The sequence below is a fragment of the Hevea brasiliensis genome, unplaced genomic scaffold (genome assembly GCF_030052815.1).
Source record: "Hevea brasiliensis isolate MT/VB/25A 57/8 unplaced genomic scaffold, ASM3005281v1 Scaf143, whole genome shotgun sequence".
NCBI lineage: Eukaryota > Viridiplantae > Streptophyta > Magnoliopsida > Malpighiales > Euphorbiaceae > Hevea > Hevea brasiliensis.
In genome coordinates this window covers 91,202-153,141 of record NW_026614634.1, presented here as the reverse complement: position 1 = coordinate 153,141, position 61,940 = coordinate 91,202, and the positions used below count along the sequence as shown (strand labels likewise).

The window sequence follows — 61,940 nt, the reverse complement described above, 5'->3', positions numbered from 1 at the left end:
AACTTCCCTCAATTGTAGCATAAAACAAATGAAAATTTCCCAAATCTTTTTACGCGGTTAAGATCTTGTTCACTGAATTCTTCTAAAAATAACAACACTCTATATGTCCCTAAATCGATAAATTTCCAGATAAACTTATCTCATTAAAATTTCTAGTAAAAATGCAACCCACTAACCTACTTCTCCATGTCATTTCCAAGAGAGTAGAATGAAATAAAACAAACAAACGTAACTCGAAACTAGTGAAAAAGGTAAAAGCACTCCTATTGTATCTATCATTGTATTCTCTACTTTAAGTGGCACTTTTAGAATTTATCATTGACCAGAGCCTCCTTAATGAAGTACTAAAAGCTTTAATCAGACTGCACTATATTCAATTAATGCCAAAAAAAAATACAAGATTAAGAAAAAATAAACAAAGCTAATCAAAATCCCTCATTTTCTGATTAAGTAAATTAGAACAAAATCAAACTACATTTCGTTCACAAACAATTCACCTCAGGGCGATCAGAGGTAGAAAGCAAGAGACCAAGCGATCTAGCGGAACGAACAGAGCTCAAAATTTTCTCTCCAACCTTGGACAAATCCATTCCACCTCTTTGAAACAACAAAAAGGGGACCAAAAAGAAGATCCTAGAGCTCTCAAATCCACCACCAACACCAGCTTCGCTCAAATCACCATTGAAGAGAAAGGGATTCCCAAAGACGGTACCAAAAGAGATTGGACTGCATTTCAACTCAGGAATGCGAGATGAAGCACCAGGATTACCCCCATTGAATCGTCGATTGAGATCTGATGTAGATATTTGGAAGTGCTGTTTATTTTTATTCAGTGTGCTTTGGAGAGCTTTCGGATCAGAGAAGTGAAAATAAAATGTCTTCGATTTTGATAGGCCGCGTTTGGATGGTTAATTGCTTCGGTATACTTTGAAGCTGTCCTGTCATTCAATGACGAGACTTTTTTAGAGCTAATAATAAACTGAGTAATAAATTTTTTTGGACCTTAAGCTAAAGTGCTGCTAGGTTTTATTTTTCTTTGACTTCAATCCTATACTCGATTCATTTAATGCTTTGTTTGACCATTCACGTTGATGCGTAGCGTGGGTATTTAATTTTATTGGTATTGATAAATTAATTTAGATTTATGAATATTTAAAATTTTAGGCTGTAAAAATATTTATAAGTAATTAATAAATAAATAAATAAATAATTTATAAATATATTTATTATTAAAATAATTAAAAAAATATTAAATAGTATTTATGGTGTAATTTTTAAAATTAAATAAAAATAATATATTAAAGTATTTTATTAAATAAGTTTATATATATATAACTTATAAGTATCAAAATAAAATTTTAGTCCAGCTTATTTTTTTAATTTATAAGTTTAATATATAAATTTAAAAATTATTATAAATAAATAAATCAATTTATAGGGTGTTTGTCAAAATTTATAAGCTGGTTAAATCAATTTATAAACTAGATAAAAAAAATTAAGTTATGGGAATCTATTTTTTCATTTTGATACTTATAAATTAATTTAACTAAATATTTTATCGTATTATCCTCATTTAATTCTTTTAAAATTTCATCATAAATCTTATTTAATATCATTTTAATCATTTTAATAATAAATGCGCTTATAAGCTATTTTTACTAAATTTTAAATGTTTATATGCCTAAATTAGTTTATAAACTAAAACTTACTAGTTTATAAGTTAATACATCAATTTTTTTTTTAATTATAAAGGTAAGGAAGTTGAACTTTGGTGTATTAAATCCAATACATATGTAGAATTTTGATTGATGAACTATTGGTTGAATAAGTGGATTCGTGATTTAATTAATACATTATTTTAAAAAATAGTTAATTACACGTAAATTAATTCAAATTTTAGTTAAATGTAAAAAATAAAGTAAATTATTAATTTTTAATTATTTAAAATCCAACTTTAACATTCATTAAATTATATTTATATGTATTTTTTAAAGTTTATTTTATTTTTTATATAAAAATATTATTCTTAAATATTAAATTAAATGTTTTTAATATTTATGAGTAATATATAAAAAAATTGTATTAATGTGTAATAAAATATATAAATATATTATTTTATAAAATTTATTATATAAACAAAAAAAGATATATCAATTTACTTAAAGGGCACAAAAAATATGTAGTTTTGTTTTATTGATCATAAGTGATTATCTATTAGCTTTTGTCATGGATTAAAGGTTAATAAAGCAAAAAATTAATGAGAAGATGATACTAGTAATGACCTATGCTATAGATAAGAGAACTTCCTATTTTTTCTAATTAAATTTTCAATATTCATTAAATTATTTTGGAAATAAATTATTAAATGATACTATAAATATTAAATAAAATATATTTAATTTTATAATTTTTTAAAAACTTTTATAAAGATTTAAAATTTAAGAATACTAGTGTTGTATAATATAAGAAACAGTCTTATTTTTTTCTAAAATTAAAAATATATTTTGTAAGTAAAAATAAAAAATTAAAATAATTAAGTTATGATTAAAAAAAAAAAGATTGCTACTATTAACTTATCAATCTGATTGGATCATTCTGAATCACTTATTTATTCATCTAATCAATTTATAAATTTAGATTTATATGAAATTAAGACTTTGTTTCATAGAAAATATATTTCTAAAATATATTTTTCACATTTTTAAGTATTTGGGACACTCAAAAATATTAGTTAACGAAAAATATTTTCTTGATAAGAGAAAAACTAAGTCATTTTTAAAGAAAATAACATCACTGTTATTCAAAAAATGAAGTTATTTTTATTTTTTAAAATTTTAATAATTTTATTAAAATGTGAAAATATTTATATATATATATATGAAATAAATACACATCATTAATTTTACATTGTGATCAAATAATAAAAAATATTTATATGGATCATATATAAATTATTTTCTATAAAATAAATGGAGTATAAATATATCAATCTAATTGAAAAATCTTTCATGAATTTTATAATAATGGGTTCAACATAACAATGGAAGAAAGAAAAAGAAAAATGTATGTGGCAACAACATTTCATCCATCTGTTGTATTTGTAAGAGTGTGCGATTTTGATTTTTATTTAGGGTTTATATAATAATCAAATTAATTGATATTTTTGTATGATTTTAGTTTAATTTTTTGATATTTTAATTAAGGCTTAATTTAGTTATTGATTGTTCGATTTCAGTTTGAGTTTTTATTCGTAATAATTATTTCCACAAAAAAGCCATATCTAATTTATCGTTTGCAAATTTTAAAATTGATTGTTAATATATAATATATCGTATAATATACCTGTAGCTATTTATTAATTATATAATATTTAATTATAAAAAATATATATATATATAATTTATGATTGAACATATTATGTAATATAATATAATAATACAAATCCTTCATATAATTTACATTTTAATTATTTTTTAATTATATATCATACAATATGATAGTACGTTGATAATTAAAAGTTATATAATCATTTCATGTATTTATAAGTAAAAATATTTAAAAAATGTAGAAAAATGAATGATAATATTAGAGGATATATAGTTCATAATTATAATATATAGAATATAATAATTATAATATATATTATAATTTTATTTGCAAATATAAATATATAATTATATTTAAAATAGATAACATATTTAAAAAATTATAGAAAAAAAAATATAAAAGTAATTCTCAAATTGGTATAAATTTAATACGATTTTAGTTTAATTCTCGCTAAATATATTATATTTGATTGGCTAATTAAAATAAAAATAACTATTACACATGATTATTTAATTTTATAAATATTTTTATCCAAATTATTAAATTTTAATTGATTTCCTAAAATTTGTTAAATTTTAATTTAATTTTATAAAAATTACTATAATTAAAAATAAAATATTTTAAATTAATTTTAATTATTTTATAAATAATTAAAAAATTAATATGAAATTTTTAATTTTTAATTATAATAATTTTTATTAAAATACGATAAAAATTAATTTAAGTGACATTTATCCTGAACACAGAGGAGGACAGAATAAAGTAGACATAGTAGACCATTGTCATCACTCCTTTGTTGCCTTGTTAATTAATAATTAAACAACTGTTTTAAACCAAAACCACCCTTCTCCTCTCTCCTCGCCCACACTATCACCCAAGCAAAGCAGATCTTTCTCAATCATTTCCTCTTTCCTTTCATTTCTCTCCACGACGAATAGCACAATCCTCCAAATGGCTCTCATTCCGTCGGAAAACGGCGTCGACGGAGACGACGAGCGGGAAGAGGATGAAGAAGATGAGGAGGAGGAAGAAGAAGATGAGGATGAGGAGGAAGAAGAACCCAGGCTCAAGTATCAGAGAATGGGAGGTAGTGTTCCCACGCTACTATCTAATGATGCGGCGTCGTGTATTGCGGTGGCGGAGCGCATGATCGCGCTTGGTACACTCGACGGTACCGTTTATATCCTCGATTTCCTTGGCAACGAGGTGATTAGTGATTAATGACTGACTGAGCTGTGAAATCGTTGAATTGAAGTTTGTTAGATATCAATCTGGATTGTAATTTATGGATTTTTGAGTTTGCTTGGTACTTTTAATTATTTTGTTGTATGTATTTATTGCATTATAATCTCAAAAGTATATTAACTTGGTTATAGTTTGCTCGCTTGCCAGCTTATCACAATGTCAAACCAGGTGTTTTTCACCTTTTTTTCTTGTCTTAACTGTGTTGAACCAGGTGTTTTTCACCTTTTTTTCTTGTCTTAATGTAACGAATTGTGGTTGTAGTCGTAGAATATTAGCTTCTGAATCTAAATTCTTGGAAAGGGAAATTCTATGTCTTTGCATAAGAATGATAAAAACATGATTGAGTATCGGATTGAGTGCTTTGCCTTTTGTTTCATAAATGAGTAAATTACACGAAATATATGCAAGTTTACACCTAGCTCCTTGTCTCTCTATTCCGAACACAATTCTTCCTGTCTTGTGACCCTCAAAGTCCATTTCCCATATGGGATACCCAAAGTACCATAACTTGATTTGTATACAGCTGCTTACAAGATAGTAGTAAATTGTGAAAAATTATAAGCTTGTTTTCGGATCTTCACGCATACCTTAAGTATGGTTTATATTTGACGATGGATACCACAACTGTTATGGGCCCAAACTTATTGTATTTTGAACTGTGTTCTTGATTTATTACTTTTCAGGTTAAGGAATTTCCTGCTCATACTGCTGCAGTTAATGACCTTAGCTTTGATATAGAAGGTGAATATATAGGAAGCTGTTCAGATGATGGGTCTGTTGTAATACATAGCCTTTTCACCGATGAGAAAATGAAGTTTGATTATCATCGTCCAATGAAGGCTATTGCTTTGGACCCTGAATATTCTAGAAAAACATCTAGAAGATTTGTAGCTGGTGGTTTAGCTGGTCATTTGTATTTTAATTGGAAAAAATGGCTGGGCTATCGAGACCAGGTCGGTACAAGTTCACTGTTTGATAACCTATGTATGAATTGCTTGGTTAAGTTTTAAGTTCTTAATGCTGCAAATTAATCCATTTTTCAGGTTTTGCACTCTGGTGAAGGTCCAATACATGCTGTAAAGTGGAGAACAAGTCTCATTGCATGGGCTAATGATGCAGGTGTGAAAGTTTATGATGCTGCCAATGATCAGCGAATAACATTCATTGAAAGACCACGAGGAAGTCCACGTCCTGAGCTTTTGCTCCCTCACTTAGTTTGGCAGGTTAGTCAAATCACAGGTATCTGTGATAGTCCAAACTGTTTCACCATCTTTTTCATTAATTTATTTATCTGTTTTCTTTTATACTTTTGTAGTTTTGAAACTTTTGTAATTAACATGAGCATTTTGTCTTCTCAAAATCTATGCTTTTCCCTTCTATCACATCCAGGACGATACCCTGTTGGTTATTGGCTGGGGAACATCTGTGAAAATTGCATCAATAAGAACAAGTGAGAATAAAGGAACCAATGGGACATATAGGCAAATTCCAGCGGCTAGTATGAACAGGGTGGATATTGTGGCATCTTTTCAAACCAGCTATTATATTTCAGGAATTGCTCCTTTTGGTGATTCTTTGGTTGTTCTAGCTTATATTCCTGGAGAAGAAGATGGAGAGAAGGAATTTAGCAGCACCATTCCATCGAGACTGGTATTTCCCCAATCATGTTGTGTGAAGTATGTGAATTGTGATTCTTGACCTAGAATCTTTTAAGTGCTAAGTAAACAGAGAAAATTTACGAATTGTCATTTTGGTAGGTTGCAAATTACTTCATCAGTTAATTTTTTGGTTTGCCACTTTTTTACAACCATGACAGGAAAGAATATTTGTAATAGGAGATCATACTGCATATGAAGATTCAATGGTATAAGGTTATTCTAGAATGGTTAGCATCATTTTGTCTTCATGCTTTTAGAGTTTATTTTCCAGCATCCAGGCATTTGCTTTATTTGTTGAACACAGTTAATCAGAAAAATGAGGATTTTTCTGCTTGAAAATGTTTAGTACTGAGCCCCCTTTTCTTTTCTAAAAGAAAATTTTAAACCACCCTCCTGCTGTGTTACTTATTCACAGGAGGGATGCATTGCTTTCTGTAGAAGTTATGTTATTAGTTGAACAAGTTGTTTTTACGCTCATTAATATTGTTTGCCTCAGCACCAGTTCTTTGGTTTTGTGTAAATTGCTATTAGCATGACTAATGCAAATATCATTTATGCTAATTAGCATGATATGTGGGTAGCCATGTTGAATATTGCTTTTAGATACCAAAATGGTATGGTCTTTGTCAGTTTGAAGTAGCTTGCTGTAGAAAGAGATGATTCTCATTGATTTCAATTAATCTGTACATGGGTATTTATATACAATTGATTCCTATAATTGTGTTATACTAATTAGGAAGAAATCCTAAATAAGAAATCCTAAATAGGAATACGAGAATCTGAGAATATACCACGAAATAATATAATGATTGACTTTCCATAACACTCCCCTCAAGTTGGAGCATAGATGTTAATCATGCCCAACTTGTTACAAATGTAGTCAATCCTAGCTCCATTGAGCTTTTGTGAAAATATCTCTAACCGCTCTCCGGTTTGATATGTCTGTTGAGATGATCATTTGTTGAATCTTTTCACGAACAAAGTGACAATCAATCTCAATATGTTTGGTCCGCTCATGAAATCTGGATTAGAAGCAATATGGAGAGCGACTTGATTATCACACCACAATTTCGCAGTGGGGGTCTTAAAACACATCTCATCTAGTAATTGAAATATCCACATTACCTCACATCCGATTGTGCCATGGCTCTGTATTGATTCAGCACTAGATCGAGAAACTACACTCTGCTTCTTGCTTTTCCAAGACACCAAATTTCCTCCAACAAAAACGCAATATCCAGTAGTTGACCTCCTATCAACCTTAGATCCAGCCCAGTCGGCATCTGAAAAACATTCAACATTCAAATGCACATGATTACCATATAACAAACCTCTTCTGGAGCTCCTTTGGATAGCACAAGATTTGTCCCAAGGCTTCCCAATGAGCAACAGATTGGGAAGACATAAACCGACTTACCACACTAACGGCATAAGCAATGTCGGGACGAGTGTGATGAAGGTAGTTCAATTTTCCTACCAATCTCCTGTATCTCTCTGGATCTTCAAACAACTCACTATCGCCTGCTAACAGTTGTAAATTTGGAGTCATTGATGCACTATAAGGCTTAGCACCTAATTTTCCTGTCTCTGTCAATAGATCGAGGACATATTTTCTTTGAGACAAGAAAATACCCTTCTTACTTCTCATAACTTCAATACCCAAAAAATACTTTAATAATCCCAAGTCTTTGGTGCAAACGGGTTTGGAGGAAGGTTTTAAGAGATGAAATACTGCAGAGTCACTCCCGGTGATGATAATGTCATCCACATAGACTACCGGGAGAATTAGACCACCTCAGTTGCTTATAAAATCTTGAGTGATCACACTTACTCTTTTGCATACCAAATTCTGTCGCTTCACTGAATCTCCCAAACCAGGCCCTAGGACTTTGTTTCAAGCCATAAAGAGACTTCCGAAGCCTACAAACTTTACCTAACTCCCCCTGAGCAACAAACCCAGGTGGTTGCTCCATATACACCTCCTCCTGAAGATCACCATGAAGGAAAGCATTCTTGATATCCAATTGGTGCAGAGGCCAATCATATGTAGGCTAAAGAGATAAACAAGCGAGCAGTAAGTTTAGTTCTGAGGAGAAAAAGTGTCGAGTAATCAACCCCATATGTCCGAGCATATCCTTTGCTACTGGCCGTGCTTTTAACCTAGCCACGTAACCATCCGGATTTACCTTTCAGAATACCCATTTGCAACCAATAGCTTTCTTACCGGTGGGCAAGGCAATAGTTCCCATGTACCATTAGCATCTAAAGCCTCCATTTCCTCTTTCATAGCAAAGACACCGGTCGAGGATGAGACAAAGGCCTCACCAATGATATTAGGGATAGGAGCGAGTCTAAAGAAGTAACAAAACACCGAGAACAAGAAGACAATTGATTATAAGAAACAAAAGAAGAGATAGGTAAGTACATGAACGTTTACCTTTACGAAGAGCAATGGGTAAGTCTAGATCGGAATCATGATCGGTATGAGGTCAGGATCTCCCAACGAAGTAGCCGGTGGAGGATCCGAGTCGAATCTCCAATCTCTGGAATAAACATGAACAACGGGAGGCCGAGTAGGTCTAGAGACGGAAGAAAGCAGTGTGAGAGATGACTAGATATTGGTTGACAAGTATATATTAAGATATCATCCTCCTCCCCGACTCTCATACGGATGATTGAGAAAAAATGGAGTGGACTCAAAAATGTAACATCTGCGAAACAAGATAACGATTAAGAGTAGGAGAGAAACAATGTACCCTTTTTGGATCCGGAGTACCGAGGAAGACACATTTGAGAGACTTTGGATCCAATTTAGTAACTCATGACGAACATCACGTACAAAACAAGTACAACAAAAATACGGGGTTCAACAGAAACAAAGATTTTGTAGGGAACAAAGCAAAGATAAGGAATATCCCCATTAAGAATGTAAGGCGGCATACGATTGATCAAAAACATGCCGTAGAAAGCGCATCCGCCCAAAAGTGTTTAGGAACTTTCATGAAAAGAAGAGCACGAGTTACCTCAAGAAGATGCCGATTTTTTCTTTCGCCACGCCATTTTGGGATGGGGTATCCACAGAAGATCGATGAAGAATGCCATTTTGTGTCATATAAGATGAAATTGTCTTGAAAAGTATTCTTTAGCATTGTCACTTCTTAATATGCGCATGAAATATTAAATTGAGTTTTGATTTCATTACAAAAGGCACAAAAGATAGAAAACAACTCGAGCGATTCTTCATTAAATATAACGGGTAACACGAGTAATCATCAACAAAAGTAACAAAATAACGAAATCCGCTTTAGAAGTAGAACAAGGACCCCAAACATCGAATGAACTAACTCAAAAGGGGATGAAGCCCGTTTATTGACTCTAGACACGTAAGGCAAACGATGATGTTTTGCAACCGACACGACTCACATTCTAAATCGATAAAGATCAAAGCGAGGACACAACTTCTTCATGGTAGACAAAGAAGGATGACCCAATCTACAATGAGCTTCAAGAGGTGTTAAGTTACTGGAGCAAACAAGCTATCGCGGTAAATGATTTTCCATAATGTAGAGACCACCGACTCACGCGTCCTCTACCAATAATGCGCCGTCGTAAGATCTGAAATAAACAACGATCGGAAAAAGGAAATAGAACAATTTAAGGTACGAGTAAGTTTACTAACAGAAAGTAGATTAAAAGAGAAATTTGGTAGACACAAAACAGATGACAAAGAAATTGATGAAGTAGGATTCGCAGTTCCAGAACCCATGACACAAGAAGTAGAACCATCAGCTAAAGTAACAATAGAGGAAGTGGGATTAGGTAGCGGATAGAAGATTAGAATTACTCATGTGATCATTGCAGAATCAATAACCCATTTGGATGAGGAAGACACAAGGCATGTAGTGGATTTACCTGACTCAGCGATTGCAGTGATAGGGGAACTGGTAGGCTTTAGAGATGCCTGATACTGGGAAAACTGTGCAAAATCCTCTGCAGATACCAAAACAGTTTTCTCAGAGGAAGATCTTGTAGAATCCTCTGCGCCATATTTGCCATCTGTGATCGGATTTTCCTCTGAAGTTGCGGACAATTATATTTTGTATGGCAGGCTCATGACAATAATAACAAATGACTCCTCTTGAGTCTGATTAGAACTAGCCTCTCCATTCTGGATTACTTATGTTGCTGTAATTCCTCCTCTACTTCCTCTTCTATTCCCTGTTGTCCATTTGGATTACGGCTAATAAGAGCACTACTCTTGGCGGTGTGAAGATTGGGTACTCTGCACGAAGGACAGTGTGAATGTTTCATGCAAAGAGGAAATCTCGAATCGAGAGAATCGAGATTTAGCGCCTCATACTCGGAAGGAAGGCTGCAAGAAAACTCATATGACCCGTTGCTCGTTGGGCTTGAACTTTCACATCGTAACTAAAAGGCAACAATACATTAAGTTCCTCATATACGTTTAAAATCCATAAAATAAGCCGTGAGAGACTTATTCTCTTTCTCGACACGGTAGAATGCCTTACAAACATCATAAATACGGAGATATTCCCTTTACGAGAATCTGAGAAAATCTAAGTAATCCATCAATTCCTTAACAAATTCCACGTGATTAATTAAACTAATTACATCACCGTGAATCGAGTTCAAGTTGCAAAAACAACCGAGCATCCTCCCTTAGCCAAGTTTGTTGTGTATCATCGATAGGTGGATCTTTAGTAAGGTGATCATCCTTATCAATGCTACGCAAATAGACCCTATGAGTCTTACTCCACTCCGTAATTCGAACCATTAAGTTTGTGTTCCGTGATCTTAGTCATCATCGGAATCACATCAGAAATAACATTCTTATTGTCTGCCATTTGTTGAGACAAAGAAAACTAACCGAAACGCTAATCCAAAATGCTTACAGCAACAAAATAATCCAAAATCAAAATCAAGCAAATACCGAAATAGGATCTGAGAGCCAAACCTCAGAAGTCCTTTAATGGTGTATCTTGGATCGAACAACGACACGGTGGTGGAATGAGGGGATTGAGGCGACTTGGCGATGTTGATCGGTCGAAGCGGTGGTCGGCGACCAAGGTCTCTCTGGTGGGTGGTGAGAACAAATAGTCACCCTAGATAGATGACCGCTCACGATACCATGTAGAAAGAGATGATTCTCATTGATTTCAATTAATCTGTACATGGGTACTTATATACAATTGATTCCTATAATTGTGTTATACTAATTAGGAAGAAATCCTAAATAAGAAATCCTAAATAGGAATACAGAATACAGAATATACACAGAAATAATATAATGATTGACTTTCCATAACACTTGCCTTCTGTGGTAAACATGATTTAAAATCACTGTCAGCTATTCAAGAACTACTATTTTTTCAAAATTCTTTTTGTGTATCTTAAGCAGGGTAATGCACAGAGGCCTGAAGTACGTGTAGTTACATGGAATAATGATGAACTTGCAACAGATGCCCTACCTTTGCATGGATTTGAGCATTACAAGGCAAAAGACTATTCCCTTGCTCATTCTCCTTTCTCAGGTTAACATTTTTGAATTTGAAGTTGATGGTCTTTGTATGCTAGATGATCTAAATTTAAATATTTATGATACTTTTCATATGAATATAGGAAGCAGCTATGCTGGTGGTCAATGGGCTGCTGGTGATGAACCATTGTACTACATTGTATCCCCAAAGGATGTGGTTATTGCAAAACCAAGGTCAGTATTAATCGTTCCTCAGATCTGAGCATGCCTGATTTTAGAAAATGGACATTAGTTTGATTTCTGACTACTGCTTCAATTTGGTTAGAATTTATTTATACATGCACACATAAGCGCGCGCGCACACACACACATATTTGTGTGTGTGTGTGTGTATAATATTTGAAAGATGTATCTAAGTCTGTATTTTGAACTTTTAATTTGGTCTATATGACCTAATCTTTCAGCATCACCCTTTCATATGTAATATGCTTCAGGAATCAGGAATTATAATGCATTAGCAGTGTAAAAAGAATTAAGAATCAGGAAGTCTTGATGTCGTGATCACAGTTTATTTCCTTTCTTGATTTATGGTGGTAAATTGGGCTACTGTATTATTTCTTGAATGCCTACTTGTATTTCACTGGTTTCTGGGGCTTTTTGACATTAAAAGTTCTATACCTTGTTGATAAACATGATTTAGAAAATTGGACTGAAATGATTATGACATCACTCTTTTTTCTTTTTTTTTTTTAAATAATGATGGTTGAAATAGTAAGAACTTGGTCTTGCTGGAGAACCTTATAGATGATTAGTATTGTTTTTCTGTTACTTTCTTTTTGACTTGTTAGTAAACTGATTAAAACTTAGTATGTCATGGAAAGCTACTTTTAGATGTATGATAGGATCAGTCTATAGTTTATTATATATCTCTTCTAGGTATAAATATCTACAATGGAAATGAAAAGTCAACAATTCATGTTGGGCAAAAAGCACATTTTAACCCTTAAGCCATAGTGAGATATTCAATTCAGCACCTGAACAAAATTTGTCCTCCATCGGGCCATTTACCTTTTATTTTGTCTAATTGACCCATCACTTATTAGTTAACAGAGAAGTCAGGTTATGTGGGACCCACAAAATGATTAAATTTTAAAATAAAAAACAGAATTTAAAAAAAGAGAAAAAATCTCCTAAAATTCATCAAAGTCCAGAAGCAGAAGAACATTAACAATGCAATAAAGAATAATTTCAACAGAAAATTAACTAAAATAGTTCACTAAGAATTAAAACAAAAATCCCAAAAATGGCTAGTGGTTGGCGGTGAGGAAACCTTGGAGAATCCATTTGAAGGGCCACAGCATGGTGCTTGTTTACACCCACACCCATAGAACCCAAAGACCCAAACTTGGATCCTCCATTTTCAGCAAATTCCTTCAGTGATGGATAATCACTTGGGTCACAGGAATGGGATGAGGTTTTGAGAGCACAAGATGAACAAAGCAAGCAACCAAAGAATACCCATTTGAGGAAAGACATTGGAGCAATGTCTAGAACCATCATTACCGAAACTGAAACCTAGCTGGCCCAGCTCAAACGAAGCCAAAACCCCTCAACTGAAGGTGGTATGTCTAGGGCAGGCAGCACTTCTCAATAAGAAACTCTAATGAACCCCAACCATCCAATGAGAGTCCCATATATTAAAGCTTCAGAACTCCATTCCCTTTAACACACACCACTTTAACTTAAACGCTCCAGCCTCACGTTGTCTTCCTCAACCACAAGCTGTGATTGTGCCAGTGTTCTCTCTGAAGCTATTGTTCATTGCTTCTGAGTCTGAGATTGGATGTCCTTATGGTTTTGATTTTAGGTTTCTGATTTTGGGAATATCTTTTTTTTTTTCCTTTTTTTTTTAATTTCAACAATATTCAATGAGATTTTTTTTATTTTTAAAGATATTATATTAATACTTTAATGGGCTCCACAAAACAGAATCTCACTGTCATTTAAGGGCCGTTTATGAAATTGGGACAAAATGGGTTAATTAACGAAAAATAAAAGGTAAGTGGCCTGATTTAATATGAATTTTGAATTTTGTTCAATAGCTGAATTCAAATCTCACTTTAGTTTAAGGGCTACAATGATTTGCCAATTATGTTGCATTCATAAAAGGTTGAATTCTAGTTCTTGAGATTTGTTTAGTAATATTCTTTTAACAATTGGATGGTTTGGAAAATTACACTAGGCTTTGATGAAATAGCTTGAGTTTTGGTTGAATAAAGTGATGCATACCATTCCATTGTTCTGGTTTCTAGATGTGTAAACATAATGGTCCTCTAAACAGAACTTTTGAAAGAAAAATGATGTTTTGTTAGGGATGCTGAAGATCACATTGCATGGCTGCTACAACATGGTTGGCATGAAAAAGCTTTAGCAGCAGTTGAAGCAGGTCAGGCTCGAAGTGAACTCCTTGATGAGGTATATTTTTCTCTTATAATGTTAAGAATTGTAGAGCCTTTTTCTGTTTTTATATGTATGCCATAAGTATATATGTTTTTTTGCCCATGGACATATGCTATGCAAGTTCGGACACAATAGTCAACACTAGTTGAAGGCATGAGCCAAGCTTTACCAAAAACAAAGGCTTGAGGTCCATGGTTTAGTCAAGGTGGGGTAGGGTTGGGCCCAAGTCCATGATCTTAAGCATGGCCTAAGAGAAAAAGAGAGAGAGAGAAAGAAAGAGAGAGAGAGAGGAGAAAAAAAAAAAACGCACACACACACACACAGGGCCAAGGCTGAGCTGAAATTTTTGAATTTTTTTTTTTATTTTCTACTAAAAACTTATTTATTTTATCTAATTATATGTAAATATGAATGCATAAATTATTATATTACATATTTTATGCTATAATATGCATTTTACATATATATATATATATATATATATATATATATATATATATATATTTTCATGTGTATTACTATATTTTAATACATATTATATAAAAAATTTGAATGTCTCTTCGGTCCAGCCAGGCTCATTATCAAACTACTTGGGCCTAAAAATAAACCCCAGCTCTAGTCCTTGGCCCTGAATTAGGGGCCAAGCCCTTTAGTTTTCATGTCAATTTAGTCTGCACGATGGCTCAATGGGGTCTGCTACATGATCAGGTGGGATCTAGATATCTTGATCATTTGATTGTGGAAAGGAAATATGCTGAAGCTGCATCTTTGTGTCCCAAATTGTTACAAGGATCTGCATCAGCATGGGAGAGGTAAATAAAGCAACTATTACTAAATATTCCCACACCCCTTGTTAATAATTGAATGAGAGCCACCCTTTTGCAGGTGGGTTTTCCATTTTGCTCACCTCCGTCAGCTTCCTGTATTGGTTCCATATATACCAACAGAAAACCCAAGACTGCGTGATACTGCTTATGAGGTTTGCTGCAGAAACGTGTTTATATAGTCCTGTTATGCCTTTTCTGATATGTCAGCTTATGATCAGGGTGTCTTCTTGTTTTTCTTGCCACAGGTTGCTCTAGTAGCACTGGCAACAAATTCATCTTTTCATAAGGATCTTTTGTCAACTGTTAAATCTTGGCCACCTGTGATTTATTCTACATTACCTGTCATTTCTGCCATAGAACCTCAGCTAAACACCTCTTCCATGACCGATGCACTTAAAGAGGTCTGAGTTTCTGCTTGTCATTTGAATTGAAATAAAAAAACTTTCAACTCCAACCTATTTTTAATCAGTCTGCATTTATACCAGGCATTAGCAGAGTTATATGTAATTGATGGGCAATATGAGAAAGCCTGTTCACTTTATGCTGATGTAAGTATTTTCATTGTATTCTCATGTTCCTGCAAACTTATGCACAGAGATGGCAACACTACAATTATGTCCACATAAATGATTTGGAAAAACAAAATATTGCATCAATTTAATAATTGTGACATTATTTTATTAAATGTTCTACTGGTTTTTGTTTTTCAGCTTATGAAACCAGATATATTTGAATTCATTGAAAAACACAACTTACATGACGCTATTTGTGAAAAGGTATGACAGTGCAAAATAAATTGAAATGGCTATGATGTGATTAACTTCTCTATTTGAAAGTTCAGCCTAAAGCAGGCGGAGCAAATGTTTCTTTTCCCAATATTTTTCTCATGCCAGTTTTTCTCTTGTGCTTGTATAGGTTGTCCAATTGATGATGCTGGATTGGAAGCGTGCCGTATCTTTGTTTATCCAAAACAAGGACCTAATTCCTCCAGCTGAAATTGTCTCACAACTGCTGGCTGCCAGAAATAAGTGTGATTCAAGATATTTCTTGCATGTATATCTCCGTTCATTATTTGAGGCAAATCCACATGCTGGAAAGGATTTTCATGATATGCAGGTATGAGAATTCTGTTAGTTAGGCACTGTATTTTTCTGATTGTGAATATTGTCTTAATAACATAGCTTTACTTCCTGTTTTTAAAGATCTTGTTTGGCTTGAAATAATTTTGGATAATGATACTAATTTTCATGAACCTTATCAACTCAGCATTAAAATTGAAGTGAGGTGAACATATAAAAATGCATTATAGAAGCATTTTTTGGGGGGCTGTTTTGGAAGTATATAAATTGGATTACACATTTGTCAAATTAATTTAGCTTCTGCATAATAGTTCACTAATTCATGTCAAGCGTTTTGTCTGCAACTCTGTGTCATGTAAAAGTGGGTATTGTCATATTTTGGATGGAAATGATTGTTTGTATCGCTCAAAAAACTAAACATGAGTGCAGTTCAGTTATTAATCAGTGATGTGATAAGATAGAACTCGCAGAATTGATTTAATAAGCGTGTTGTGTTGGGTTGGTGTGGACATTCCATTAGTATGACTTATATAACCTGTTAATTTCACAACTCGCATAATTGATTTAATAAGCATGTTGTGTTGGGTTGGTAAATCCGCCTAAGTAGTTTGCACTTAGTCGGTCTTAAGCCCGGATAAAGGAGGAGGGTTGCGGTAGGTGACAATCAGCGTAAAACTTTCGTCACATCTTATGATATGGATTCAAATTATATAAACGTTTGGGTGTCCTCTACTTACGACGCGCTACATCGGAGTCCGGGTGTAGTGAGAAATATGCAAGGGTGTAGGGCGTTCACCGAAAGCGACGCGCCATGCCGGCGCCTGGGTGTGATGTTAAATGAGCAAGGGTTCTCACATCATGGACGGGTGTGAGCAAAGAAGCTAGTCCATAGGACAGATAGTGGAATAGAACATCAGATAGGCATAGAGAACAATAGAAGATATCATAGAAGGAAATCAATTAGGAAGGAACATGATAGGAGGAGAATCAGGGTTGGTACTTGGAATATTGCATCATTACTGGAAAATTAATGGAGCTTGTGGATACCTTGGAAAGGAGAAGGGTGAATATTGCTTGCATTCAGGAGATTAAATGGGTAGGAGAGAAAAGTAAGGAAGTGGGTAATTTAGGGTACAAACTGTGGTTTACCGGAAAGGAGAAAAATAAGAATGGTGTGGGCATAATCATAGACAGGATGTTGAAAGATGCTGTAATAGCTGTGAAAAGAGTAGAAGATAGAATTATACTAGTAAAGCTAGTACTAAAAGGAGAAACGATAAATGTAATTAGTGTTTATGCCCCACAAATAGGACTAGATAGTGAGAGTAAACAAAGGTTTTGGGAAGATATGGATGATCTAATGCAAGTCATACCGAATGAAGAGAATGTTTTCATCGGTGGAGATTTGAATGGACATGTAGGAAGTGATAGGCAAGGCTATGAGAATGTTCATGGAGGTTTTGGATTTGGCAACCGAAATGAGGAGGGAAAAAGCATTCTGGATTTTGCTATGGCATACGACCTAATACTAGCAAATACCTACTTTATAAAAAGAGAGTCACATTTAGTGACTTTCAAAAGTGGGCAACATAGAAGCCAAATTGACTTCCTCTTAACCAGGAAGACAAATAGAGCTCTATGCAAGGATTGTAAGGTCATTCCGGGAGAGGCTTTAACAAGTCAACATCGGTTAGTGGTCTTGGATGTCAAGTTTAGGAACAATTCAAGTAAGGTTAGAAGAAATAGTGTAGCTCGAACAAAGTGGTGGGAGTTAAAAGGCGTAAAAGCAAGTGAAGTTCAAAAATGAGCTTATCGAGTTCGAAGCATGGAAGCTGGATATGGAAGCCAATGATAAATGGATACAGATGGCATCAAAGATTAGAGAAGTAGCTAGAAAAGTACTTGGAGAGTCCAGAGGACATGAACTACCCTCAAAAGAGAGATGGTGGTGGAATGAGGAAGTACAAAAGGCAGTAAAGAGAAAGAGAGAATGGTATAAGAAATTACCTAAGTGTGATAATAATGAAGCATATGAACAGTACAAGATAGCAAAGAAAGAAGCAAAAAAGGCAGTTAGTCAAATAAGAGCGCAGGCCTTTGAAAAGTTATATGAGAAACTTGAAACTAAAGAAGGGGAGAAAGATATTTATAGATTAGCAAGGAGAAGAGAAAAGAAATGTCAATATCTTAATAAAGTTAGGTGCATTAAGGATAAAGAAGGAAAAGTGTTGGTGAAAGATGAAGATATTAAAGAAAGATGGAGAAATTATTTTTATGATCTCTTTAATAATATTAAAAATGGTAATAGCCAATAGAAAAGAATGTGAATTATACTAGAAGAATTAGATCTTTAGAAGTAAATGAATCACTTAAGAGAATGAAAGTGGGTAAAGCCTGTGGACCCGATGGAATATCAATTGAAGTGTGGAAGTGTTTGAGTGATATGGGAGTGACATGGTTAACTAAATTGTTTAATAAGATTCTAAATTCAAAGAAAATGCCTGATGAATGGAGGAGTATTTTAGTACCTATTTTTAAAAATAAGGGAGACATACAGAGTTGCTCAAACTATAGGGGAATTAAACTCATGAGCCATACTATGAAGTTGAGAGAGAGAGTTGTGGAACATCGACTACGTCATGATACTTCTATCTCTCCTAATCAATTTGGCTTCATGCCTGGTCGTTCAACTATGGAAGCGATCTTTCTCATTAGAAGCTTGATGGAGAAATATAGAGATGCGAGGAAAGATTTACACATGGTTTTTATCGATTTGGAGAAGGCTTATGATAGTGTTCCAAGAGATGTCTTATGGAGAGTGTTAGAATAAAAGGGGGTATCTATTAGGTACATACAAGTGTTGAAAGACATGTATGAAGGAGCAACTACTATTGTGCGCACAGTGGGAGGGGACACAAGAGATTTTCCTATCTCAGTTGGATTACACCAAGGTTCAGCTATAAGCCCTTACCTTTTTACATTAGTTTTAGATGAATTAACAAAACATATACAAGAGAGTATCCCTTGGTGCATGATGTTTGCGGATGATATAGTTCTGATAGATGAGACGCAAGAAGGAGTTAATAGAAAGCTAGAGCTTTGGAGAAGTACTCTAGAGTCAAAGGGCTTTAAGTTAAGTAGAACGAAGACAGAATACATGCATTGCAAGTTCAGTGAAGGCCGAACTGGTGATAGGGAAGGAGTTAGTTTGGATGGAGTGATACTGTCCCAAAGTAATCACTTTAAATATCTCAGCTCAGTCCTTCAAGTAGATGGGGGATGTGAGGAGGATGTTAGTCATAGGATTAAAGCCGGATGGTTGAAGTGGAGACGTGCCACGGGAGTTTTATGTGATCGCAAGATTCCTAATAAGTTGAAAGGAAAATTTTACCGTACAGCCATACGACCGGCCATGTTATATGGTAGTGAGTGTTGGGCACTGAAGGAGTCATATGTGTCTAAGATAAGAGTTGCGGAGATGAGAATGTTAAGGTAGATGAGTGGCTACACTAGATTAGATAAAGTCCGTAATGAGAGTATTAGAGAAAATGTAGAAGTGGTAACAATTGAGGATAAGTTGAGAGAAGGGAGATTAATGTGGTTTGGTCATGTGAAGCGTAGACATACGGAGGCTCCAGTTAGACAAGTAGAGCACATTAGAGTAGAGGATAGAAAGAAAAGAATTGGTAGACTTAAACTGACGAGGAGGAGAGTAGTACAATATGACCTAAAAGTATCACACATTTCCGAGGATTTAACCCAAAATCGTTTAGAGTGGAGAAAGAGAATCTATATAGCCGACCTCAAATTTTTTGGATAAAAGCTGAGTTGAGTTGAGTTGAGTTGTGTTGTGTTGTGTTGTGTTGTGTTGGGTTGGTGCGGACATCCCATTAGTATGATTTATATAACCTGTTAATTCCTATAGGATGGTTAATGTATGACACAATGCAATTATCTTCTGTTATAATTGTGTCAATGTGATTTTTGTATGAATACACTTGACTTGAGGCATATAGCCAAATCCAAAATTTTTAATTGATGATTTGTGTTCAAGTTTGTGTCTATTGTTGCCACCCCTAATCGATGCTGTTCCATTCTGTATACTGATTTGAATATGTTGAATTTTACTGCCTTGCCATGTAGCTCAATCTCCCGTTTGAATTTGAAAAGAATGTAAGAAGCAACTTTCTTTAGTAAAGGTCTATTTTGTTTTATTTCTTGTTGTGCAGCGTATGCTGTAAGATTCCTTTCTTAGTTGTCTAGAAAATCTGGACTGGCATCATTTCTAGTGATTTTTCCTGTTCATATTCTTCTAGTTGAATCATATAAATGAGTTCTTACTCTATCACTGTAGCTGCTGAATTGCTTATGTCTGTTTGGTGCTGATGTGCACTGCACATCTTTGAATTGTCTAAAATCAACTTTAATGTTTATTGTGACAGGTAGAACTTTATGCAGATTATGATCCAAAAATGCTACTTCCTTTTCTCCGTAGCAGCCAACATTACACACTTGAGAAGGTTTGAACGTCAATAAATTACCAGTTATTCATGTTCTGAGTTGATGAATGATCATTTTTTCCCTCAGTTGTTGTCCATTAATTGACCATTCAACTTTCTTAGGCATACGATATTAGCGTCAAAAGAGATCTTTTGAGGGAGCAAGTCTTCATACTTGGAAGAATGGGAAACTCAAAAAAGGCCCTAGCTGTCATCATAAACAAATTAGGAGATATTGAAGAGGTATATAATGTCTTTGTTTAAAATATTTCAGTTGTTCCTTAGTATCATTATTTGTGTTTGTGATAATTTTGAATATTGGTGCAGATAAGCATTATGATTTTGTATGCAGGCTGTAGAATTTGTAACCATGCAGCATGATGATGAACTTTGGGAAGAATTGATTAAGCAGTGCCTTAACAAACCTGAAATGGTATAGTAAGAACTTAATATGCAGACAACTAACACATTTACACATTTTGAAGACTAGGCATTTCTATGCAACTCTTTTTGAGCTTTTCCTGAGAATTTTCCGCTACCTTCCAGGTAGGAGTTCTGTTGGAGCATACTGTTGGCAATCTCGACCCCCTATACATTGTAAATCTGGTACCTAATGGCTTGGAAATTCCTCGGTGAGTACTCCTGGAATTAGTTGCCAAGTTTTGGCCAATTTCCTTTTATCGATTTCAAGTTTTCCCTTCGATTTTTATTTGTAATAGATGTAATCTTAGTGAAATCATGGGCTGCCTTGATTAGGTTTTCTGTACCTATTCTCCTAGATCAGTTTTCTGCAAGTTTACTTAAGATGGCTTGGAATCTTGGAATCCACAAGCTTAGGATTCTCGGATGAGCTTTAGAATGATGAGAAGAGAAGGAAGGGAATGAATACAAGTTGGAAATTTTTTTGTGTTAATCAGATATAAAAAACGATTTCAGCAATCCTTCCTAGTCATTAAATATTTAGGCAATGAAGGCTTCAGGTTCCTAACCAACCCAAATTTACTTGGACTCCTAACCATCCCAACGTTACTTGGACTCTTTCACTCTTATAAAACCTGATAAGAAACAGGCTGTGCTCCTATAAAAAGTATGAAACATTTCATAGTTTTTAACTCTTCAACTTTTCTTAAATAATGGTATTAGTGTAGCCAATGTTTGTACCGGTTGTGTTTATTTCTCTGTTGTTCTATTATTTTTTCAGCCTTAGGGATTGCCTAGTCAAAATTATTACTGATTACAGAACTGAAACATCTCTTAGACACGGGTGCAATGATATTCTTAAGGTGCATTGCTTTACACGCCCTTGCTTTTTAATTGAACAGAAAATAATATTTAGTAGTGCTTACCATTAGCATTGTGGTGTTGCTCGTAAATGTACAGGCTGATTGTGTGAACCTCTTGGTCAAATACTACAAGGAAGCAAGACGGGCAGTTTGCTTAAGTAGTGAAGGAGAGGATGCACGGGCGAAAAGTGATGGTAGGAGGGATTCTCAGGTAACTGAGAGAGCATTAAGCATGAGAACAATGGAGGTCAAGTCAAAAACAAGAGGAGATTCAAGATGTTGCATGTGTTTTGATCCCTTCTCTATACAAAACGTTTCAGTCATTGTATTCTTTTGCTGTCATGCTTATCACATGACTTGTTTAATGGATTCCATGCATAGTGTTAGTGATCAAAAAGGTAGTGAAGAAAATGATGAGTATGAAGAAGAAGATGAAGGCGATGATACCCATGCTGGTGTTCCTCGATTGCGATGCATTTTGTGTACTACTGCTGCCAGTTGAGATGGAACGTTGGTTTTCTTTATCCGAGTCCCTTTTCTGTTTGGCTGGGGAGTGGGGAAGGGGTTGGAATTGTGCTAGTTTTCACCATTTTATCAGGCTTTTCTTTCCTTTTTTCCCCCTTCATTTTTTCGTGTTAATATATGATAATGGCGGTATTCATCAGCTTGCCATTTTTGGTCGAGTTTCAATTGCTGTATTATAATCTTTTTTTTTTTTTTATATATATAAATTAGAAATGTAAAAGCTTTAATTTTACATGGAAGGGTATGCCTGGTGTGTTTGGACAAAGGTGCATATCGAGTTAAATGACCCAAAATATTGCTTGTGAGCATAACTCCAGACTTGCTATCATCCTCTGAAGTCTCAATTGGTCAGCTAATACAAGTAGTGGACCTCTCATTCTAATTCAAAGCTCTCCTACCCGTGCGGGAAGGTTTCCAAAATTCATAAAATCTGTGGATTGGTGTGAATAGCAAATGTAATATTTTTTTTCCAAAATATTTATGTCATTTTTTTAATACAAGTCTTTGTTCGCTAAAAAATACAAGGTCTTAAGAGAATTCTTTGAGAAAAAAAATATAATAATTGTGATATTTAATATATTATTATTAATTTTTATTTATTTAATTTAAATATTAAGGGTGATACGTCAGTTTTTTATGAGTTTGATCAATAAATTATTTGTTTGACTTGATTCCCATGGAAATGAGAATTCCATTTCTTAATTAGAGAAAAAAAAAAATGATAAATCCATTATAGGTATCTTTTTAAATATTTTTTTAACTGATAATCAACTCAATATAAATATAAGAAATTTTTATTTAAATTTAATTTTATTATTTATTTAAAATATAAATATATAAAATTTATATATTTAATAACTAAATTTTGTAGTATTTGGAAAAAAAAAAAAAAATGGCAATAGAATTTGATTTGAAGACTTTTTTGAGCTCAAGTACTGAGCTCGAAGCACTTAACTTTTAGGTCAACGACGCAGTCAAGAGGGCGAAAGCCACAAGCCATAAGCCATAAGCTAAAAAACAACATACAAAACCTACACAGAATAACAATAAATACTGTGGAGGTATCAGGCTGTCCATTTCTTGAAATAGCTGTCTTCGGCCGGCCTTTCTTAATTTTATTTACTGGTATAATAATTTTTTATTTTAATTATATTAAAGATAGAATATATATTGAAATTAGTAAATTTTTGCTGAATATATATTCTTAAGGATAACAAAATTAAGAATAATTTACTAGTTGGTTTTTAGGGTTTATCATTATTCATATTTGAGTCTTTATATTTTAAAAAATAAATTATTTAATTGTTATAATTTAATTTTGTAAAAATTAAAAGTTTCTTTGTTCAATTAAAAATAATTTATCATTAATTATAGATAAAATGACAAAATTATCCTTGAATTTTTTAAATAACTTGTGAGTAAGAATTTGTGAGACTTTATTTTTGTTAAGACATTTTGATTGTGTTATAAATTTTTGAAATTATAACTTTGTTGAATATTTTGTATTTTTTAATTTAATGATGGATAATAATGAGACAAAAATGGAGGAGAGGAAAGATATAGATGGGAAAGAGAGAAAACAAAAGAAAGAGAGAGAAATGTGGAGAGAGACATAGTAAGAGAAAGGGAGAGAGAGAAATAATAGGGGAAAGAGAGAAAAACTAATTGAATAGAGAGAGGATGGTGGAGAGAAACAATAAGAGTGAGAGTCCAGTTAAAAGTTTTTCTCACTTCTTGGACCATTGAAATCAATGAGACTAATGACAAATTGAATTTAGATTTTAATGGAGGAACCTTAATTCAATTTTGATTGAATTAAATTACAGGGTTAAATAATTTATTTTAAAATAGAGAGGCTAGATATTAAATAATACTATTTGTCTATTTTTATTTATTATTGAAAGTTTTTACATGATAATTTAAAATGTAATTAAATCATTAAAATTATAATAAATTTTTTTATAATTTAACTAAATTATTTTTTATCTCACCTAATTGAGAGATAGAGAAGCAAGTTATAAAATGAATTACAGAAAATTATAGAAATCATTATTATAATTAGTAGAAATATAAGTAAAATTGGTAAAAAAAATTAATTAATGCGCCTTAATTTTTTCAAAGTGACAAATAAAAGTATATATGGAGGTAATAATAAATAACTAATAATAACTAAATAATAAATTATCCCAAAATTAATCATCCATCAATGAGCTTGGCTTAGTAATTAAAGCTTTATTCAGTAACAACTTTTAATATAGTGTTTAATATTTTGATCAGAATCAAAATATTTTTTCTCTTATTTATATGCTTAGTAGTATAGTATTTATATTATTATAGTTCATGAAAAGTTATCCCTCCAAACTTTTAGAGGTTGAAAAAGTATTTTGATTAAAATCAATAAAATTATATCACTATTTTTATATTTAATAACTAATTCAATAATTATTTTTTACAAAACACTTTTAAACAATTATATAAATAGTTAATTATTAATATTTAATGTTTAACGGCTAACAACAAATAAAGTAGTCGATAACTACTAAAACAATTATAACTGTGCTGATGAACAACAAAGCCTAAAATTATTTTCAAGGTGTGAGTCTCAAGTTTCGAAAGTCAAAGCCCGAAAAGAAAACGACAACGTAGTCAACTAGGTTGCATGGCCGGCTGCCTTCTTAAAATTTCTAGAACATAAGCCAGTCCAATCCAATGAATATCTCCGAATCTTCATAGATGAATACTAGCTGGGAAGCTAAACCCAAGAACTGAATTAAAAAAAGAAAGCACCCACCTTATATAAGTTGATTGTAAAGGCAATGATTGGTGGCATATGAAGATGGCAATTGTACTATCATTTAAGCTGTTAGTATTGCTTCTTGTGCTTACAACATATCTATTTGCTGTTGCATATCCTGGGGGATTGAGATTGAGTGCCATTAAACGACCTGTGCTTCAAAAATCCTCCATAGAAATCCCACCAGAATATGAAACACATTATTATTCACAGACACTTGATCATTTCAACTATTATCCAGAGAGTTATGCAACCTTCCAACAGAGATATATCTTGAATTTCAAGTACTGGGGTGGAGCAAACACTAGCTCGCCTATCTTTGTTTATGCAGGTGAAGAGGGTGATATAACAGGCGATGTTTTGTATGTTAATTTCATTGCTGATCTTGCTGCTCGTTTCAAAGGTTTGCTTTTATTTATAGAGGTAAGTGTTCCTTCACTATCGTATGAATACCCCTCACTGCACCATGAGCCCTACTACTAAGGTACTAGAGTTCATCTGTATATAAGTTTTTCAAGTAGGGTTGCAGAGGAGATTGTTCAATGCATTCAGTGCATCAGAAAATAGTGCAAAATTATTTTCTAATGCAGGGAGTGTACTGAATAATTTTCCAATTTTGAAAATGTATATGCAAACCATAGACAAGTTGAGCAATTAACTTCTTAATTTGGAGATGGATAATGATCAAATGCATTTTAATTACAGCATCGTTATTATGGAGAATCATTTCCATTTGGATTGAAAAATCACACATTCCAAAATGCAAGTATCAGTGGCTACTTAAGCTCGGAGCAGGCTTTAGCCGATTATGCTCAAGTGATTACAGATGTTAAGAAAAACCTATCAGCAGAGAATTGCCCAGTTATTGCAGTTGGAGCTTCATACGGTGGAAGTAAGTAAATTACATAAATGAAACTGCTATTAGGAATGACATCTAAGCCTGAAACTCCAAGAATTTATTCTGATCTTTTACTGCTAAAATTAATCAGTGCTCGCATCATGGTTTCGTCTAAAATACCCTCACATAATAATTGGTGCTTTGGCATCATCTGCTCCAATACTCTACTTTGAGGATATCACGCCACAAGATGGATACCATGCTGTTGTATCCAAGGACTTCAAAGTAAGAAATTAATCAAATAAAGCTCGTTCTTCGATTAGATAGATTGATGTTTTAATGCTAATTAAATATTGGTTTCTGCAGAATACCAGTGAGAGTTGCTACAACACCATTAAAAAATCCTGGTCTGAAATCGATAGAGTTGCAGCTGAGCCTAATGGTCTTCTAACCCTTGGAAAAACCTTCAATGTTTGCAGGTATAACCAAGACTTGGATGTATAGCGTACGTAGAATTTTTTTTTCTTGACTTTTCTGATTTGATCTCTCCATCTTTTCTTTCTAAGGCCTCTAAACTCATCACAAGAACTCAAGGACCGCTTGGAGTACATTTACATGGTCTCAGCTCAGTATGACAATCCTCCAGATTATTATGTGGAAAATTTGTGTAAAGCCATTGATGCAGTACCACAAGGGACTGATATTCTTGGCCGACTTGCTGCTGGTCTCAATTCTTTTCATGGAGGTTTCTGCCTTTTTGTATTTGATGATTCTGACCAAGTTGGATATGGTTCATGGTCATGGCAGGTATAGATAAATGTTTTTATTCTATTTATGGGTATGGTCATTTACTCATTTACGCTTCATGCTTTCCTGGGTATATAAATACCAAAGTATTTTTGCCACCCACTGCGACGCAAATTTGCATCTCTAATTTTACAGCATTTAGTAACAAAAGTAGCGACGCTTTGTTGTGCCTCGATAAATATTTGGAGAGGCTAATTAGTGTCCTTAAACCCAGCTCATTGCCATAGCGAGATATCAGCATGTTTTCTTGTATTTGTATTATATGAGTATTATCATCTTTCTCATTTCCTTTTTTTTCCCCTCTTAATCACCATATAATTTTGATAATCTTTCAGACATGCACTGAGTTGGTAATACCAATGGGGGTTGATAATAATGATACAATGTTCCAAATATCACCCTTTGATCTGAAAAACTACACGAAATCATGCCAAGAAACTTTTGGTATCAGACCAAGGCCTAATTGGGTTCCTATACAATTTGGTGGCCGTGTAAGCTCCTCAATTATTAAATCTTCATCCTTTATTCTTCCTATCTTGTGCAGAAAATTGGATTTCTAGCAATTTGGAAATTGACTTGCTCGGAAAATTTTATATTCTAATCTTCAGGATATAAAATCTGTACTTGGAAATTTTGCGAGCAACATCATTTTCTCCAATGGACTGCGTGATCCATGGAGCTCTGGAGGGTAAAAGAGAACCTCAAGAACTTTTGATTTCTGAACTTATTTTCTACCAATAATGTTATTTACATTTTCAATAGCAATCATTTATTAATTTTTTCTAATTTCTTGATTTGTAGAATTTTAGAGGACATATCCGACAGTGTTGTTGCTATACATACAGATGAAGGTATATATAGGACACTTTCTTTGTTTATTAGGATTCGAACTCGAGACTTTACGGTCTTGTAAACTACTCATCAAGTTGGTTGAATTATTGTGCATGTATATGCTTAGCTAATTAGGTTTTGAATTGGGACTTGTTATTGGTGATTAGGTGCTCACTGCTTGGATGTATTAAGTCCTAATGCAACAAGTGATCCTGCCTGGCTGGTTGCACAGAGAGACAAAGAGATCAAAATTATTGCATTTTGGCTGGCAGAGTACTATGCCAAACTTTCTAGCAAGATTGGCGACAGAACTGGCTAAAAGACTTCATTTTTCTTCTGGTTGAAAGAGTCTAATTTTGGTTATCCTTGGAGGAACCACTATTATGCTTGAGCTAAAATATTGAAAATATGTAACAATATAAATTATCGAATTGGCAATAAATATTCCTCGTTTGTGCAATTGAAAGAAAAAAAGAAATATCCATTTTCAGTCAAGACTTAATTATTGGATTTTCATTAAGTATTTTCTTCGAAGAAAATTTGCCCAACTATAATTGAGTATTTTCCTTGTAATGCAGGGGACCAGGCTAAGAAAGTATGGATAAAATCTTTGATTTTCTAGGGAAATATGAATGAAATCTTTGATTTTATAGGAAAATATATATATGGATTAAAAAAAGGAAAGAATATGGAAGATTAGGAATTCATTATGTAAACAATATGGGAAAGAGTTGATTTTTAAAGAAAGTGATTAACTTATATAATGCTGAGAAGTCTTGCATGAAAAGCTTAAATTATATCCATTTAGATAGGTATTTATATTTAATAGTTATAATTTAATTTTGTCAAAATTAAAGATCCCTCTATTCAATTAAAAATAATTTGCCATTAGTGAATTATTCTTGAATTTTTGGAATAACTTGTGGGCAAGAATTTGTGAGACTTCATTGTTGTTAAGAAATTTTTTGATTGGATGATTGATAATAATGAGACAAAAATGGGGAAGAGGAAAGATATTTATGGGAAAGAGAGAAACATAGGAAAGAGAGATGGGGAGAGAGAACAGTAAGAGAGAAAGTAATAGGGGAAAGAGAGAGAAACAACAGGGAGAGAATGGGAGAAAGAAATTGAGAAACAATAGGAGAGAGAGAGTATAATTATGGCTTTTAAATGATTGACTCCATCCACTGCCTTTTAAATGGTCCACACAATCCTTCAATGATTAAGGCTTTCCCTTTTGGCCTTTCAGCTTTCTAACAGCTTTCAGTTATGGCTTTGGCCATTCATCTCCTCTTTCTTGTGCTCCATTTTTTTACCATTACTCTTATCTCACACATTCAATTCATTTCCCGAATCTTTATATAGCATGCCAATCCTAGAGTTATACAATCTGCTTTGTGATCTGAAAATATCAAAACACCTGTTTAATCCTAATCACTCTATACTTTGCTGCCATTTGCCACTTTTGCAGACAGAAATTTAGGAAGATTTTAAGCTTGCACCGAGGCTTGCAGTGCAGAGATCAATCAAAATTGACATAGCAAACTTTGGATTTGGGGGTATTCTGAGCAAGTGCTGGGGCATTTGTCGGAGACTTCACATACTCTCTTAACATCGGCTCACTGTGTTATTACACCAGACATATTAATTTTGCTTGGGCATTTGCTTGTATAAAACCTGTGATGAAGGCTAGAAAAATGAGAAGTATGAAACTGCTGCTTGAGATAATCTGCACACTTCTCTTTAATGAATACATGAAACAGGAAAACAAACAAGGCCAACCGATGCCAAAACTCGCCTTCTGCTGGTGTTATATATAGAATTCTCCAAGCAAACATACCTCTGCAACTGATTTATCTACTTCTAGTTATAAAACATATTTTTAAGCTTGTGGTTTAATCTAAATTTTTTGGCTTATATTTGAAGCATTACATGGGCTTAATTGGCTCTTTTTTACATATGCAATTTTTTTCTGTGGAAGGGGAGTGAAAGCTGACTATTGATGTCTACAGAGTGTAAATTTGCATCTCAAAGAGACTTCTTTCTGCACTCCAAAATGGCTTGCTGGAAATTAAGAACTTGAACATTATAATTGCATAGATATTCTGACATTTAGTGAGGATTTTATGGTAGTGGATATCTATATTACTAATAAAATGGATTTCAAACAAGGTTACTGTACCCTCTTTTGCAGTAATTAATCAAGATTCTTGCTTCATGCTATAATCAATTTCAATTTTTGGGCTCTTATCTAAAGATGTTAGGATAAGCAATTTAGAATCAGTGTAGTAAACTGTCATAATAATATGTAAGGATATCTTTCAAGGAATAGCTACTTGCCAAAGAAAACTTCAATTTCTGCCAAGTTTTTCTACACATAATTATACTGTGCGTTTTAATGAATGGAAATTGACTGCACTGGGTCCAGTCCTTGAGCAATGAGCACCACCATAATACTCTTTATCAGTTTCAAAAACTTCAAAGAAACCCAAACCCACAAATACTCTCTCCACTATTTTTTAAGCTCAACTCACATGGTAAATCTATAGTGCATTGAAGGGAAGTTGTTTCAGTTAATGGCAGGTATGGCATTATCTGTGTATGGATGTTAGAGGAAAGCCTCATTGACGTATCTTTTGATACGTTCTTGTATGGTCTAACAATATATTTTAGTTGTAAGAACAACTTTTTCAAACAGCTTTACTAACATCTAAAATGTGTTTTTCTAAATAAACAGACAGACTCTTCAACTAATTTGTAATTATGCATTGCCTTTTTGAGGGTTCCTGCAACTCTGAGAGTACTTCATGATTTATAACAGTAGTCAGATACAATTTCTGCAATAATTTATCTGGCATTTTCATTTTGTTTCTTATTATTATTACCAAATTATGAATCTCCTGCAATCTTTTAATTAAAGTGATGGCCTTTTTCTGTTTTCTGCTGCTATGCTATTACCTGAATTCTCATAACAATGGAGAAGAGGATAGAACAATTATTAGTAATGAGTGGCTGTTGGAAAATTATATTCACCACTCGTGTGTTTCTTTATAAAACAGAATACAATTGAGGATTGCTAATTACAGTGGTTTTTATGTCATTAGGAAGTGACTTGTAAATTAATCATTAATGCTTTGGGAGACTGCCTGCTGAAGACATTTGAAAGTCTTCTGATAATTCAAGAAACCCATAAACCAGAAATCAAACTCATCCACAGTAACTATTTCCATATACTTTTGGGATGGGTTCTTCATGTTCTCACTCTTTTTAACTCTTTTAACCTTTGTAAGTGGGATCAAAACCTGCACAAAACAAAATGGCATCTGTTTGGTATTTACAATGTTGTGAGCAGACAGAGAGATTGGATTTTTATTTTCTTTTTGAGTTACCTTGTAATTGATTCTGATTGATTTGTCATTTGGAGAAGAGAATTTGATTGATCTCTCACTGCAGAAGGCAACCTTGTAAGTGGAGATAAACAAGAGGCCTGCAATGGGACCTGCTGTGGTTGAAAGGTAGCACTGGGAAACCTTTAGCAATTTCTCTTCTTCTTCAACTCCAAACAGCTGCTTGAAAATTTTCTCCATACCACCAACTTGAAGAATTTTAGCCCCTAAGCTGAACTTTCCTTTCACAGTTTCACAGATATTTGAGCCCAATCTCACTGCAGTTTCAAAGTAATCAAAGTTAGAATTTAGATCTTATTCATTTTTTATTTTCTCAACATTTGTGAGGGAAAATTAGTTACCATGCTCTCGAACACCTTTTGCAAAATTGTCAGCTTTCTTCCCTAATTTGTTCATTCTCTTGAACACTGAATCTACTTTACCTGCAACACAAATAATAAGCCATTCCCATTACTAAAACACCACCAGATCGGCCTGCAACTAGCTTAGTTACATGGCACCAAGCTAGGAAAACCTCTGTTGTGTAAAAAAAAAAAAAAGGGAAGTATAAGGAGACAGACAGAGAGTTATTACTATGCTTGAATGTGGAATAGCAATTTGAAGAAGATGATGGATGGTATTGTGTTGCAGGGTCAGCTAAAAATCCTCTTGCTGGCCTTCCATGTGTGTATAATTCTGAGTTGATTGGAATTCCAATAACTTGATTCTGAGATGGGTTCTTCATGCCGATGGAAGATTTCCCACTTCAGAGACAAATTGGAAGAGAAGACTGCTACGCCAGATCAATTGTTTAAACTGTGAAGTATTTATAGGAAAAAGTTTATGGGAGGTAAATCTTTAACCTTTTTATGGCATGAGTCATGTAAGGCTCATCAATGACAGTAAGGGCAAGACAAAGGACATTTAAAAATAAGAAAAATTAACCGAAAAGCTTTAGCTCAGTGGTGCTACAGTTGTATCCAAAACTGTGAAATCTTAAGTTTGAGTCTCAGTTAAAGCCAAAAAAATAAATAAGAAAAATGAGAAGATGGAAAGCTCTAGTTGCTTTAGAAAAGTTGTTGTACAAAGGTTCAAGCTTCCATTTAAGAAATTCTACAAGTACAAGAAAAAAGGAAAAGGGTTAGGCGTTCAAACACAGTTAGTTTTTGTATCCCAAGTAGCTGGAACAAATTTCAATCATTCATTATTAACAAGCACCATGGCTGTTTGGCATTTATGCTTTTGAGTTGGCATTTTAGCTTTATGATGCCTAAGCAAGCAAAAGAAACATGAAAAAGTATTTACAAAACAAATGCATTTTTACATATATTGCAGAATGAGTTATGTGACACATAGACTTGGTTAAGAAATCTCTTCAATTAAATTTCTCCCTCTTTCTTTATTTCATAATGAGAAGGACATATCTGAAGATACTTACTAATCACTCATTCCAACTAATCACTCATTCTAACTGTTCATGTAATCATCTGGATTACTACAATTCTTTTGGCACTTAATTTTGTTCTTTTGGGTTCCATTGCAGATGTGGGAATTAAAGGGCTGCAAGCAGTAGCAGACCAGTAGACCTTGCATGCATGGTTATAAAAAATACCTCATCTCTGCAATAAACCAAGGATGTTGAATAGTGAAGTTGTTATCTTAATTAGAAATCAATGCCAATTAACATCTTTTAGAAGGCATTAAATAGTGGGTTTCAATCACATTACATATAAATTAAGCTTTATCATTCCAAATTTCAGTCACAGCTTTGATACATAAATCCCATTATACAAGGTAAAGAACGGTAGTGTTTCTCAGTTTCATTGATCTTTGACACCAATCTCACTGCAGTTTCAAAATGAAGAAATTAAGCAAGTTCAGCCTTGAAAAAGAAATTCAAAGATTGAACAATTTCATATTCAGCTGAGGAGTCTTAATCTTCATTTTGAAGTATAAAGGCACAGACCATAGACTCATAAAGACATTTTTTCAATGTAAAGATAATGAGAAGGTGGTAAGTTCGGTTGCTTCCTTTACTCAGATTCTCTGAAACATACTTGTCTGGCTCTTTTTGTTGTGCAAGACTTGATCAGGGTAGGTACATTTAATGGAATTTAATAAAAGACATGCAAACATAAAGGTGGGGACAATTTCTTGAAAATTTAATGGAAAATGACTCAATACTTCAAATAGGATTGTGTAGAGTATAGATCAAATTCAAAGAATGCATTAATTCAGTGGAGGAAATTTTTCAAGATTCTGTGAAGGAGATAAAGAATTCGGTTAGCTGGGACAACTTTCCAATCATGGAAAATGGAAATGCAATCCTAGCAAGCATTGTGTGAACTTGTCACTTATCCTGCACTGAATCTGCCACACTGTAGGCATTTATGCTTTTGGGTTGGCATATTAGCTTTTTGATGCCATCCCTTCTTTTTTTCAAATATGAGCAAAGAACAGCCAAAGAAAAAAAAATATTGGTAAATCCCATGACCTGCAACAAAAAGGGGGCTACTGCACACTTCACTTGACACAAGTAATTAAGTAATTAACAACGGCTTGAGTTATTTCATTAAAAAAAAAAAAAAACAATGGCTTGAGCTTGGGATTCTAGACTATCTTCTGACATCTGAATCTACAGCACTAGAAAATTTCCACAGGATATCTGATTCAATTATTTTGTTAAGCCCCAGAATTCTGATGGCTTAACCAAGGTGTTTGGACAGTGAGAAAAGAATGGGAAAATGAGGAGAGGTGAGAAAGAAAGGAGAGAAAAGAGAAGAAATAGCTGAGAAGAGGAAAAAGAGGGAGAGAATCACTCACCCACCTCTTGCAACACCCCAAACATATCATGCAAACCACCTTCAGCCCACAGCAAACCTAACTGTAACTCCCAGATGAGTCATTATACGCGCACCCGCAAGCATAACCTAGGCAAAACTTTGACAGCAATTCATAAGAGAAACAAAATAATTGCTAGGCGAAGCACAATATGTGCCAACATATGCTATCCAAAATAGTAAAAAGTATATATGGGTTCTTTACTATTTTGGCCATTAAAAGTAAAATACCATTAACTGACTATTATTGAGACTAAGCTTTGTTATGTAAAACCAAAAAAGGTAACTAAATTGCTGTTCTAACCATAAATGCTGCCATATTTCCACAGCTGCTGCCTATAAAAATGATGGAGTTTCCCTCCCTATGGGCTTATTTGATATTGCTACCAGAATAAACAAATGACATCAGACAACTTTTGCTTGTAACTATGCAGTCTTATTCAGGCTAAAATTGAGAAGCCACTAAACCAACAGTAACACAAGCAACTAGTCTTCTGTTTTTGTACATTTTACGGCTAAACCATGCATATCACCTATGAGCAGTTGTGGGTGGCATTGGATATGTCATAGGAACCATGCTCATTGGTGCACCAGGTACCACTCCTGATACTGTTCCTGGTACTGGGGCTCTAACGCCATAAGCCATGGGTGTGGGGGCAGAAAGATTAACAGGGGTACCAACCGCTGAAACAAGGGGCCCTCCTATTGGTTGCCCTATGGTTGGAGGACCATACACACCGACTCCTGGGGGTCCAGCAGGATGTTGAGGTGGTTGTTTGGCCGCTTTACCAGCAGACCCTCCTGCAGCAGAACCATTTGTTTGACCAGTTATTGGTCCTTGTGGCGCTGAAATGTCTCCATTGCCCACACTGGTGATGTCATGTATGCTGGATCGCCTCCTATCCTTATTCATTGAGTTCAAGCAGATGAAATACTTTTGCGCAGGGCTAGCCACTTGTGTAGGTGTTCTTGTCACAACAAAGTTTCTTGAAATACTTCGCCAATCACCTTTCCCATACTTGTCCAAACCAAGAAGAAATAACCTGTAATCAAAGGATATAGAAATTACTTGTGTATCCCAGTATGCTAACTTAGAGATTCACCAGACTTTAGCCATTGCAAAATAATATTCATAATGCAACAAGAGAAACACCCCCCTCCCCCCAAATAAATAATAATAATAATCCTTCAATAAAATATTAACCATTTTAGTCCAAAAATACAACTCCTCAACAAAAGAAACCAATATTTTTCTCGAGCCAATACACACATGTGCTTTTCACGAACTAAATATGCAAGTTATACTTGAGAGAGAGAGAATATATGCAAGGTCAAGCTTTGTGAATCAGAAAACACAAAGCTTCCCATGTCAAGTCCCAGGTCCCAACCAAAAAGTGCAAGTTAGACAGGTACACAGAAGAGTCCATGTACACAATTATAAACCTTTTGATACAACTAGATTGGGTAACTCCAATTAGTTAAGAGGTGTATTCTATCACTTGAAAGAAAAGAAAAGAAACAAACAAGTAAATAAAATTTAAGCAGTATTGTGTATGCATAAGATGGCATTTGTCAATCTCATAGAAAAAATAGCACTATTGCAATAAAATGATTTGATGGGGGGTACACAATACATTAAATTCACTACAATTGAAAAGCAAACTAAAAAGAAAATTGTTTTACAGGCTCAAAACAAATAGAGCAACAAATTGATACATACAGAAGATAGGACAAACACAACCAACAAAGGGATCTGGAAATATTTGTCAATGAAGGTATGAAGACCATAGAAAAATCATTATTGAGACTAGAGAAGAATTAAAATATTGTTACCATACCGAGAACAAAGGAGACTGGAAGTACTAAACCAGATGAGGACTTTAATGTCTTATATTAGGAAATAAGAATAAAATCAATAAATATTAACAGCTTGAGTACACCAAATCTTCACATAAGCTGATGTGCTTTCTTTACAAACTAAGCATGTTTATCTTAGGCAAGCCTCATCTTGACAAAGCAATGAAGCAAATTTTGCACAACAAATGATCAATTTGTTAGTTCATACTTCAGAACATCCATTAAAATTCCATATATTTGTGTGATGTTCAAAATGTACATGGGAAAATGATGGTGCTTTTGGTACACATTATTTTCTCAGGTTGGTAAAATATTTCCATTTAGTACTTAAAAACAGACAAGGAAATGCTATTCAGTTTTGAAGTTGGTTTCAAACCATGGCAGCCAACACTACTCACATAAATCCCTAATGTTGTGCATAACCTAAACTAAGTAAACAGTTATCTACAATCTTTCCATCGAGGCAGGTTCTTATTGACTTTTAGACATATGCCTTCCCAGATTTCCTACCACATTTTATTGCCTCTCAAAATCTGTTTTCACAAAGATCAATATAAATTTTGTACTCTACTTCATGAAGACTAAAACAGAACACATAATTAATCCATTGCCACACAACAATGCAGACACAAGTTTTAGAACCGCATAATAATGAGATATCAAGCACTTGCCCTACAGTAGTTTCCTAAATAAGTCTAAATGTATCATTGCTAAATGTTTATCCAACATGCCCAAATTTGATGTCTTGATTTTTATGTTAACTTTTACCTAAAATGTGCTCAAAATTAGCAGTACAAGTTAGTATACAGTGGCTAAGTGCCCATTCTATGATTTCCAGACGTCAAATCTACAAACATTTGAAAACACTTGGACACTTGAAAATTGAAACTGGTTAACAGGAAAATTAAAGTTGTTGAAATTGTGCACTAATCCTCCATAACTAAACAGATACAAGAATGAGTTCATTACGTTGTTGACCCCAGGAGGCAAGATCTCACAAATAGAAACAAAATCTCTTGCACAGCCTGTTTGCAAGGAGCTCCTAAGGTGAAAAGCTTATGATGTGGGACCAAGTAAACACCCCCTCCCTCTTCCCTCTCTCTCTTCCAAAAATAAATAAATAAATATAAATAAACAATAGAATATATTATAGGCATCTGGATAGTTGTGTGCCACACATATTAATAATACAAAATTCCTATTGAACATAGAATAAATAAAGGCCATACATACAAATTGTCCATGCACGTTAAAGAAGATACCATTTTTATTTTCACATTAATGTCATAAAAATATTGCTTTCAATAAGTCACAAAAGAGGCCTGGATCACTGGCAAAACATAGATTCAATTTAGCATTGTGACAGAAAAAAGAGAAAAGAAAACTATTAGTCCCACTAAAGCCTTTTAGGAATCTCAACTAGCAAATACCTGAGTGTAACCATTAAATGTGTAAATATGCAAAGAAATTTCATCAACCAAACTCTCTTATTCACTTATTGTTCACAAGACTTCCTTACACATTCGCAAAAACAATTGGAATTTGGACCCAGAAAATACGGAAAAGTAAAAGCTCTCATTAGTAAGGAAATATTGCAAAAATCTATACATACAGGCTTGTCATTGGCAACTTCAATGAAAACAGAGGCTCCTTGCCAAAGACAACAGGAAAAGAAAACTGAGAAATTTCAGTTGAAATCAATGACTAAAAGCAATAAACAAAACAAGTGGTGCCTTGAAATGCTAGTCAATACAAGAAAGAAACCTGTTAACCAACCCACTAATGAATAACATAGAAATGGATTTTAGAATATAATTAGGACCAAAGCCAAGTAGACTTGGCTTACAAATAGCCACAATACGAGCAGGTCAAATTGAATGAAACACCACCCATTTGTCAGAAAATACAACCTAACAGTTGATTAAAATCTTACCACATCCACGAGTATTGACAATCAAAATCCATAAAGTAACAGAAAAAAACTCATATGTAAGGAATTTTATGGCTTTTCATGTTTAAGAATGCCACAACTTAATTAATTCAACAATTCTCAGACTACAGATTAGTTTTGCATATCCACAATAAAAGTTAGCATCACAAAGATTAAAAGTACAGTTTTTCAACAGGATCACCCAATTTCATTAATTAGATGACCTCAGAGTTGTCTCCTGGGTGATTAATATCATTCTGTCAGTAATTCACATTTCTGTTCCCCTCCATTTCTTGTTTCGAACTATTGATTATATTTGTTTACAACAAACAATTCTGGTTAAGATTTTCTTAAGCTGTTAGTTAGCATGCCTAAATCAAATCATCAATGCATAAAACCTGGCCAACTAGTGTTTTCTCATTTTTAATGTGAGGGAGAAATTGAAATGTTGATATAATCTCAAGAAAAATTAACATGAAAAGAAACTACAAAAACCATTCAAGGATTAGGACCTCCTTTTTCTCTTAATTTTTAATAGGGCAAAGGATCACAACACGTTAAGCACAGAAGAAATGAAATTTTTTCTGGAAATGAAATTTTTTCTTTCTCAAAAGAATTCAAGGGCAAAAGGATGGACAAGTAATAAGCAATCTGTCATGCTGTTGAAACCACCACCTTTATTCGTCTGCATGCCAGCCTTTCAAAACTTCCCAATTGACTACTTGGCCTTTCAGCACATTTGGCAACAAATATACAGTAACGTATAAAGTAAGCCAATGGAAAATCATATGTTGCTGAAGTTCATCAAATAATAGTCACCCACCCAGCAAACTTGCTTCGAAAAAAGTAGTTTTAATAAAAACTAACAGTTGAAGCAAGGCTAAAGATTCCAAATGAATTAATAGGAGAAGATTCTACACAAAAAGATATAGCTAACCTCAAAAGCAAGTAATTGAAGACAAAAACAAAAGAAACACTAATCAATAGAGTATTAAACAAGAAAAACAATCATTAGCAAAGAGCAATTATGAAAAGTTGTATATAACTTTGCAGGTGTACCAAAGAACTAAATAAATCAGTAACAATAAATTTACCTGTGCTCATCCTCAGTCCAAGCAATTCCTTTACGACGTTCTTGATCTGACCGAGACGCCTTATTTCCATGAGCAGACTCACTGTTATGATGTCCCAAGTGGCCACCCTTCTTACTAGTTCCTTCATCGCCAGCATGGCTCACTGAACCCTCTGAAGAAGAGTAGTTAGGCAGAGGCACACAGCCAGCTTCTATCTGATTCAAATCTTCAACCAGAAGTTCATAGTGAAGTTTAATCTCTTCTTGAGTTTTCCCAGGTACATCAGCTGCAATTTTCTCCCAACGATCTGGAGCATCCTCAGGATATGTTGCAAGAGCATTCTCAAATGCCTTATCCTGCTCTCTGGTCCACAAAGAGCTACAGCCCACTTCATCCACAGTCATCTAGACTTGTTTGAATCCCCAATCCGGAATACACTCACAACACAAGGAAAGAAATCTACCCAAGGTGCTTTAGAAGGTAGGCTAACCTATAAGCCAATCTCAAAAGCAGGGATTTTCTAGAACAGTTCTTGAAACTTAGATCTGAATTATTTCTATAATTGGTATCACCAACAACTGGATAGATGGTAGACTAAAATTATGGGAAATCAGGATGTGTCAGGAGATAGAGGTAAGGAAGAATAGATACAGAGGAACCCCTAAAAAGGCCAAGAGTGCTGAACCAGAGATCACCTCCAATAAAAATCACAAAACCCCAGCAGAGTATGTGAAGAATTCAATGGTGATTTGCTCCACAATTCAAAAAATTGGACGCTTGTGAATTGCTGACCTATTGTTGAATGAAAAGCAACAAAGTTCAGTTAGACCATGAGAAATATCTGAAAACCATTAAATCAAGGATGCAATAAATTGCAGTTTAAACCGAATAAAAAACTGCATATACAGAAATTAATGTGACGGTGAATTGAATAGTGAATGGTAATTAGGGTTTTAGATAGTGAGATATGAAAGAGACAATTAAGAAACCAAACAAAGAAGAAAAACCCAGAAACCTACAATGAATAATAGGAGTGCAAAAAATGTAATTTCTAAATCCAACAAAACCCAGTTAACCGTATGCCCTACTTGATAAGAACAGTTTTAACAGAACAGGCCCACAAAACTTCATCATAAAATTATGCTCAAATTTTTACAGCATAGGCTCTAGCTTCACATTCTTTGTTTTCTTCTGCCAATGTAAACAGACTCTAACATTACATTGATTATATTAATAGAATTGCTGCAAGAAGAAAATGAAAAGAAGAGGGAGCTAATGCATCTCACTTGGGAATCAAATTCATATCAAAAATAAAAACTGATTAAAACCAAAGCTCTAAAATTTTTGCCCAATTCAAAACCGCATGCATAAACCTTTTTGGAATCCAATCATATCTCCTTTTTCTACTTTTCCAGTCAATGAAATCCAGAAAGTACAAAAATTACCAACTAATACCTCTACCCACTAGACGATTCTTGAATTTTGCATACAGAAAACCATTAATTGAAAACAGACAAGAATTAATCCAAGATTTTTCTGTTCTTTATCATACAAGAAAATTTTCTTGAATCCACATTCCTAACGCTTTTACCGTTCAGTCCCTGTAAATGTGAAAAATGCGCCATCGATATTTTGACACTTTAACCAACACTCAAAAACTTCACTTTCAGAACTAGTATTACTAGTGACACAGTCTATCCAAAAAGTAAAGTGAAAAGAACATAACCTTACAGTGCAAACCTTCCCACCAAGTACCACCTTCATTTCATTCTCACCGTTAATTTTTGTTTTTTAAAAAAAAAAAAAAAAAAACTATTTAAAGCCTAATTAAAACTAATAGCATTGAATTATTTTATACATTGAAACCAAACTCAGATGTCAAGTAACCTTTGGATGGATTGAGGAAATGGAAGGAAAGGAAAATATTTTTCTGAAGTTTCTGATTTGGATATTAAATAAATGAAATAAATAAAAAAATTAAAAAAAAAAGAAAGAGAAATTTTAATTTAAAATATATTTATTTAAGTTAATAAAAATAAAAAAATAATTGTTAAAATATTTATATATCCTTTTATAATTATTTTTTTATATTTTGATAATTTATTTCAATAATATAAAATAAATTAAAATTTTTTTTATTTTTTATTTTTCATTTCTCCCAATTTTTTCTGTTAAGTTAAAACCAATAAAATAGAATTTAGGTCCCTAATAAGAACAAAAATTGGGAGTATCCAGAAACCAGAAAAATCCAAAAAAAGCAATGAAAAGAAACAAAGAAAAAATCATTAGAAAAGGGCTAAAAAGGAGTGAAATTTACAAGGGCACCCAAAGAAATTATGAATGATGTTGATGGGTTATCCTGAAAATAACAAGAAAAGGAGATGTTCAGGAGCAAGATGGGTCAATTGGTCCCATCCCCAACAACAAAAACAACTACCACTTGCTTACACATACAGCTGGGATTGAAAAGGGCTCGCCCCAAGTTGCAGCACTCAGGAATCTGCAATACCCATTAATATCTGTAAGATAATAACCTGAAGAGCAGAGTAAATGAGTGGGGTTTGAGAGGAAAAAGAGAGATATTTGTGTGTGTGTACATATATATATATATATTGATTAAGAACAGCAAGGCAGATTTTGTCAAGAAAATTTTTTGGGCACTGATTTGAATTTTAAAATTTCTAAATTAAGATAAAATTTCCAGTTTTTATTTGGGTATATTTTATAGAAGTTACTGTGATTACTGATTTCGATCGCTGGATAAAAATGGCAACTGCATTTGCCTCATAAATTTACACATGATTTTCTGTCCAATATTTTTTTTCCTTTTATTTGTATTTTCATTTTAAGAAACTTTTAAATAAATTTAATTTGCCATGCCAATTTTTAAATGCATTTGATGAGAACAGAAATCACAATGGATTGTATACTCTTAAAGTATCATTTTTGATATTTGAATTTATTTTAATCTCGATTAAAATATATTACAAATTATTTGAATTTATTTTAAATTTAATTAATATAATTTGAATAATATTAATTCAGTTTAAATTTATATATTTTAATTAATTTTTTATTAATGATATATATTTTAAAAATTAATAATTTTGTAAAATGTTTAAATTTTATTTATTTAAAATATAATGTATAAAAAATTTGTAAATATTATTATAAAATATATTTTTTACATTTACTTAATTATTTATATAAAATATTCGAATAATGATATATAATATATAAAACCTGAATCAAATGAGAATATTATTTTTTAAACTCAACCCTGATCATATATTGCTTAAATCTATTATAATAAAATTTGGTTAAGTCGAATCGAGTCAGATATTCAAAAATATTGATCGCTCGGGAACTCTAAAAATAAACTTACTCTTTTGTTTATATTTTTTAAACTTGTAAACTAAGTTTATAATTAAAAAAAAATAATAATAATAATAAGTTAAGATGAATTTTTCAATTTAATGCCTCATTTTATAATTTTTTTTAATAATTTTAACAATAAATATATTTATAAATTAATTTTTACCAAACATATTGAATGCTTATTAAATATTTATAATCAATTTAACAAATAATATAATTGTTTAAAATTAAATACTTATAAATATAAAAGCAAAGAGAAGGCCACTGTATTTCAGTTTAGTATTCTTTAGAAATTTTTTATGGAAAAAAAATCAAATAAGAGTCTATACTTTCAGTCAATATCAATTAATTCTAAATTATGTTTTGGGCTTAATAAATTTATGTATTTTTTAATTATTATTAAATAAGTTCACAATTAATAAAATATTATTTTTTAATATTAAATGTTATTTTTTATTTTTAAATAATATAATATTAAAAATAATAATATTAATATTAAACAATTTTTTTTCATTATGTTTTTAATTTTTTTTTAAATTTTCTTTTAATTAAAATTTAATAAATGATTTTTAATATTTAAAGTTCGAAAAAATAATATTTTATTATTAAAAATTAGTGTATACTTATTGGGCCTTGTTAAAAAAATATAGAGGCTTGTTTGGCCCAAAATTTAATTTTGAATTTGTTTGACTTCTCCTAAGTGTACATAGGTTTTATTTTGCCTTTTTTTTTATTTTTATAATTAAACCTTTATATATATAATTTTTTTTATTTTGTTGTTTTTAATATTTAAAATTTTAATAGGAATTTTGAATAGTGGAATATGGCTAGATTGAACGAAAGTGATGAATGTTGAATACATATTATTTACAACACAATTTAACAAGTCGTTTTACCTGTCTTTTAGCAGAATATTTATTATTTTATTTTAATAATATAATTTAATGCATATTTCTCCATATTTTATATTTTTATAATCATATTATAAAATTTTATCAATGATAAAAGTTGTAGTTAATTGTAATTTTAATTTGAATGTTAATAGACAAATTTTTTAATAGTTATTATTATAATTTTGTATTTAATAATATATTATTTAATTTTAAATTTTAAAATAAATTAATTGATAAAATATTTTATATTTTCTTTAGATTAGTTATCATATACCAATGAAAAGATAAACAAAATTAAAAAAAATATATCATCTGATGAATTTTAAATTACTATTGTTAAAATTCTTAAATTTTAAATATAATTTTAAAAAAAAAAATAAATGTTTAAATTTCATAAATAATTTTCTATTAAATAATTATTTAAATATATATCTTAACATAATTTTTTCAAAAATAATACATCCTTTTTAATATAAATGAAATTTTAATTAAACATTTTCCTGATATTTGTTTGGTACAAGATAAGATTTTAGCGGTTGAAATATAAAAATATTTAAATGTAAAGTTGATTTTATTTCAAGTGTTAATATATAATTTTTTAACATTAATTGATATAATTTTATATTTAATAATATATTATTTAATTTTAAATTTTAAAATAAATTGATTAATAGATTATTTCTATTTTTAAAAAAATTAGTTGATTTTATTTCATATACTAATAAAAGGACAAATAAAGTAAAAAAAGTATATCATATGATGATTTAAAATTATTATTATTAAAATTCGCAAATTTTAAATGTAAGAAATGTTTTTAAAAATAAATTTGTATATTTTATAAATAGTTTTCTAATGAATAATTATTTATATATATGTTAATATAATTTTTAAAAAATAACTCACCCTTTTTCTAATGTAAAAAAAATTAAATAAAAAACAATTATTTTTTTAATAATTACTTTTTTAATATCATGTAAGGTTTTAGTAATTAAAATTGAAAAATATTTAAATAAAAAACTGATTTTAGTTCAAGTATTAATATATAAATTTTCTAATAGTATTAGATATAGTTTTTATCGATAATACATCATTTAATTTTAAAATTTTAAATAAATTGATTAAAATTATTTTATATTATCATTTAAATTAGTTATCATGTACTAATAAAAGTACCAATAAAATAGAAGAAAAAATATATATATATCATATGGTAATTTTTATATTTAAATTACTATTATTAAATTCTTAAAATTTAAATATAAAAAATATTTTTAAAATAAAATTTTTAAATTTCATAAATAATTTTCTAGTGAATAACTATTTAAATATAAATGAATACAATTTTAAAATTTTAAATATGAAAAAGGTTTTTAAAATTTAAATTTCATAAATAATTTTCTGTTAGATAATTATTTAAATATATATCTTAACATAATTTTAAAAAAAAAACTCACCCTTTTTAATTTAATTGAAATTTTAATTAAATATTTTCTTGATGATTTTTTTAATATAAGATAAGATTTCAGCAGTTGAAATTCAAAAATATTTAAATATAAAGTTGATTTTATTTCAAGTGCTAATATATAATTTTTTAATATTAATTGATATAATTTTATATTTAATAATATATCATTTAATTTTAAATTTTGAATTAAGTTGATTAATAGATTTATTTTTTTTTAAGTTAGTTGATTTTATTTCATAAATGAACAAAAGGATAAATAAAGTTAAAAAAAATCATATGGCAATTTAAAATTATTATTATTATTATTATTAAAATTATTAAATTTTAAATATAAGAAATATTTTTAAAAATAATTGTTTAGATTTTATAAATAATTTTCTAATGAATAATTATTTATGTATATTAATATCATTTTTAAAATATAACTCACCCTTTCCTAATCTAACCGAAAATAAAATAGAAAATAATTATTTTTTTTATAATTACTTTTTTAGTATTAGATAAGGTTTTAGTAATTGAAATTTAAAAATATTAAAATAAAAAACTGATTTTATTTTAGGTATTAATATATAAATTTTCTAATAGTAGTAGATATAATTTTGCATTGATAATACATCATTCAATTTTAAATTTTAAAATAAATCGATTAATATATTATTTTATATTATCATTTAAATTAGTTGTAATATACCAATAAAAGTACAAATAAAGTAGAAGATAAAACATATATATCATATGGCAATTTTTATATTTAAATTATTATTATTATTATTATTATTATTATTATTATTATTAAAATTCTTAAACTTTAAATATATGAAATGTTTTTAAAATAAATTTTTAAATTTTATAAATAATTTTCTAGCGAATAACTATTTAAATATATATTAATATAGTTTTAGAAATACATTATTAAATTTCATAAATAATTTTTTAGTAAACAAAAAATATATACATATTATAAAACTCCCCCATTAAAATATAAAAAAGATTATTGAAAATTAACTTAATTGTATAATATTGTAGATTAGGATGAAGAAGGTGTAAACTCCATGAAAAATTACGTGCTTATCGAGTATATATTCCAAACCTTATTTTAACTCTATTGATCAAATAATTTGCAGTGACATTAAACTTAACAAGTACTTATTTAGAGACAATAAATTTTAGCTAGTTTTACATGGTGATTGAGTGGCTAGGGCTTTAGTTTTGGCTTTCAAATTTCTTCGAGAAGTATAATGTAACACCCTTAATTTTAAATTTATTATTTTATGAGTAAATATTAATATTTTATTTTATTTGAATTTTAAGAAATTATTTAAAATTTTTCGGATTTTAGAAATCGGGTGCGATTTTTCGAAAATATAAAACTTTGATGATTTTTAAAAATTAATTTAAAGACCATGTGACAAAACTAAAAATATATTTGGATTCTACGAATTTTTCTGAGTTCTCTAGAATTTTTTCTGAATTTTTGGGCATCGTTTTCGGTTCTAAGGCAGCGTAAAAAATTTAAAATTTTGTATCCTGAATCGGACCGGTCGAATCGAACCAGATCGGATCGGACCGATCGAATTGGACCGGCCTTCTTCTTTTTTTTTCTTCTCCCCGCGCGTTCCAGTCGCCCTTTCTCTCTCCCATTTTCTCTCTCCTCCCTCCTCCCCATGCCGCGCCGCAGTCTTCCCACCTCGCCGACACGACGCCCAAGCCCTTTCCCACCCCCCGCCGGCGCTTTAAACGGCCAGAAAACGTGCTACGCCTCACCTTTCCGGCTAAAACCTGGCCGATTCGGTCACCAATCGGACCGGGTCTTATGTCAAACTCCTTCTACACCTCGAGACACCAAGAACACCAAAATCCATCCAGCAGTTTGTTTAATTTTTATCCAGGAAGTTTTAGCCCATTTCGATTTTTGGGCTAAATTTCTCGCAAACCGTGAGCCCCACGTGAAAACCGAGAGTACCAAAGCGCTCCACTCGTCGAGAGCTTCGCGGCAATATAAATTTTAAAATTTTCTAACACCGTTTTTTGATGGGTCCCATGAAATTTCGTAGTGTTTTTCCGAGTACTAAATGAGTTTAGAAAATTTTGTAAAAAATTATATACTAACCCCCGTGTTGTAGGTTTCGTGTAGGTACCTTCAATTCGCAGAAATTCGACGGTTGCCCGGATCTGCAAATTTTCAGGCAAACAGACAAGCTACTGAAAAAGTCTTAGAATTGGGTCAAGATTTTGGCTGCCCCACCATTATCAAACGTCCCGAGTGCGTCCCCGGGGTCGGAATCGGCATAGGTAAACTCGAACCTTGCTTTTTCTTAATTTTCTTGTGCTTGAATTCGATTAAAAATTCATGAAATATTCGTGATAACTCAGAAAATTATAATTCCTTTTGCATTAGCTTAGTAATAATGCTAAGGACCACGGGGCAAAGTTTTAGAATTTTTAGAACTCATTTGGGTAGTTTTTAAAAAAGGGTTAAATTATGAGGACTAAACTGTAATTTTACATATTGTGATTGATGACTGTTTGGATGGGCCCAGGAGGGGCTGTGTGATGTGATTAAGTTGTGGGTGTATAGTTTGTGGATATAGAAGTGCATTTTAAGCCCTTTTGCAGGTTGGGTAGATCCTAGGTATAGGATAGACTCTGCCGGATTTTTGGCACAACTTAGGACATCTTTGATCTTTTTCTTAGCTTGTATTGAGTCAAATGTACTAAATAATTGTCAGGTGAGCCGGAACAGCCTTCCTCCTCCTCCCAGCCGCTACAGTGACTTCGGTTGAGTCTGTGAGTAAAATATTAATTTTAATTGTAATTTCGATATTATTATATGTTCAAGCATGCCCATGCATCACTTATATGTATATATCTATGTAGTTAAACTCTATGCGCGTTTTATGTTACATTCACAACTGTTAAAGTGCCATGGATGTTGTTTGTGGTAATTTGGAGCAGTGTGCGTGCATTGGCATGCGTGTGATATAGTGTTGGATATGGACAGGACGGGTAGACACGGCTTGAGATCTTCGCTGGGGCCCGGTCCTTCGGGGTAGACAAGACTTCAGATCTTCGCTGGGACCCAGTCCTTTGGGATAGACACGGCTTGAGTTCTTCGTTGGTACTCCGTATTTGGTTTATTAAGCGAAAGTCCTGCTTGAGATCTTCACTGGCAGAAGTTGGATTAAGAGGGCTGTATAAGGCGTCAGCTCCCATATATGTATTGTTTGATACTCTCGGGTGTGTGAGTGCTCCAAATTGCCTTTTTATTGTGATTTGTATAAAATTTATGACGATGTTGTATTTCACTCTACAGGGTGCATTAGCTTTAAATAGTTACAGAGATTATGGTTAAAATTGATATTTTATTTTCTGAGTCGAACGCTCACTCCTGTTCATTTATTTTTCCAGGCTACAGGATGATTATTATTGTGCTTAACCTACTTTTCTTATTCGTAGATCGTCTAATAATGTTTATATAATTCTGTTAACTCGTAGAAATTTCGCATATGTTATAAATATTTATTTAATTGGATCTGTAATATAATTGTCATGTTGGACCTGTAAATCTATTAAATGCATGTATGGTTAGATTGGATGAGGGAGCCGAGCTCCCATTTGTTTTTATGACATTTGATTATATGGAGGGTGAGCTGAGCTTTCCAGTTTATTATATATGGTATTTACAGGTCCGGCGAGTCAAAAACTCCTCGTTAAATGATCCATTTTATGGTCGGACTCTGTCCGGTTGAATTCTTGAAATTGAGCCCAAATGGGCCTTAGAGTTGGGCTGAGGAATAGTTAGGCTTATTACGGACCTTGAAAGCTTTAAACTGGCCCAGGTCCTAGTGCCGGTCCGACCCATATACTGGGTCGTGACATATAAAAAGTGAGAGGAGGGTATACTTTTATAGGAGAAAATAAAAGTATATATATATATATATATATATATATATATATATATATATATATATATATATATTATTTTATAGATTTCAATTACCTCAAACTGATTAGAATTTTTATCTAATATTTTCAAATTTAGATATATAACTGATAATTAGAAGAAACTATTTTTGAATGATTTAATAAATGAATTATCTAATATTTATTATTCAATAATTTTTTTTAATTTCAAAATTTTTATAATTAATAATTAAAAGAATAAAAGAAGTTAATTAAAATAAAAATTTAAATATTTTATATTATTTAAATTCTAAATATTTTATATTTTTAAATAAAATCACCTTAAATATATGGCTTTTTTTTGTCACATGATATATATTAGTAGATATTAATGATAACTATATTAAAAAAATGACAAAAAATAAAATTTTAAATTATTTTTTTTAACAAGTGGCATGATTTCAGTGAACTTATGTATATAGTTTAGCTTATATATATATATATATATATATATATATATATATATATATATATATATATATATATATATATATATATATTTCATGCGAAACACATGTACATTACACAAATGATCCATCATTCATTTGGCTGCGGATGATTTTAAAAAGATTATTAAGAAACAAAATATGATGCCTTAAAAAATAATATAAACAACAAAATATTCAAAGGTTCATCCTTCAACTTAGCTTCTAGCAATTTAGTACATGTTTTGCTATAACTGGACCTGCATTTGTCTTCTAAAATCAGTTCAATTGCTTTGTTGGTATCTTATTGGCACAAGCTTTTTTTTTTTTTTACAGAATTTTAAATTATTTATGAAAAAATTTTACATATTTATAAGAGACTCTCCCTATAAGTAATTATTTTATTTTTTTAATATACAATTTTTATTTTTTTTACTATTTAAATATTTTTCATTCTTATTTTTACTATTCATATCGATCTTTGTAACACCCCTGATTTTTTTATATATTATTATTGGGCTTCGTGTAGGTATCCTCAATTCGCGGAAATTCAGCTTGTCAGGATCGTGAATTTCCGGCGCACAGACCACTCGGAAAAGTCTCCGAATTGGACCAAGGTTTGGCTACCCCACCATTGTCATGCATCCCGAGCGCGTTCCCGAAGTCGGAATCGGCAAAGGTAAACCCGAACCTTGCTTTTTCGTAATTTTCTAGTGCTTAAATCCATAAAATATTTGTGGTAGCTTAGAAAATTACGATTCTTTTTGCAATAGCTTAGTAATATTTCTAAGGACCGCGGGGCAGAGTTTTATAATTTTTAGAGCTTATTTGAGCAGTTTTTGCAAAAATGATCAATTATAAGGACTAAATTAAAATTTTACATATTGTGATGGATGATTGATTTGATGGGCCCAGGAGGAGCTGTGTGATGTGATTGAGTTGTGGACATATGGATTGTGAATATAGAAGTGTGTTTTGAGCCCTTTTGCAGGTTGGGTAGGTCCTAGGTATAGGAGATTCTCAGGATTTTCGGACGACTTAGGGCGTATTGGTCTTTTTCTTTGTTTGTATTGAGTCAAATTTATTAAATGATTGTAATAAAATTATCAGGTGAGCCGGGACAGCCTTCTTCCTCCGCCCAGCCGCCACAGTGATTGTCGTCAAGTCTGTGAGTAAAATATTAATTTTAATTGTAATTTCACTATTATTATATGTTCAAGCATGCCCATGCATCACTTATATGCATATATTTATGTAGTTAAACTCTAGACACGATTTATGTTGCATTGATAACTGTTAAAGTGCCATGATGTTGTTGTGGTAATTTGGAGCAGTGTGCGTGCGTTGGCGTGCGTGTGATGTGGTGTGGACTATGGATAGGACGGGTAGTCACGGCTTGAGTTCTTCGCTGGACCCGATCCTTCGAGGGGTAGTCACGACTTGAGTTCTTCGCTGGGACCCTCGATTTGGTTTATTAAGCGAAAGTCCGGCTTGAGTTCTTCGCTGGCACCAAGTTGGATTTAAGAGAGCTGTATAGGGGATCAGCTCCCATATGTTATGATTGATGCTACAGGGTGCGTGAGTGCTCCAAATTACCTTTTTGATGTTATGATGTGAAAATGTTGTTGATGTTGCATTTCACTCTACAGGGTGCATTAGTTTTAGATAGTTATAGAGATTATGGTTAAAATTGATATTTTACTCTCAGTCGAACGCTCACTCTGTTCAATATTTTTCAAACTCTGAGAGGATTTTATTTTGGTTAACTGCATTTCTCCTTCGCAGGTTGATTATCGATATTTGTGTAATTTTATTTACTCCTAGAATTTCCGCATGTGTTAGAAGTATTTATTTGATTATGGTCTGTAATATTATTATCATGTTGGACCTATAAACGTATAATGATACGCATGTTTGATGGATTGGATGAGGGAGCTGAGCTCCCATTTATTTTTATGAGGATATGAGTATGTGGAGGGTGAGCTGAGCTCCCCAATTGAGTATTTATTATGTTTAAAGGTCGGGTGAGTCGAAAACTCCCCGTTGGAAAGTCCATTTTATGGCCGGACTCTGTCCGTTTGTTTTCTTGATATTGGGCCCAAATGGGCCTTAGAGTTGGGTAAATGAATAGTTATGGCTTACTACGGGCCTCGGGGCTTTAGGCTGGCCCAGGTCCTAGTGTCGGTCCGGCCCATAGGTTGGGTCGTGACAAATGTGGTATCAGAGCTTAAGCTCCAGATTCATAGGGAAAAAATTATCTAAGTGTTGGGAAGAGTCTACTAGGAGTCACATGCGGAGTATAGGATTCTGTTTCGTCTTTTCCTGTAATTCTTTGTTTCTAGATTCTACGTTATACCTCGGGAAATATAAGATTACCTCAGTTAGTGTCTTGATTTTCGTGGAGTACACAGAAATGTGAAATAGAGTTAGTAGACATGTGAGGTCTATCATGAGGATACGTACTCCAAGAAATGTTATATTTTTGTCAGTATGGGTTTAAATGGTGTGCCCATTTCGTGTAAGGCACGAGTATATAAAAGTGAGTCTTAAAAGTACAGTTGCCCTAGATAAGGATGAGGATACCACTACTGGCAGTCATCAGTAGATGACCCAGTCATAATAAGTTTGTGATAATAGAAGATTCAGAAGAGATAAGAAATTAGGAGACCTAGTGCATCGGGGCGTATCGTAGTAACTATACAATGTTCTCGATGTCCGCTCTGTAGTCAGATTATTATAGTACCGACATGAGATTATTGTGTAGAGCTGCGTACTTCCTTGTAGTGCTTATGATGAGGATGTTTGCAGGCAGTCTCTGTTTTGGTATAGTAATACCATAACAGAGTTCTATATCTGCAGAGGAGTTGGGAACTCCTAGTTAGGGGTCTAGAGTTAGAATATTGAGAGGTCACAGTGGGGTGATAACTAGAGTCAGTGACTCAGTTACCCTAGCATGAGCTAGAGTTACAATAAGAATTGCCATCAGACCAGAGGTTTCGGATTAGTTGCAAAGTAAAGGTGACACCTATAGAGTGAGATTATCTAGTATTCAGTATGGAATTTTGGATGGTTTTTGCAGTATGACAAACATTTGGTTAGAACTTAGTGAGAATAGTATACCTTGTGTGTATCAGTATGAAATAAAGTACAACCCTACTACCTAGGGAAAGTCGGAACTATGAATTGATGATTCACAGAGCTATAATATGATAGGAGAGTCATTAATTTGACATGGTTTTGGGCAAGGTGGTAAATGTAGTATTTTTGTTGCAGCAAGTTAGGGTATAGTCCTATCTTTTCAGAAGGGATCGAAAGTTATTACTAATAATGGTGACTCACAAAATAGTGCCCTAGATGGGACTGTAGAGTGTGGTAGAGAGTAGTTGGCTCGGGTATCCTGGAGAGGATACAAGTTCCATTATAGGAATCATATATAATCAGATCATGATGGATGTAAATCCTTTGAATTGGATGACGGGTTTGGGTGCCCGAAATCTTAAGTTTTGGAATTGAGTAAACATGGAAAATAATAATAATAATAATAAAAATAATAATAAATAAAATTACTGCAGAATCAGTTCTCGAGGTAGTAAGGGTATTATGTAAGCTAAAGGATAAGAATAGAAATCATACGATAAAGGTATGACTGCAATTTCCTGAGTTCCTTTCTGACTTCATATTGTTCAAACAGTAGTATAATCTAATTATAATAGTGTTAAGAGTAATAAATTAGCGAAGATAAATCACAGAAGGCCAGTAGATAGAGAAAGTGTAGAATGAAAATTGGGATAATTGATTACGGATGCAATATAATCTAAGTGCGATTGGGAGTACTAGCTAGAGTGGTCAAAGGACCAAATCGACTAGCACGGACATATGATAACGCGATAGAGACTCAAAGATATAGTTAGCAAATACAATTTGTTATGTTAGGAAGAAGAATGGAACCGGTATAGAATAGTCAAGTTCTATTTTGGGTGAGACAAAGGAAATAAATGAAAGGACAACCTAAAGCGCATAATAAAAGGAACAAAGTTAAGATATAGGATAGGCTAAGTGTTATTCTTGGCAAGGAGAATGACAAGGATGGAAAATCCAAAATGGGACCACATTAGTGAGAAAAGTGATGGAGGTATGGAATACAATAATAATGAGTAAATGTTAGAAGGTGTGCAATGGTATTGCGGACTACCTAAATAGGTAGAGAAAGAGAAGTTAGTAAGCGTAAGTTGAATAAAAGTCAGTCTAAGGGATCAAATAGGTATGATGAGAGGAAAAGAATGATAGATAATGACACATAGGTTTTAGGTTAGACTTTTGAGATAGTGAGAAGGTAGTTAGAGGTTCGTTATGAATGTCAGGCAAACATTTTTAGTGTGATCAACAGAATCACTTTGCAGTGACGCAATAACGACAGAGCAACGATGAGGGGTAGAATAAAAAGTGACAAGTATGGATGGTAATAAATCACTAGAAAGTTTAAGGATCAAATTAATGACCATAGATAAGGGTGGAATTAGTGTTTGAAGAATCTATTAGCGAGAGAAATCTTTCAGGATTCAACAAGGGTTAAGGGCACAATATAAACGATGATAGATATGAATCATAGGTCGAGTATAAGTAAAGTTAATAAATTATAAAATATTATGTCAGGAAGGACGATGGTATAGTAAAGGGTTCATGCAGATGATACCTTATAGGTAGAGCACAATTGTGCTAGGAGATGATGAAATTTGAAGAAAGACTAAGAAACATAGGTTAAACATTATTATATGGACAATCGGGCGTAGTTGAATATAGAGGATATTTTTCTTTCTTTTCAAGTTTAGCTCGTGTTTTTGATTCCAGGCGTTATATAAGGAGCAGAGATCGAGGCAAGGAGACCTAGTTATTTGAGATTTTGATATGCACCAATTCATATACAATTTACTGATATGAGAATAACAGTAAGTGAAAACATAGTGTTAAGTATGAAAGGACGCTCAGAGTATTGACAGGAGTTAAATTGTGTTAGCTACTTAGGCTTGCGACTGTTTTAAACTATGAGCTAGATGAAGTACTATTTATGGATGAGTTTCAATAGATGAAATTGTTCTGATGGGTAATTTGAGGTTGAAGTTTAGAAAGCTATGGGCGGTATATATGATTATATTAAGGAGAATGAACACATGAAGTATCTTGTTTGGAATTAAGGCATGACACATATTTCCTACAGTCGTGTTAGTTGAGATGGAACTTATAGTTTATGGGGCTCATATTCATCCAGGAGAAGCAATTTCCTACTAAGGCTGGGAGGGAATGATAATGTTTTGATAGTTAAGTTGGAAAAAAGGGGGTAAAAAAAAAAAATTCTCTATGGGTAATTATAATTGTTAAATAAGGTGAAGAATGTGTTGGTAGTAGTAAATCATAGGGTTAGAATTCTCAAGTAATGAAACTAGTAATCAAGATAAGACTAAGAAATAAAAGAAAGTTAAAGTTGATGATGGGATAGACATCTTTGAAGGAAAAGGTGTAAGGATGAGATAGGACTAAAATTAAGGAATAAGTCTGACAAGTTGAAAAGATACCAACAATACCAAAAATAGGAAAAGGGAAGTTGATAAGATCCAAAGGACGGGAAGAGAGCTCGATAGAGTCGGTTATAATGATGAGGATAAGGAGTGTCTAACCACCCCTTTGTGTTAACACTACCTATGAGCGGTGAAGGATACACCGGTGTCTTGTGGCCTTTAGAGTTGTCATATGGTGTGTTTTGATGCGGAATGGAAAAGTAGTGGCTTATGCTTCAAGGCAGCTGAAGAGGCATGAGCAGAACTATCCCACCCATGATTTGGACATGGCGGCTGTAGTCTTTGCACTAAAAATCTGGAGACACTACCTGTATGGTGAAGTGTGCGAAATATACACCGACTATAAGAGTTTGAAGTACATCTTCCAACAGAGGATTTAAACTTGAGCGAGAGGAGATGGATGGAGCTTACGGAAGACTATGATTGCACCATCGGTACCACCACAGGAAGGCCAATGTAGTAGCAGATGCTTTAGCGAGAAAATCTTCCGCGGTTTGGCGCACATTTCAGTGAGAGAAGAGACCATTGATTCGAAGTATATGAGTTAATGGATCAAGGTTTAATCCTAGATCTTTCGGATGAGGGGTCTTGTTGGCTCATTTTTGGTGAGGCCGGACTTGCGGGATAGAGTTAGAGTTTCCCAATACAGAGACCAACAATTAATGAAGATCATAGAAAGAGTACAGCAAGGTGAAGGTGGTGAGTTTGGATTTGCCAATGATGGTGCCCTAGTGCAAGGTTCTAGGATGTATGTGCCCGATGTGGACAATCTTAGAGATGAAATCATGCGAGAGGCACACTATACATCTGCAATGTCCACCTGTGTTCCACCAAGATGTACCATGATGTGAAAGATAGCTATTGGTGGAATGGCATGAAGAGAGTCATAGTAGACTTTGTGTCCTAGTGCTTGACTTGTCAGAAGGTGAAGTTTGAACACCAGAGACCGTCAGGGAAGTTGCAAGGGCTCCTATCCCGGAATGAAAGTGGGAAATGATTTCTATGGATTTTGTGATAGGTTGCCTCGTACCACGCGAGGATATGATTCGATATGGGTAATTGTAGATCGCCTAACCAAATCGGCTCACTTCTTGCTGTGAAGACTACATATTACGTGCACAAGATGCGCGGCTCTACATTCGAAATAGTCAGATTGCATGGAGTTAGGCTTCCATAATATCCGAGAGGGCTGATTCACTTCTCGGTTTTGAAGAAAGTTGCGAGAGGCACTTGGCACCTGCTTGAACTTGATGCGGCTTTCCACCCTCAGACAGACGGACAGTCCGAAAGGACAATCCAAACACTGGAAGACATACTTCGCATGAGTGTTTTGGATTTTGGAGGTCAATGGGATGAGCAGCTAGCTTTGGTGGAGTTTGCCTACAACAACAGTTATCACTCCAGCATAGGGATGCCACCCTATGAGGCACTATATGGAAGAAAGTGTAGGTCTCCTCTGTGTTGGACGGAAATGGGGGAAGCGAAGGTGCATGATGTAGACCTAGTGCAGTACACTTCAGAGATAGTTTCTTTCATCGAGGAGCAGTAACAACTTTCATTAGGCGTAAGAGTTATGCACGGACCCAGACGGAGGGATGTGGAGTTTGCAGTGGGCGAATATGTATTACTGAAGATTTCTCCAATGAAGGGAGTCATGAGATTTGGAAAGAAGGGCAAGTTGGCACCTCGGTATATTGGACCTTTTGAGGTTAGTGATAGAGTTGGAGCAGTTGCCTACCGGTTGGAGCTACCACCCAACCTTTCTCACGTTCATCCCGTGTTTCACATCTCTATGCTCAGGAAATACATTCCCGATTCTTCTCATGTACTACAGTCAGATGTAATAGAACTAAAGGAGAACTTGACATTTGAGGAGCAACCTGTAGCCATAGTGGACTACCAAGTGAGACAGCTAAGATCAAAACAGATCCCTATAGTTAAGGTTTTGTGGAGGAGCCAGTCAGTGGAAGAGTGCACCTGGGAGTTAGAACGGGACATGCGTAGCAAGTACCCTTATCACATTCAATGTGTAATCATGTACTTTATTACATCTTGTGTAAAATTCGAGGACGAATTTTACGTAAGAGGAAGAATGTAACACCCACGATTTTTATATATTATTATTGGGCTTCGTGTAGGTATCCTCAATTCGCAGAAATTCGACAGTTGACAGGATCGTGAATTTCCGACGAACAGACACTACGGAAAAGTCTCGGGTGGATCGAGGTTTTGGCTACCCCACCATTGTCATGCATCCCGAGCGCGTTCCCGAAGTCGGAATCGGCAAAGGTAAACCCAAACCTTGCTTTTTCGTAATTTTCTAGTGCTTAAATCCATAAAATATTCGTGATAGCTTAGAAAATTACGATTCTTTTTGCAATAGCTTAGTAATATTTCTAAGGACCGCGGGGCAGAGTTTTATAATTTTTAGAGCTTATTTGAGCAGTTTTTGCAAAAATGATCAATTATAAGGACTAAATTGAAATTTTACATATTGTGATGGATGATTGATTTGGTGGGCCCAGGAGGGGCTGTGTGATGTGATTGAGTTGTGGACATATGGATTGTGAATATAGAAGTGTGTTTTGAGCCCTTTTGCAGGTTGGGTAGGTCCTGGGTATAGGGGAGACTCTACCAGATTTTCGGCACGACTTAGGACGTATTGGTCTTTTTCTTTGTTTGTATTGAGTCAAATTTATTAAATGATTGTAATAAAATTGTCAGGTGAGCCGGGACAGCCTTCTTCCTCCGCCCAGCCGCCACAGTGATTGTCGTCAAGTCTATGAGTAAAATATTAATTTTAATTGTAATTTCACTATTATTATATGTTCAAGCATGCCCATGCATCACTTATATGCATATATTTATGTAGTTAAACTCTAGGCACGATTTATGTTGCATTGATAACTGTTAAAGTGCCATGGATGTTGTTGTGGTAATTTGGAGCAGTGTGCGTGCGTTGGCGTGCGTGTGATGTGGTGTGGACTATGGATAGGACGGGTAGTCACGGTTTGAGTTCTTCACTGGGACTCGATCCTTCGAGGGGTAGTCACGGCTTGAGTTCTTCGCTGGGACCCTCGATTTGGTTTATTAAGCGAAAGTCCGGCTTGAGTTCTTCGTTGGCACCAGGTTGGATTTAAGAGAGCTGTATAGGGGATCAGCTCCCATATGTTATGATTGATGCTACAGGGTGCGTGAGTGCTCCAAATTACCTTTTTGATGTTATGATGTGAAAATGTTGTTGATGTTGCATTTCACTCTGAGTGCATTAGTTTTAGATAGTTATAGAGATTATGGTTAAAATTGATATTTTACTCTGAGTCGAACGCTCACTCTGTTCAATATTTTTTCAAACTACGGAGGATTTTATTTTGGTTAACTTTGTTTTTCGCAGTTGATTATCGATATTTGTGTAATTTTATTTACTCCTAGAATTTCCGCATGTGTTAGAAGTATTTATTTGATTATGGTCTGTAATATTATTATCATGTTGGACCTATAAACGTATAATGATACGCATGTTTGATGGATTGGATGAGGGAGCTGAGCTCCCATTTATTTTTATGAGGATATGAGTATGTGAAGGGTGAGCTGAGCTCCCCAATTGAGTATTTATTATGTTTACAGGTCGGGTGAGTCGAAAACTCCCCGTTGGAAAGTCCATTTTATGGCCGGACTCTGTCCGTTTGTTTTCTTGATATTGGGCCCAAATGGGCCTTAGAGTTGGGTAAATGAATAGTTAAGGCTTACTACGGGCCTGGGGCTTTAGGCTGGCAGTGTCCTAGTCTGGTGGCCCATAGGTTCGGTCGTGACAATCTTTATCTATTATTATGTAAGAATATTTTGCTATCTAATAAATCTAAGTGTTTTTATTGTAATCATTTTAATGTACATAATTTGTACTTAATAAAGTTACCTATATTTTCTATTTAACCAAAATATTTACGTTTATTCATAATTTTATTTTATATTTAATTTTAATAATATATATTTGTTAAAATATGAGATAAGTAAAATTGAAATTTTACTCTGACAAATTACTAATTTATAATTATTTTTTTATTAATAAATCTATTAAACAATTTATTTATATAATTTTTTTAATAATTTATACACAAAGAGAGAATACGATTAGTTAACTTATAAAAAGTAAAAAATACTTACAAGTTAATTTTGTAAGTTAAGCTAAATACTTTTTAAGTTTATTGAAATTAACTTATAAACATTTAATATTAATTTATAAGGCAAACACCTATATTATAATGATACAATTATGGGATTTTTATATTTATATAATTATAAATATATAAATAAGAGATTATATGCTATTCAAATCTATGGTCAAGTTGAGTTGAGTCGGATAACAAACAAATATTTGACCCATTATCCCTAAATTAAATTATTTTATGAAAATTGCTTGAAAACTTTAAAAATAAATTTATTTTATTGTTTATATTTTTTTAACTTGTAAACTAAATTTATAAATTAAAAAAAAATAGGACGCACCATGCTTGTAAACTAGTTATTCTCATTAAATTTTAATTTTTCATCATATGCCTCATTTTATATTTTTTTAATAATTTTAATAATATATGTATTTATAAACTTCTTTTTATCAAACTTGCCGGTTTTATATTAAATATTTATAATCAATTTAACCAAATATATAATTATTTAAACTAAAATACTTATAAGCTCATGTATAAAAGTAAAGAGAATGTGATTCTTTAGAATTTTTTTATGAAAAAATATCAAATAGACCCTATAATTTCAATCAATACTATCAAATAGACCCTATAATTTCAATCAATACTAAATAAGTCCAAAATAAAATTTTGGGCCAAATAAATCTATTTTTAATTAAGGCCAAAATAAGTCTATATTCAATAAAATATTATTTTTTATAATAATTTTTTTTTTTAATTTTTAGATAATAAAATATTACAAATATTAATATTAATATTAGACAATTTTTGTTGATAATGTTTTCAATTTCTTTTTTTTAATTTTATTTTAATTAAAATTAATAATTTAATATTTAAAGTTAAAAATAATATTTTATTATTAAAAATAATATTTTATTAGGTGTATACTTATTTAGCCTTATTAGACAATATAAAGATTTATTTGACTCAAAACTTAATTTTATATTTATTTGAATGTACATGCACTTATTTTGTCTTTTTCCATTTTTATAATATATATATATATATATATATTATTTTATTATTTTTAATATTTAAAATTTTAATAGAAATTTAAAATAGTGAAACATGGTTAGATTGATCAAAATCAATGAGCGTTAACCACATATTAGTTACACCACAATTTAAATTCATGAGAAAATAAATGTATAATATACATAAATGATCTATCATTTATTTGGCTAAGTATGATTTTAAAAAGATTATTAAGAAAACACAAAATAAGATCCTTCAAAAAATAATATAAATAACAAAGTATCCAAAAGTTCATCTTTCAACTTAGCTTTTAGCAATTAATGGATAATTTAGAAAACTAAAATATGAATGGTGCTTTGGATAAAGTGACACACCTGCAACTTAACTTGCATCTTCATTTTTCTTTGTAATCTGAACTCAGGTATGTGATTCAGTTTAGTGTCTGTTTCGCCTTAAAAATAAAATTTTTTTTATTATTTTAATGTTTTAACAATTAAAATTTATTAAATTTAATTTTAAATAATTTTTTAATACTTTTTAATTAATATATGTTTGACAAAATATTTTTATCGTGTAAAGTGAGATGTGCTGTCACGACCCAACCTATGGGCCGGACCGGCACTAGGACTTGGGCCAGCCTAAAACCCCCGAGGCCCGTAGTAAGCCTAACTGTTCATTAACCCAACTCTAAGGCCCATTTGGGCCCAATATCAAAAAAACAAACGGACAGAGTCCGGCCATAAAATAGACTTTCCAACGGGGAGTTTTCGACTCACCCGACCTGTAAACATAATAAATACTCAATTGGGGAGCTCAGCTCACCCTCCACATACTCATATCCTCATAAAAATAAATGGGAGCTCAGCTCCCTCATCCAATCCATCAAACATGCACATCATTATACGTTTACAGGTCCAACATGATAATAATATTACAGACCATAATCAAATAAATATTTCTAACACATGCGAAAATTTTAGGAGTAAATAAAATTACACAAATATTGATAAACAACCTGCGAAGGAGAAAAGCAGGTTAACCAAAATAAATCCTCCTGTAGCCTGAAAAAATATTGAACAGGAGTGAGCGTTCGACTCAGAGAGTAAAATATCAATTTTAACCATAATCTCTATAACTATCTAGAACTAATGCAACCTGTGGAGTGAAATGCAACAGCAACCATATTTTCACATCATAACAACAAAAAGGTAATTTGAAGCACTCACGCACCCTGTAACATCAATAATAATATATGGGAGTTGATCCCCTATACAGCTCTCTTAAATCCAACCTGGTGCCAGCGAAGAACTCAGCTCGGACTTCCACTTAATAACCAAATCGAGGGTCCCAACGAAGAACTCAAGCCGTGACTACCCCTCGAAGGATCGGGTCCCAGCGAAGAACTCAAGCCGTGACTACCCGTCCTATCCATAGTCCACACCACATCACACGCACGCCAACGCACGCACACTGCTCCAAATTACCACAATAATATCATGGCACTTTAACAGTTATCAATGCATCATAAATCGTGCCTAGAGTTTAACTACATAAATATATGCATATAAGTGATGCATGGGCAGGCTAAACATATAATAATATCGAAATTACAATTAAAATTAATATTTTACTCACAGACTTGATGGTGGTCACTGAGGCGGCTGGGCGGAGGAAGAAGGCTGTCCCGGCTTACCTAACAATTTTATTACAATCATTTAATAAATTTGACTCCATACAAACAAGGAAAAAGACCAAATACGCCCTAAGTCGTGCCGAAAATCCGGCAGAGTCTCCCTTATACCTAGGACCTACCCAACCTGCAAAAACTGCTCAAATAAGCCCTAAAAATTATAAAACTCTGCCCCGCGGTCCTTAGAAATATTACTAAGCTATTGCAAAAAGAATCGTAATTTTCTAAGCTACCACGAATATTTTATGGATTTTTAATCCTATTTAAGCACTAGAAAATTACGAAAAAGCAAGGTTCGGGTTTACCTTTGCCGATTCCGACTTGAACGCTCGGGATGCCCGACAATGGTGGGGTAGCCAAAACCTCGATCCAATTCGAGACTTTTTCAGTGGTTTGTGCATGCGTAGGAAATTCAGAATCCGGACAACTGTCGAATTTCCGCGAATTGAGGATACCTATACTTAGCCCAATAATAATATATAAAAAACCAAGGGTGTTACATGTGCCGTCTTGAGTTTTAGGGTTTCAGTTTTAATGCCACGAGAGAGTGAGGCTTTGATTCTCTGCTAGGGTATTTAACATTTTAAGACCACATGGAATAAAATGGCTTGAATGCT

The 61,940-nt window shown here is 32.8% G+C and overlaps 4 protein-coding genes across 10 annotated transcripts; 2 read left to right on the top strand and 2 right to left on the bottom strand.

Annotated features, from left to right (window-relative positions):
- The first annotated feature begins 4,119 nt into the window (after window positions 1-4,119).
- Window positions 4,120-22,891, top strand: LOC131176502 (vacuolar protein sorting-associated protein 41 homolog). Of its 2 annotated transcripts, none has more exons than XM_058141543.1 (19): window positions 4,120-4,533; window positions 5,256-5,525; window positions 5,616-5,795; window positions 5,962-6,222; window positions 11,650-11,782; window positions 11,871-11,961; window positions 14,100-14,202; window positions 14,896-14,999; window positions 15,073-15,166; window positions 15,260-15,415; window positions 15,500-15,562; window positions 15,725-15,790; window positions 15,930-16,130; window positions 20,536-20,613; window positions 20,716-20,835; window positions 20,945-21,025; window positions 21,139-21,224; window positions 21,794-21,875; window positions 21,973-22,891. In XM_058141543.1, exons 1-19 carry the CDS (start codon window positions 4,279-4,281, stop codon window positions 22,375-22,377), a joined length of 2,829 nt encoding a protein of 942 aa, XP_057997526.1. In that variant the 5' UTR covers window positions 4,120-4,278; the 3' UTR covers window positions 22,378-22,891. The 2 variants fall into 2 exon arrangements, with proteins under 2 accessions (XP_057997526.1, XP_057997525.1); XM_058141542.1 differs by having other exon boundaries at window positions 11,647-11,782.
- A 2,345-nt stretch (window positions 22,892-25,236) lies between these two features.
- Window positions 25,237-27,989, top strand: LOC110673339 (uncharacterized). Its single transcript, XM_021836446.2, has 9 exons — window positions 25,237-25,617; window positions 25,900-26,086; window positions 26,184-26,317; window positions 26,399-26,511; window positions 26,599-26,839; window positions 27,175-27,330; window positions 27,448-27,527; window positions 27,641-27,690; window positions 27,838-27,989. The coding sequence occupies exons 1-9, from the start codon at window positions 25,237-25,239 to the stop codon at window positions 27,987-27,989; spliced, it is 1,494 nt and encodes a 497-aa protein (XP_021692138.2).
- A 2,782-nt stretch (window positions 27,990-30,771) lies between these two features.
- On the bottom strand, window positions 30,772-32,170 carry LOC131176503 (GEM-like protein 4). Its single transcript, XM_058141544.1, has 4 exons — window positions 31,651-32,170; window positions 31,419-31,499; window positions 31,060-31,334; window positions 30,772-30,972 (listed from the first exon to the last, which is right to left on the bottom strand). Exons 1-4 carry the CDS (start codon window positions 31,799-31,801, stop codon window positions 30,790-30,792), a joined length of 690 nt encoding a protein of 229 aa, XP_057997527.1. The 5' UTR covers window positions 31,802-32,170; the 3' UTR covers window positions 30,772-30,789.
- Window positions 32,171-34,012: 1,842 nt separating this feature from the next.
- LOC110673317 (transcription factor SRM1) lies at window positions 34,013-40,349 on the bottom strand. Of its 6 annotated transcripts, none has more exons than XM_021836417.2 (3): window positions 40,212-40,349; window positions 38,778-39,548; window positions 34,013-34,939 (listed from the first exon to the last, which is right to left on the bottom strand). In XM_021836417.2, the coding sequence occupies exons 2-3, from the start codon at window positions 39,158-39,160 to the stop codon at window positions 34,426-34,428; spliced, it is 897 nt and encodes a 298-aa protein (XP_021692109.2). In that variant the 5' UTR covers window positions 39,161-39,548; window positions 40,212-40,349; the 3' UTR covers window positions 34,013-34,425. The 6 variants fall into 6 exon arrangements, with proteins under 6 accessions (XP_021692109.2, XP_021692111.2, XP_057997532.1 ...); XM_021836419.2 differs by having other exon boundaries at window positions 40,202-40,318; XM_058141549.1 differs by lacking the exon at window positions 40,212-40,349 and adding an exon at window positions 40,043-40,148.
- Between the last annotated feature and the right edge of the window lie 21,591 nt (window positions 40,350-61,940).

What these genes read in the sequence shown, in the direction of transcription:
- LOC131176502 (XM_058141542.1), top strand. Translation starts at nt 4,279, where the DNA reads ATGGCTCTCATTCCGTCGGAAAACGGCGTCGACGGAGACGACGAGCGG. An exon ending in TGACCGATGCACTTAAAGAG is followed by an intron (nt 15,416 to 15,499) that starts GTCTGAGTTTCT and finishes CATTTATACCAG; the next exon opens with GCATTAGCAGAGTTATATGT. An exon ending in AATGGCTTGGAAATTCCTCG is followed by an intron (nt 21,225 to 21,793) that starts GTGAGTACTCCT and finishes TTATTTTTTCAG; the next exon opens with CCTTAGGGATTGCCTAGTCA.
- LOC110673339 (XM_021836446.2), top strand. Translation starts at nt 25,237, where the DNA reads ATGGCAATTGTACTATCATTTAAGCTGTTAGTATTGCTTCTTGTGCTT. An exon ending in TGGAGCTTCATACGGTGGAA is followed by an intron (nt 26,087 to 26,183) that starts GTAAGTAAATTA and finishes AAAATTAATCAG; the next exon opens with TGCTCGCATCATGGTTTCGT. An exon ending in TTGTATCCAAGGACTTCAAA is followed by an intron (nt 26,318 to 26,398) that starts GTAAGAAATTAA and finishes TGGTTTCTGCAG; the next exon opens with AATACCAGTGAGAGTTGCTA.
- LOC131176503 (XM_058141544.1), bottom strand. Translation starts at nt 31,801, where the DNA reads ATGAAGAACCCATCTCAGAATCAAGTTATTGGAATTCCAATCAACTCA. An exon ending in CTATTCCACATTCAAGCATA is followed by an intron (nt 31,500 to 31,650) that starts GTAATAACTCTC and finishes TTTGTGTTGCAG; the next exon opens with GTAAAGTAGATTCAGTGTTC. An exon ending in AAAAGGTGTTCGAGAGCATG is followed by an intron (nt 31,335 to 31,418) that starts GTAACTAATTTT and finishes TTGAAACTGCAG; the next exon opens with TGAGATTGGGCTCAAATATC.
- LOC110673317 (XM_021836417.2), bottom strand. Translation starts at nt 39,160, where the DNA reads ATGACTGTGGATGAAGTGGGCTGTAGCTCTTTGTGGACCAGAGAGCAG. An exon ending in TGGACTGAGGATGAGCACAG is followed by an intron (nt 34,940 to 38,777) that starts GTAAATTTATTG and finishes CTTTGATTACAG; the next exon opens with GTTATTTCTTCTTGGTTTGG.